The 72,089-nt window shown below is 44.9% G+C and overlaps 1 protein-coding gene across 1 annotated transcript; it reads right to left on the minus strand.

Annotated features, from left to right (window-relative positions):
• Positions 1 to 11,841: 11,841 nt before the first annotated feature.
• IRF2 (interferon regulatory factor 2) lies at positions 11,842 to 55,873 on the minus strand. The gene is made up of 9 exons (XM_008053229.1): positions 55,812 to 55,873; positions 52,442 to 52,534; positions 43,153 to 43,252; positions 41,714 to 41,890; positions 41,044 to 41,090; positions 31,215 to 31,332; positions 21,704 to 21,868; positions 14,316 to 14,362; positions 11,842 to 13,137 (listed from the first exon to the last, which is right to left on the minus strand). Exons 2-9 carry the CDS (start codon positions 52,526 to 52,528, stop codon positions 12,829 to 12,831), a joined length of 1,050 nt encoding a protein of 349 aa, XP_008051420.1. The 5' UTR covers positions 52,529 to 52,534; positions 55,812 to 55,873; the 3' UTR covers positions 11,842 to 12,828.
• Between the last annotated feature and the right edge of the window lie 16,216 nt (positions 55,874 to 72,089).

A 72,089-nucleotide genomic window follows, 5' to 3' on the forward strand; every position in this document is an offset into this window, starting at 1 on the left:
CTTGAATAAAGCTGCCTTACTGCATCTGTATTCCCTCAGTTATTGCATATTGAAGTTATTTTACTTTAATCTTGATCCTTGAAGGACAGCTTGGCTGGATATAAAATCATTGGGTCACACTCTTTGCTCATAAGTCTCTTAAGAATGCTGTCCCATTATTGGCTGGCTTTGTATGTTGCTGATAAAAAACTGATGTCAGTTTAATATTCTTATCCTTATAAGTAATTTGACCTTTTTGCCTGGAGGCCCTGTAGTAGACTGAAAACTGACTCCCAAAGGATATGTCCATATCCATATCCCTAGAACGTGAGACCGTTACCTTATTTGGAAAAACAATCTCTGCAGATGTCATTAAGTTTAGATTCTTGAGATATTTTTCATCTGGATTATCTAGGTGGGTCCCAAACTCAATGACAAGTATTATTAGAAAAGAAGGGCACTTGAAAAAGAAAAAAAAAGAAGGGCACTTTGAGGTAGAACTGAGAGAGACTGTAGAGGAAAGACACAGGAATAAAAGGAAAAGACCATGTGAAGCCAGAGGCAGGAAGATTTGGAATTGTGCATCCATAAGCCAAGAAACACCTTGAGTCATCAGAAGCTAAAAAGGGCACGGAAAAAATTCTCCCCTAGAACCTTCAGAGGGAGCACAGCACAGCACTTGGACATCTGACCTCCAGAACCGTGAAAAATAATTTCTTTTGATTTAAGCCACCAAGTTTGTGATAATTTGTTACAGCAGCCCTAGAAAACCAAAAAAGTCTCTGAGGATTTTGTGTGTTTGTACTATGTGTATATGTGTGCCTTTAAAGTCTTATAATCTACTAGAAAATGTTCCAGAGTTGCTCTTTCCTGCAGGTTTCCTACAGTGGACCTCTTCAATACATACGTTTATATCTTCTCTTATTTCTGGAAAGTTTTTTTGAATTGTAGTTCTCCATTGCTTTGTTATAATAGGAACTCCTATTATATGTATGCTAGACCTTAGTTGCCTGTCTTACATTCCAATCACATTATCTTTAACCCTGTTTACATTTTTCTTTATCCTTTTGATTATTTTACTGCCTTTCTTCAATGTTAAAATTGTTCAACATCCAAATATATTGTCCTCTGAGCACCTTGTCATTTATTCTTCATTTTTGAAATGCCTTTGTAGTTTTCCTCAATTTAATTCCCTAGGTCAAGCCATTCCTGTTGCATTTTTTTGGTGTGTCCATTTGTGGTCTTGGTTTTTAAATTTCTGATTCTAGGGGTGTCCCCCCCTAAATAACTCCAGTTGTTTGAACATAATTACTTCAGTTTAGATTGTTGAGTTACAGTTTTTTTCTGTTCTGTGGTTGGTTTGGGTGAAAAATTTTCACCGGTTAAACTGTTCTGATTTTCATTTTTCTGTGTTCTTACAATAGTAGCTCTTTATGGAGTTAGGTTTTTTTTGTTTTTTTGTTTTTGGAGCCAGAGTCTCACTCTGTCACCCAGGCAGGAGTGCAGTGGCTCGCTCATGGTCACCACAGCTTCGATCTTCTGCGTCAGGCTTCTAAGTAGCCGGAACTACAGGTACACCCTACCACACCTGGCTAATTTTTTGATTTATTGTAGAGACAAGGTCTCAACATGTTGCCCAGGCTGGTCTCAAACCCTGGACTCAGGCAATCCTCTTGCCTTTGCCTCCCAAAGTGCTGGGATTGCAGGCTTGAGCCACCACACCTGGTCAAGAGTTAGGTAATTTTAAAAATTATTCTGTAAAACTTTGTGGACAGAGTTCTTAACTCAGAATATTCTCTCCTGTCAGTACAGTGCAGAAGTGAGCAGTGTGGGGCAAGGAGGTCATCATGTGTTATTTCTTTCTCATTTCTGCAAGAGCCTCAATTTTTTTCTCTGGTTCCTTTCTGTTTCTTTTCACTGCCAAGTCCTTAAGGGAGCCACCTCTTCTTAGTCTATCTGATTCTCCCCAAGAAGCAATGCTCCTTTGAAGTCACTGCTTCTGGTTCTGCTTACTTCCAAACCCCTTCTGTCTAACTGTGCATTCTTTCTGGGAGTGACTTTGCTTATGCTACATCTGCATCTTCTTTACTCTTTTTCCCGGAGATTTTGTCTCCTTTCTCCTACTCTCTGTACCCCGTTTACAGTGGCAAACAGTGGGAGCGCCATTGGAATTTGGGATTTATTTCTCTACTTATTGGTGGTTTAAAATTCGTGATGTCCTTTGTCTTCTAATGCTGAAGGCATGAACCATGTGCGGTTTTCTTGTGCTACAGTTGAATTGAAGGATTGTGTGACGAGATACAAATTGGCTGCAATTATTCTGGAAACGCCCTCAGATTAGTGTTTCTTAACCTTTGTGGGTCCATTTTCTCTTTTCATCATTAAAAATCACATATCGTGTTGCCATTTTTATAAAATTTAAAATAGATGGAATATTGTAATAAAAGCAATGAGACAAAGTACCATTTTCTTTCTAGACACACATTCCCACCTCCACATATTGTGATGTGTAAATATTTCCTCTCTCTCTCTCTCCAAATCACTGAATTGAGTAATTTCCAGAGTCATAATAGTGAATCAGGATATTTTTTCATAGCTGTTTTGATGCAGAAACATTTTGATACCTCTAAGTTTGCATATTTTATAAGACCTTTGTCTTTTTTTCTTACTTAACATTTCACTATCTGTTCTATTTTAAGTGGTGTGATTTGCAATTGGCAATAATATCATTCAATATTGCCCCTCCTGCTACATTATTTAGTTGTACTCTTTCTACTTTGTGAGAACATGTAACACTTACATATTATTATTTCAACAATATCCCTTGTTTTAGTCTTAGCTATACAATTAAATACATTAAATTTCATCAGCAGTCCTCTAGTTGAAGTTTCCCCAGTTTTCTTTGGCTGGATAAAGCTCATCCTTTAGGAAAGTCTGGGAGGGAAGGTAGGTATGGCATTTATTCTCTTCTGGGAGCTTCAGTGTAAGTAAAGGTGTCAGCCTCAGAGAAACACAGCTTCTGGAGAAAAATCAGATTCACAGAAAAGGGGTGGTGCTCCTTGCAGAGTTGGCAGTAAAGAGAAACAAGGAAGCAAGAGATGAAATTTTGAGAATATCTTGGAGAAATGGTCACATCACTATGAAAACAACCTGCTTCCCAACCTGTAGGTACACATGACGTCATACTACTACTATACCAGTTGTCCTAAACTGGAAAGCCTGGCCTCACGAATTCAATGGCAGTGCCCCGACACTACCACCAATTTCCAAGGTCTCTTCTGCCTCTAGTATCTTAGATTCTCCACCCGTTGTGTCTCCATGGAGCACGCTTCTTCCATCCCTAGCCCCGGAGCTGCTACTGCCCAGGGCTGGCCCTCTGCCTATTACCTTGCTGCTTGTAGCCGATTCTCATTCCTTGGCTGAGGCTTCTGCTTGCCCTGTTGTCTTAGTCACTTTGGGTTGCTATAACAACATACCTTAGGCTGTGTCATTTGTAAACAATCGAAACATCCTGCTCACGGTTCTGGAGGTTGGGAGTTCCAAGGCGCCAACTGATTCAGTGTCTGTTGAGGGCCTGGTCCTCATACATGGTGGCTTCTATGAGTCCTTACATGGCAGAAGGGGCCAACAAGCCTCCCTGGGCCTTTTTAATAAGGGCACTAATCCCATCTGTAAGGGCACTAATCCCATTTGTAAGGTTGGTGTTCTCACCCCTAATCATCCCACCTCTTAGTAGTGGGATGATTAGGGGTGAGAACACCAACCTTAGGGAGTGGGTTTTAACATATGAATTTTGGGAGGACACAAACATTCACACCACAGTGTCTACTGATGCAATCCTCCTTCAGAAGGTCGAGAAAGTTTTACCAGTCCCCTGCCTCTGTCATCTCCACAGTAGGTCTCATCTTCTACTTGATCTGCCACCCAGGTTCAGGCCACTAAGAAATAGCTAGGGAAACCACCACTTCAGAGGTGGCAGCTTTACATATCTTCCGTCATTCTCTCTTCGAGGTACGCATATCTCTCAAAGTGGGCAGGTGTCTTTAAGAGCTCAAGCAACAGGACAATGTACCAAGAACAGCTCTCACCACCTTCAGAGCCTAATTGACAAGGCTGATCACATCCTCAGGCTAGATTTTCTTCCTGGGATCCAGTTTCTGCATGTTCTTCTAGCTCTTTTCCGGGAAGGCTCCTCAGCCATTATGTTAATCTATTTATGCAAACAGATACGGTGGAAGAAGTGCTCCTGCCCTGACACCTGGCATAGGTGAGGGTCTGAACAAAGCACCAGCCACACAAGCTCCCTCATCCTGTCCTTGAGCTAGGGTAAGATTCTAGGATGGGAGGAAGGCACCACAAAAGCTTAACAGTTTGATGCTCTGTTTTGGAAATATGTTGAAATATTCCCACTTTCAATATTGCAAAGTGAAAAGGTCATGCATCCCACGAATCTGGTGGGAATTGTAATACAAATTGGTCTGCACGGGACATGGTACTGCTGACCCAGAATGAAGCCACTTAAAATCAAGTCAGTAATCCAAGGTTAATTTAATTCCTCCTGGCGGTTTTATAATGAGCTTTAAAAATGTGTTTGAATCTATGTTTTTTAAAAAATAAAAGTCATTATCAGCAGTTTTTTATCCCCTTCAACTTCAACCAGAAAGGAATAAATTCTCAGCTTCTTCCAAGACACTCAACAACTTTCAGAATCAAGCTTGCTCAATAAAGGAAAGTTCAGGATGTAGAGGGGGAGGGGAAAGACTAATTTTAGCCGAGCAGAAATTGTAACATTTGAGCTTCTGGGATCCTCAGTGGTAAAACCTTGAATTAATGTAAGTCTGGGAGAGGATGGGTAATTTGAAATCAGTGCTCCAAATTATGAAAATGAGCTATTTTATATGCAAATTGTACGGCTGATATAATTGAGTGCCGACAATGTGCCCCATATTCTCATAGCATTATCTTATTTAATTTTTACAACGACCTTGCAAGTAAGATGTTAATGTCCCCATTTTATATATAAAGAAAATATCTCATAAGCATTAAAAGCATTAAAAGATTTGTCCAAAGTCATTAGCAAGTAAGAGGACTGAACCCAGGTTTATCTGATTTCAAAAGCCTATTCCCATCCCATGACATATGTTGCCTTCCCGTACGCACTGGGGTATGTGGGAAGATGTCATTCTCTGGATGTTCTTACCTTGGATTTTTCACTCCCTTTGGTGTTCCTGGCAGAGTGGTTTCTTGAGGTGTGATTGGTGTCAGCACCCATTCTCACCTCCTTCTGGTGTGTCCTCCTCTACTGCAAAAGCTGAACATCTAGAACCAGCCAGGGTTCTAAACTGTAAATTCTACCGATCATATGATATGCACTTGCAAGAGATTTGGAAGTCAGAACCGAGGCAGAAGCCACCTTCCTGCTGATGGGCTGTGACCATCGGTGGACACGACTATGGAGACATGGGGACTTTTTAAAGTAGGTCTCAACTGTTGAGTCACTAATTTAATGGGTGTCAAGGGACAGTTAAGGTGGTGGCGACAGGGACTTTCTGATGAGCAGATTTCAGCTACAGCAGTGTGTTCTCAGAGTCAGTATTTCCAGGGACAGTCTCTTGATTTCCAACCTTTTCGGTGATGGCAGGTAGAAGCCATCAGAAAGTCAGTTCCTCTAGTCTTTTCAACAAAGTCCTAAGCACCTACTTCTCTTTTCAGTGTCTTTCTGCTTAAAATAGCTGGAGTGGTTTTTGTTTCCTGCAGCTGAGCCCTGCTGATATGCACTGTTTTCCTTCTTTCTCTCTAACTGCTGTGCTTTACAACCACCAACCCTGCAATCCATCTTTTAAGTTCTAAAATGAAAGCTTTGAATAGCTCCATCACCCCATCTCCCTAGCCGACTTTATTTTTCTCCATGGCATGTATTGTCATCCAAAGATTATTTTTATTTATTGGTTAAAAGTCCATCTTACTAGAAGCTAAGCTTTGTTAGAACAAGGACTTTGTTTTGTTCACTTCTGTAACAGCTCTTTAATATCTAAAACAGAAATAGCAAATAGAAAGGACTCAGTAAATAGTGTTGAACGAACAAAATCTTCGTTTCTTAACAAAACACAACATTAAATTCATGCATCAGTAATAGAGTCACCAGCAGGATATCCCCAATAACACCTCCTCATGAAACTTTTCAAACCTGGGTTTGAAAAAATCCTCAGAGGACACGAAACATCATTTGTCCTGTGTATCTCGGGATTAAATCCAGGCTGGCCAATTCCTCCCAGTTTGTCTGAGACTTTCTCAGTTTCAGTATTTAAAAGTTCCATATCCTGGGAACCCCCTCAGTTCTGGGCCAATCAAGATGATGGGTTAAACAACATGACTTTAACCTTGCGACCACAAGTTTGAAAACACAAATCTGTTCAGTCAGCCCGTGGCTTCCTTCCTGCATTACAGCCACCACGCTGCACATGACCCCTGAAGCCATCAGGTAAGATGTAAGCCACAGCTTTGGGTTGTGTTCTGAATTTTGGGCTAAAGTTCCTAGTTGCCCATATCCTGAAAATGTTAGAGTTGACCCTGTGGAACCTCTTCTGTATGTCACAATTACATTAAAAACATGAAACATGCCGGGTGCAGTGGCTCACATCTGTATTCCCAGCATTTTGGGAGGCTGAGGTGGGAGGATGGCTTAAGCCCAGGTCACAACCAGCCTGAGCCACAAAGTGAGGCCCATCTTTACAAAAAAGAAATTTAAAAATTAGCCAGGCATAGTGGCACATGCCTGTAGTCCCAGCGACACAGGAAGCTGAGGCAGGAAGATGGCTTGAGCCCAGGAGGTTGAGGCTATTGTGCTACTGCACTCTATCCTGGGCAACAGAGTGAAACTGCCTCAAAAAATAAAATAAAATAAAATAAAAAGCACATGATACATGAGCTTCCCAAAGATACTGTAGCGTAAAGATGAGTTCTAGATTTGTAGCACTAGAGAAGTCTGGACTCTAGGGATTAAGTGAAAGAGAAAAAAAGCTAAAACTTTAAAAAGTTCTTCTCAACCAAAACTGAAAATGCAGGCTGGGCTCGGTGGCTTAGCCTGCAATCCCAGTGCTTTGGGAGGCTGAGGTGAGTGGATTGCCTGAGCCCGTGGGTTCGAGACCCACCCGAGACCTCATCTCTACAATAAATCCAAAAAATGAGCTGGGCATGGTAGTGTGCACCTGTAGTTCCAGCTACTTGGACAGCTGAGGTGGAAGGATCGCCGGAGCCCAGCAGGTTGAGGCTGCAGTGGCCGGGAGCGGTCACCGAACTCCAGTCTGGGTGACAGAGTGAGACTCCAACTCAAAAAAAAAAAAAAACCTGAAAATGTAATGACTTTAGTCAACAGCTTATTTTAACCCACCGTCTAATCATTGACAAGGACCCAGAGGTGGTTACTGATCATTGTCATGCAACCCCCTAAGCATGCTTTGTATACTTTTATCCCAAGTGTTTGTCCTCCTGCCATAAAGGGCCAAGCTGACCTAACCTATGGCGATCAGCTCTTCGTGACCTACATGTCACAGACCCCACCCCATCACCATGGCAGCAGTTCCTGTGCTTACCTGCCCTTCTCATCTATGTGACTTACCCCCCCATCCAACTGCTGTCCACCACCATGAAATCAGCTCCTGTGAATGCCTGCCTGCCCTGCCCACGCCCCAAAGGAGTTTTACAAGGCCCCTAGTCTCAAGTTCTGGTGGCCATGCTTTCTTTAAGCTCTGGCCTCCCCCCTCCATCCCAGAGAGGTGGATTCACCTTCTCTCTCTCGCTAATCTACTTTTAAAATAAACTATTTTTCCTAGTCTACATTTCTGTGCAATTCTTTACATACCTGTGGCACTGGCCCACTGACCTAGCAATATGGATCAGTGTTAATTCTAGGACTGAATCAAGGCTTAGTCATCACTAACCACAAGGAACTAACCCATCTCGCCACTAACATTATCCTGAAACTCCAGGCACTCTGTTCCAGTGTAACGTGTGGATTTGAAACGTCAGTGCCTTTGAACTGCCACATTAGAGACAATTTGGAGAATAAGAGCCTTCACAGATCCATGACCCAGGCTTCTGGCAGATGGAACATCTTGGGTAACCTCTTTCCCTGATGATTCATGTTGTGTGGATGTTTGGGTGTTTAGACTTTAAGGTTCTTCTCAACCAAAACTGAAACTTAGAGATGCTATCACCCTGGAATTTTTTTGCACCTGCAAAAACAGTTGTGTTTCTAAAATCGACTGTTTTTGCTACACAGGCTGTTGCATGTGACAGTCGTGTTTCTCCAGCTGTGCATGTCAGGGGTTAACCGAGCGGCATTTGCACAATCCCAGCACAATACATTCCACAGAGCCAGCAGTCTCTGTCTGAACATGTTTATAAAGCAGATATGGGGAAACTGACCAAAACTCCAAAGGGCAGCTTGCTTAGAGGAATGGAAACACACCGTTTTATGCCAAAGAAACTTAGTCTAAAGACTCTAGAATGTGCTCTTTTCAGACTATGTGAACTCTGGGATGGCCGATGTCCTGATCCCTCCACAGCACAGCCCTGGTTCTTGGACAGACTTAACATTTTTGCTAAAACCGGCTATTTGGCCTGACCACTTCCTTCCTTCCGCACTATTTTCAGAAACAGAAACACAGCGCCTCTGCACCTGTTGTTAGCGTGGCCACAGAAGAAAACCTCTACACAACCTTCATTGGTCTGCAGGGCCAGTGATGCCCAAGTCCAGGCAGGGAGGTGATACCAGTGTCCTGTGAGGCTGGTTGGGGCCCAGGCGGCCTCGGGAACAAACAACTCCCTGCCATCCGAAGTTTTGCACACCTCCTCAGGTCTGTGGCTGGCCACACTCCCTAAAGGACACAGCCCTATTCTCTTGACAGGCAATGATGGGGCTCAGGGGAGGAAGAGGAGATCCTGACTGCCTAATAGGTACCCAACTTTGTTCCACATGTTGAGATGCAAATGAAATTGAGACCCAGACTCAAGAAGCTTACAGTCCTGTGGGAGACAGAGAAACACTCTTGGGATGGGTTCGCCAAGGCCTGGGGTCAGAGGGAAACCTGGTGGGGGTCATTAAAGCCTAACAAATTCAACGGTGGAAGAATGGCCTCAAGCAAAAGGAATGTCTAATGTTCCATTTCTCTGAATTAGGGGCAGGAGGCCATTTGAGGCTTAACACCTTTTCCTTTACATGCAAAATACTCCCCAAAGCACAAGTTTAAAGATTCACACTCCTAAAACCAAATCACTCATCTTCTTCCTTCCTAAAACCTCTATCTCAGGAATGGTTGCACAATACAAGAGTATATTTTTCATGCGGGGGCCCAAAAGGTATTATTTTAGGGGTTTGATGTCCAAAGAACTTGTACTTCTTACCCATGTAGACTACTTCTTTTCTATAAATATGTTTTGAGAGACTAAACACTGCCTTTGGCAGTTACTCCATCCAAACATGGGAAAAATGCTGTGGTTGAGTGTGGATTTATTTAGACTTGCAAATGACATTCTGGAAGTCCTTCTTGTCAAGGTGTGTGGATGTGCCTGGTGTTTGCAACCTCAGGGCTGGGCTGAAGTACCTGTCTGGAGTCACAGTTCACAACTGTGCAGCGAGCCTGCTGTCAAGGGAGTTAGTGAGGTACTGGCTGCAAAGAATGAACTATTGTTCCAAAGGCAGTTGCACTGAACTTGCTACTTACACGAGCATGTGCATATGCATGCACGTGCACACACACACACGCACGCTCACACACACGCGCGCACACACACACACAATGAAGCCCAAGTAAAAGCATATCAACTCACACAGATACAAAACAGAAGCAGCACATGTTCCTGGTACTTCCTCCAAGTGACAACAGGAAGCTCTGAGTCTTAAATCCATGAGATGCCCCGCCTGTTTCTATTCCTCATGTCAACCCTGGGCATGCGGAACTCGCTTATTTTCCTACATGACTGGCAAGTCTCACTCAGAAATGGTAGTCTTTTTCAGAAATATTTAGAACACGGTTCTGTCTTTCACGGCCTTGTTGGCAATGGAGTATTACCTTTGGTACTTAAGTGGTGCGTTCCCACATCTTGAACTTTCTTCTGCCACAGAAGGGGAAGAAGGCAGTGGGAATGGTGTCTGGAACCTGCAGAGCTGTGGAAGGAAGCAGTCCTGAGCTAGGGGCTTGGAAGTGAGGGAGCGGGGACCCGAGCTACCTCAAACCCTTTGATAACCAGGCCATGCAACTCAGGGTCACCTTCTGTCACTTCTCTGTTAACGTCTTTAAAAACAGGATGGCTTAGAGGACACGGTTATGGACTCTGCAGTGACTTGGATGGACTCGGGGTCTTTGATACTCAGTGATTTACCACAGAAACAAAGAACTGAGTGCCACATGTTCTCACTCATAAGTGGACCCTGAACATTTATCGTAATACTCTAAGAAAGGGATCAGCAGTAGCTGGAAACTGCCTGGGGTGGGGGGTGGGGGGTGGGGAACGTAACATCAGTGAGGGTACCTGATCTCAAACCAGGTGATGTGGGGACCAAAGGAAGGTCCAAACATTACCCGTACCATGATCACTTGTGTACTCAGTCCTGGATTGTAACCCACGTCTTTAAAATAAAAAAAAAAAAACAGAAACAGGATGGCTCAGTAAAAGGATTTAGATATAAGTCGCAGAGAACTGAACTCAGGATCTGGGAGAAGAGTAGCTCTTCTCTGAAAAGGAGACGGGGAGTATCCCTTTCCTCTGAAGAGTCCTCCTTTCACCAAGTGACTCTGGAGACCGACAGAGCCAACAGAGGTCCTCCTCACAAAAGCAGCCCACCCTCAGCACGTGGCATTTCCCCTACAACACATCAGCCAGTCAAATGCTTCGATTGGTTTCTATTCAGGGCTGGGTAATTTTATGACTGCTAATTATATCTGCAGCCCCATATGGAGAATAGGCGTAGAAATAGCCCTTTGTCCCTTTATCAAAGGAACCTTTTCAAATATTAACTCAGCAATCTCTCCACAACTCCCCAGAGGTAGTGGGTGGACAGTTAAGTCTTAGAATTCTGACTTTATAGACATCATGGATGCACGAGAGATCAGCACGGGGGCATTTTCAAGGTCAAGTCTACTCCATGAAACCTCCAACAGGTCATGGAGACTGGTGTTCTTTAAGTCACAGTTCTCAGTCCAAAAGAGAGACCCTAACTTTTGAGGGCAAGGCCTATGTCTAAGGCCTCAGGTCCTAGGAAAAAGAATGATTGACGTGGCATCAGAGGTCAACAAATATTCCCTGTTGTTGAAGATGTCTTATCCTTGCTCCCTGCAAATGATATTAACACAAAACTTGAATCACCGCATAAGTCTAAGGGTGAGAGCATGAAGACCATGGAAGTAGGTGGGGTTTGCTTACAGTGGAGAAGACCACTGGAGTGGCTTAAGAGACTCCTCCCTCCTCCATACTGAATGCTCCAAACCAGATACATAATAAATATTCTTGAAGGATATGCTTAAAAAAGAAAGACCCTCTCCATGGTCACATCAGGCTTGGGTCGTACTTGTGCCCTTGCCTCTGTCCGAATACCCCTGCGATCTGAGGAAAGGCATCTTCATCTGAAGTCTTCAATTTCTCCACATGAAACCAAGACAAATCCCTCTTCTCTTGCACATGCGGATGAGCTGGGAAGAGAGCTTGAGAGAGGAAGGCATTTGCAGCCTCATGGTAAGAACCACAGGGTTTCCTGTGGTCAGCAAAGGAAAAAGTTCTGGTCCCCCAGAAGAAATGATACTTTGTCAGTCCTACCCCACGATTGTGCTCTTTGAAAGCAGACACAGACAAAGCCAGGAGTGATTCCCTTTAAAAATTTAACTATATATCATATTCATTTATTATCAATCCACAGGATAATTTGATTGCTACATGAGCTCATAAAAGCTTTTTTCACCTTTACAAAATTAAAAAAAAAAATGTGCCACAAGGATGTAATAACAACTGCTGATAAACAAGAAAAGGAATCTTAAAATTATAAATTTGCTGTAGAAAAGATAAAAAACAATTATATTTTATTTAGAATTTTTACCTTGAATAAAATATCCCCCTGTATAAAAAATAAAAAAGCTTGCTCTGGTCAGAATTAGAGTATTTTTGTCTTCAAATCTGGGAATTTGCATGATACTTCCATGATGGGTTTCCTTTGTACCGCGTGGCATTCAAGCATAGCAGATTAGAGAGATTTCTTTGAAGCAGTCTTCACGTGGGACATCTGTAGAGAAGTTCGTTTCCTTCTTCTCCTCCTCCGGGTGTGGAACCGAGCCTCTGAGGGGAGGAAAAGGAGGAAAGGAGAGGGGAGGGGAGGGGCAGGGAGCCCAAGGTGCCGTGAATTAGAGCAAGCTCACAAGAAGGCCTATCTGTAAGTGCTTTAAGGTAAGGTGCAGAAGCAGACTGCAGCGTCGCTAGTCTGCCCTATGTACATATTCACAAGAATAAAAAATTCCAGCTAGTTCACATTATCTCTTCCATTCGGAGGCATCCACTCCACCATGCCGGCCTTGACCGCAGGCAACGCAGCACCTCCACTGCCCCTGTTGGTCCTTCAACTTCAGCGAGCAGCCCTGGAGATCCAGCAGGCTCTAGAAACACGCGTCTACCCACGGGCTGGAGTCCTGAGTTAAAAAGAAGCTCCAGTACTGGAGTTGGACACAGCAATCAATGTTCTATTGTCAAGGCTTTTTCCCTTAGATTTGTCTAAAAGAGGCGTCAGAAAGAAAAAAATAAAATACAAACAAACAACCAAACAAAGCCAAGAAACCCCAAGAGCCACCGGGGCAAGTCAGAGGTCTAACAGCTCTTGACACGGGCCTGGGTGATATCCGATGTCTTCTTGATGACACTGGCCCGCGTCTCCCGGTCTGGCCGACTGCTGCTGGGCACTGGGGCCACGGAGGGAGGGAGAGGGAGGTCTGTGAAAGGGGGCCAGGAGCTGTTGTAAGGCACCGGACAGGTCTCCTCTTTGATGGTGACCTGGAGATCAGGCTTGTTGGAGGTGACGAAGGTCGCCATGCTGGGCAGCAGGTAGGTGCTTCGCGTGCCCATGTTGCTGAGGTACTGTTTGCCTTCGATGTTCCTCTTCCGCCAGTGTGGCCGCCCCTTTCAAGGAAAGAATTGAGACATGTATTTCTTTTTCTTTCTATCGAAGGGCTTTGAAAAAATGCACCACTGTTCCCACGCATTGGTGTTTTCGTTGAATTTTTTAGGCATCGTGGATGAACAAAAGCTTAGCAATTCCACATTTCTCACCCGAAATCTATACCCAACGACTCATGCCCCAAGCAATATTTCCCCACCCTTTAAACAAAACCAATTCCCAGTGGCTACCTTCCAGAAAGACAGCCCAGACTATTCTATGAGGGCAGGAAAATAGGCAGCAGCTGGGTTTCTGGCTCCCTAGTCTCTGGCTGCCCAGCTCAATCATTGTAAGTTTCAGGCCACGGTGCCAGTGCATTATGGTGACCTGGTTCCTCACTGCTGGCCCAATTAGACCTTTGCGTCAACCCGCATTTTCACAGAAAGGGAAGTGTGAAACTTAGCAATGGGCAGTGGATGCACCTTGGCATTCCAAAGAGGGTGGCTTAGAGCTCCAGAGTGCCCGGCAAGCAGCTGGCCTCAGGCCGGCGTCACTCCCAGAAGGAGCTCAAAGTGTGAGTCTGCAGAAACCATGAGCCTCCCCGCCCCACACTGCCAGCCTTGTTCATTCCCTCTCCTGCTCTCTCTCTCGTTCACTCAGCACAGACCCCAGGTGGGCGGTCTGCAGGAACGCTCGCCCTCACCGTCACAGCCGCTTCCGGCCATTGTGCTGCCCAGTCCATGGGAGGGTGTGGGAAGCAGGCCCCTGGAATCTGACTGGACACACAAGCAGCCTGGCCCAGATCTCAGGGGGAAAGGAAGCCACGGACTATGAGAGACTTTGGCTTAGGGCCTTCGACACTTACTTACGGACACTGCTTTGGATCAGGTGGGATGCTCTCTTTCTGCCTGTGAATCAGGATGATGAGAGCGATAAGGACATCAGTGTTTCTCGTCGACCTGGCCTCTGCTTCGAGTCCCTTTTCCTGCCATCATAGCCTCTTCCTGACGGTAACACTTAACTCCCTTTCCGCTCATCCGTTCCCAACCCTAAGCCCCAAACTCAAAAGGACGGTACATTTTATAACCCACAAAAAATCCAGATGTGAAACTCTCGATCTAGCGTGAGGGCAGGTGACCGGCAGCAAGGAACCCCGGGTGCTCGGGCCTCCCACAGCCACGCGGGGCAGGTGCCAGCTCACCTCAGCGCCCTCCTCGTCGCTGGGCACACTGTCGGTCGTTTCGCTTTCTGTTCGGAGAGAAAAACAAGGGCCATCATTCCTGCCACTCAGGCTGTTCTGAGGCTCAGGCGGTGACTCAACAAGAGAAACAGGTAACTCAGCACATCCTTTCCCGCCCCTCATCCAGTCAAATGCTTCTAACATGGGAGAAGCAGAGTGAATTTCAACTCTTCCTCTGGGCCCTCTGGAGAGCAGGGGGAGGCTCAGTCTGCAAGAGGTGGGCCATGTCTCCTCAGGGTACCACCTCCCAGGTTCTGTGCTCCGAGGTGCCCTTCCTCATGACGGCCCCCTCCACCAGACCCACACTGGCCATTTCTTCCAATCCATGCCAATCTTTTCATTAAGTCCCGAAGCCGAGTTGACATTTCCCAAGGACTTTTTCTAGATTATCCCTGCTCCACTCAGATCTCCCCTTTACAATTTATATTTCTAGAGTTGCCTCATCCACTTGGGCAACTGTGGGTGAACAGATCTAGGGTGGCCCCACCATCTTCACCTCCTGGGTTCACTTTCCTTGGGTTGCCATTCCTTGAATGTGGGTGGGACCTGTTACCTGTTCTAACCATCTAACAGCCCAGGCGAGAAGATGTATGTGTTCATCATTGTGCTACGTAACACTGAAACCTGTCTTGAGAGGAAACTCTTGGCCTTGCTGGCCTCATGGAAGCAAGTAACCATGCTGGGAAGGCTCACACGGCAAAGAGCTAAGGGCTACTTCCAGTCAACAGCCATCAAGAGACAGAGGTCCCTGGTCCAACAATCTGCAAGGAGCTAAATTCTGCCAAAACTGCGTGAGCTTGGAAATGGACCCTTCCCCAGGTGAACTTCAGATGAAACGGTAGCCCTGTCCAACATTTCAACTGTAGGTTTGGAAGACTGCAACAGAGGACCTGGCTAAGCCACACCTGGATCCCTGACCTACAGCAATTGTGGGATCATAAACATGTGTCCTTTCAAGTCAGGAAGTTTGTGGTTACATTGTTACACAGCACAAGGTAGATAAGGAAGTGGTTACCATCCTGATTTGGCTGCCAGTTGTAAGACACTGAGCAAGATTCTCAATGCCACTGGGCTGTAGTTTTCTCATCTGTAAAGTGGAGGTGACACCCCCTTCCAAAGATGATTACGTGTTGAGTAAGTGAGAGGGTATGTGGGAAAAGCCTAGCACGGGGCTGACATACAGCACACATTCAGTAAATCAGCATTGTGCAACTCTGGCTTTTCTTAACAGGCTGTATGAACAGAATCAAAGTCAATAGCTAGCGATTACACATCACCTGGACCTAAATAAAAAGGGATTTTTAACAATAAGAACATTTTAATTTTTTAAGATTTAGAAAGTCCATGATGTGCAATTGTCAGTGTTTACAACCACTAAGAAATGACATCACAGAAAGCAGAACTTGTGATATACACAGACATTTAGAAATCACTCATGGGCCATTCATGGTCTAACGAGAAACTGTCCTGGTGAGCACTGAGGGACGCCTCTGTCCGCAGGTCTGGTTTAGCTCTCACAAGGAGCCTAAATCAGGAAGCAGCCACTATCGTCCCCCCATTGTGTAGAAGTAGCTCCTTCTACCCCCACCTGTCCCTGCTGTGGGACTGGACGCTGCCTCACATCTTCCTGCTGACAGGGCTGGGAAAGATGGCTCCTCCTAGACAGAGCCCTTTCTACCTCCCAGAGTATTCGCCGCAAGCAGGCTCTATATAAACGAAAGGCCAAAGAACAAAGGGACAGACTGTGCCACCGGTTTGTTTCTGAAACAAAGAACAAGAATGTTGACTCCACTGGTCTCACCCTGGAGCCCTTGGGCCTGTCTCTTGGCCACTGTTAACTGGAACAGGAGTGGGTGATCACCGAGGGCCAACCCTGAACAGGCAAGGGACAGCCTCCCACTCCTGAAACTGGGTATGACTCCCACAAGCATCCTCAGCTGGGAGTGACAGGTGCCCAGGGAAGGCCTCAGCCTCAGTTGATGACGGTCCTAGCTAAGGAGGCAGACTGACAATGCTGGGCACAAGGAATGTTTGCACACAGAAACAAATGAAAAGCAACAGAAGAAGAAAATTTCCCTTCTCACAGAACCCTCGTGCTAGCTCAGTGTCCCTAGGAGGCAGGCATCAGTACTGCCACTCCCAAGGAGGAAAATGAGGAACAGAGATGCTGAGAAAGTTGCCAGAGTTGCCAACTGAGTCAGCACAGAGGAGAGAAAACAAAACTGCACTTCTGATTCCTGGGCCCAAGCACAGGACACAGCAGCTCTGCTTCCCTGCTGTTCCTGCCTCTGATGAAACTTCAAGATCCGCTTTCCATTTTTATGCTTGGCTCTCTTTGTGCTCCAAAGCCAAGGTTTCTCTTCCTTCCATGCATGCTCAGGTGCCCTTCACTCCTAATTACCCTCCGTAAATGTCACTGTCTCTGCTCCTTTTCCCTTCAAACAAAAACAAAGAAATGCTACCCAGCACACTTTGGGGGCTAGGACTCCACCACAGTCCAAGTGGCAGGTACAGAAGGGGCTAGAAATCAGAGCCTGGGTTAAGACTCCTTTGGTAAGACCTTGCACAGCCCGTGAATGTGATCAGATTATTCATTTCCTTTAAGAACCCAATTTTCAACCTCAGGGAAACAGTTGCAGATAAGAAAAGATACACATGAAACTGTCTCGGAGAACCAAACACTGCATGTTCTCACTCATACTTGGGAGCTAAATGATCACAAGGATGGAAATACTTGTGACACTGGAGACACTAATAAGAGGGACAGAAGAGCAGGACTAGGGTTCAGAAACCACCTACAGGGCACAATGTCCACTCTCTGGGGAATAGGCCCCCTGAGACCCAATCCCCACCACCACACAATATGTCCATGTAAGAAATATGCATGTGTACCCCCCAAATCTAAGATTAAAAAAAAGATGTTCTGAATGTATGTTTTCAGCTAGTTGAAGAGCATCCTTTCTAAATTATGATTGGCTGCTTCTAAAGCAGTTAGGAAGACCCCACATCGGCAAACTGTAGTTTCTAATTTCTGTTGTTTAAAAAATGGCCTTAGTACCTTCAACCTAAGGAGAAGATGCCTGGACCTCCTACCTGAGGACTGAGACCCTTCTCTCTAGAATAATAGAGACTCTCACAGTGACCCCCAAATCGGTGGCTCCAAGTGCTCTGCTGGGTACACTCACGCCCAATTTTCTGGGTTTTCAGGTTTTACTACACCATGGCTACTTCCACAATGACCTGGAAAGTGACAAATTTAAGAACTGTAGCCAAGGTCACTGCTGAACTATCAACATGCCTTGTTATTTCACTTTCTCTTTTGATTAGCTTGGATCGATCGATCTATCTATCTATCTATATAATTTTTTAAAAAAACTTACTCTGAATATAATGGAATAAAAAGTTTGAAGTGGCCTCAATAGCGTGGTCAGAATAAGCAGGAACCATCAGCATGTGAGTAACAGACACGTGAGCAATTCATTTAACCTTCTGGTCTCAGTTTTCCTGAAAACACGTAAGTTGAGAGGCAAGGGGGCGGTCTGGATGAGATGACCTTGAAGCCTCAAGGATGACACTCGTCTTAGGTTGATACCCCACTTCAGCCCAGGTCTTAACAATCCTTGAGAATACACGCTGTCAACCATCTCAGGAACATGATGGGAAGGGAGGCGATACAGCTTATGTGAAAGCCTTTTTGTACTCTGACATCCTGGTGTATTTTCTGAAAATCTCTGGTTCAATAATTTTTATTAGTAAGATTGACAAAGATTTCTTCTTATTGGCGATATCCTCAATTGCTTTGACTAAATTGTTCAAATCACCTCAAAGCCACTGTGTCTTTCTTCTACTCCACAAAATGCAAGACTGACAGGGTTTCCATAAGGACCCAAAGTCTTTTTTTTCTTTTTTTTGAGTTGGAGTCTCACTCTGTTGCCCAGACTGGAGGGCAGTGGCCGCTCCCGGCCACCGCAGCCTCGACCTGCTGGGCTCCAGCGATCCTTCCGCCTCAGCCTTCCAAGTAGCTGGAAATACAGGTGCGCGCTACCACGCCCGGCTAATTTTTTGATGTATTATAGAGATGGGGTCTCGCCAAGTTGCCCAGGCAGGTTTCGAACCCGCGGGCTCAGGCAATCCACTCAGCTCAGCCTCCCAAGGCGTGGGATTAAAGGCTGAGCCACCGAGCCGGCTCCAAAGTCTTACTGATGGCTGCTGGTCAGCTGACAGTCTCCACTCTCTAAGTTATAACTCACTATTCCTGTGTATGATGCGTTCCTCTCAAGTCTGTTCTCCACACCCTCTGCCTGACCTCCCCCAAAATACTACTATGGCCTTTTTTAAACTAAACTACCAACCACCTAACAAAATCTTGGTGCCATAGACAAGGCGAGGGACCAGGTGAGGGGAGACCTTGAAACATGTACCGTCTACCCTCTGGAGCTTCCCCAGGTTGGGCTTTAGAGTATCCCTCCCCAGGGTGAAAGTTTTACAGATCAAACTAGAACTTTATATGGTCTTAAAATACCTATTGCAAGTATTCCATGCCACGAAACGGTCTCTTTTCTTTCTCACTATAATATTTAGAACACAGAGGAGAAGGTGGACTTACAAAACTGAATGTGGCTTTGTAATACTGCTGGGATTATATTTCAATGATCAGTAGGGGGGGGAAACAGCAAACAGCAGCTCCAAATGCCAGTTTCCCAAACAGGTGAATGAAGGTGGAGGCTAAATTCAGTTGACTAGCCCGAACAAAGAAAGTCTGTTGACAAAACAGGTGAGCATCCTGCTCTGCCGGGGGACAAAAAGTAAGAGAGGTGACCACACACAGAAGGCGGCTTTTCCGGGCAGAGTGTTACAAAATTCCTGGCTGAAAGACTTAAATTAGTCATAGTCTGTAACAGATGAAGTTCTCACATGTCTGTGAGCTCTAGAAAACCTAGCAATCATGGAACATTCCAGCCTGATCCAGTAAGCCTCCCTCCAAGAGGTTCTGGAGAATCCAGACGATGAAAACAGCAGAAGAAGCAAAGGCCAGGCTGCAGTAAAACCCCCGCCGCCTGCCATCCTGGCACGGAAATTCTTCTTTTCAAATCTATGCAAATGTCCCAAAGAGGGAATGAAATTTTCATTTCTCTCTGCATGGATCAGCTGTTCTTGGTATTCTTCTGCTAAAGCAAATGCCATTGTTGGCAGAACAGCAAGAATAGGTCCTTCCAGAAGCCCAAGACTTCAAAAAATCTTACTCAACAGATCAACATAAAAGTCTATTCTAAAGCTCCAAGACCCACCAAAAAAGAAAAAGAGAGAAAGCCACATGGAGTGTAATACGCCTGCAGCAGCATGACAGAGGAGAAATCGCAAACCCAGAGACATAGCTATGTAAATATAAGCAAAGTGACTTGGTGTTTCACGCTTCAGTTATCTCTACTGTAAAATGAAGGCATAAACATTCTGCTCTGCCTCCTCTGGTGGGGACTTGTGAAAGCCAAACGAGACCATGGGATGTGGGTGTGTTCCAAACGACAGAGCCCCAAGCCCCCGCCCAGGACAGCGATGCAGCAGGGAGTTAAGAACAGGCCTTTGGCATCAGCTCATGTGAGTTCTAGCCGAGCTCAGAGCTATGCATCCCTGGACATCCTTGGATCACATCAGCCTGGGCGTCATCGTTTTTAAAGAGGGGATATGATGGTGCCCCAGCTGACGGGGTTCCTCGCACAGTAATTAAACAAGTCAACTGTACCAAGCATTTAGCACAGTTCCCAGGGCACAATACACATGAAACAAATAGTCGTTGATGTTATTAGGGACTGGCAAGGACCAAAGAAGGCCTGGCACATAGAAGAGATCAAAATACGCTTGATGAACACATAACTGGTGATAAGCTTATCCTGCTCGATGGGTGATATGCTTCCTACGGCCAAGGTTCATGCTCACACTTCTTGTGTTCCTAGCAGAAGAACAAGTTAGGGCCTCCATGCTAAGTGAAATAAGCCAGTCACAAAAGGGCAAACCCTGTATGATCCTCCCTGTATGAGGCACCTAGAAGGGCCAAATTCACAGAGACGGAAAGTAGACAGGTGGCTGCCTGAGGCTGGGGTGGAGGGAAATGGGGAGTTAGTGTTAAATGGGGACAGAGTTTTAGTTTTGCAAGACGAAAAAGTTCTACAGATCGATGCTGGTGATAGCTGCACAACACAGAGGCACTTGATACTACTTAACTAAACACTTGCAAATGGCTACCATGGTCAATTTTATGTTTTATATATTTTGCCACAAAACTTTTAAAAGGAAAAAAAAAGAAAGTTGGCATTTAAGGACTACGAGGCGAGATTCAGTGGCAGATAACTCACAAACAATGTGTCGTTTGAGTCAACTTTAACTCTTGCCCTGGGCCTGAGCCCGTCGCCCGGGTGGTACTGGTACCGGTACCTAACTGGAGGACACTCCATTTGGCAGCATCTACAGAACACAGGCAAGAATCCTAGAACCTTTTACTACAGCTGAACTGCAGTTTCCTATGGCAGGGTCTCTGCTTTTTATTTTCAATATCTGCAAGCAATATCCCTGACCCGAAATTTACATTTCCTAATGACGACTGAGTTCCAAAAAATTACATGGAGGTCATCGGGAAGAGAATACAAGATGACATAACGTCGAGGAAGAAAAGGAGTCACCGCTCTCTTCTGTAAGGCTGGAAGAGCCAACTGAATCTGTTTCTCATCCTGCAATTCTGTTTGGGCCAATTCCTGCAATGATATAGCCGATTCCGTGGGGAATTAGAAATGGGCTCAGTTGCCTGGCCCAATTAGAAGCTGTACTAGATAGAAATACAAGGAAAAAATATGTGGAAGTGACAAGCTGGGTGGAATGGATCTAAAAATGAGCTTAGGGTATGAAGGTTGAGTTCTGGTCCTGACCCAAACACTTACTGGCTGTGTGACCTTGAGCAAGCCCCCTTCCCTTCCAAAATGAAGGAACTGGAAGAGACAATCTCTAAGGCCCTATGCAGCCTGGTCAAACTGAGGTTCCATGAAAACACTCTGCCGGATTTCAGATAACTTGTGCAAATAAATTGGACTCTCACGAACCACTTCCCCAAATAAATCTTATTATATGTTAGTCGTGCATGAGGATGTTCTGGGTGACTGAGTAAAGAAATGCTGTGACCATATCCTCTAGCTGAGAACAAAAGGGTCCAAGGTATTGTCAAGAAAATTAAAGCAAGAGTAACTGCAGCAAGAATAACTCCTAGGACAGAAGAGGGATTCTCTGTTGTGTGGTGACACGGGTGACCCCAGAATAAAAAACTGCCCTCCTTTAGTACCAAAGCCTCCCTCCGACCCACTTACCGGCGTAGGAAGACACAGGGGATATCTGAAGAGGATAGAGCTCACTCATGCTGACCGGCTGCTCATCACTCTCAGTGGTCACCTCTACGACTTGGCAAATGTCCGGTGGATTAGTGACAATCTCTTGATCCTCAATGTTGCTGTCCAGATGGGACTGTCCTACGACTTCAAAGAAAAGAGAGCTATCATGCCCCAAAGTCTCCTGACTTTCCAATTCTAGCACACACGCCCAAGAAAGAAAGCCTTACCCAACAGAGCTGGGGTCAGGAGCAGGCTCCTGGCTACTGCCTGGCCCTGCCATAAGGCTGCAGAGCAAGCCTTAGTTCTGGGTTAATGTCTCCAGAGAGGTAGCCTGCCAACAACCTGGCTGCCCAGCTCTGTCTCTAGCATGCATGCTGACGGCACATAAAGGTGGCCACGTCCTGTCTAGTTCAGCGGAGCTCCTTACTCAACCTGGCCACAGCCAAGGCTGCAGGACCAGAGGCTGCATCGGGTCCAGCCCAGGGCCAGACATGACAGAACTTGGAACCTGACTGATTTCTGTTCTCTGGTCTTACTCTGAAGGAAGGTACTGTGATTATTTTCTGGGTTCTGTCATCCAGAGAGACATTATGAAACCTGAACAAGGAAGAAAGACTGTGAAACACCCGCCCCCATGGTGTCACTTCTAGCTGTGGGGTGCCCTCCTCCCACACCCAGACCTCTCACTGGTCTTCAGGCAACGTGGCCAACTGTCCGAATATCAGTACCATGGACTAGAGTTGGCTTCCCCATTAAAACAGACATTAGTAGCATCAACAGCCCAAACATTGATAAGATAAATTCTGACCACACTGGCTCCGAAACCTGTCTCAAATTTTTGTTTTGAGGCAATTGCAAATTTACATACAGTTGTAAGAAATAACAGAGAGATCCTCCGTGCCCTTTACTCATTTTGTTCCACTGTAATGTTTGCAAAACTAGAATACAATATCACACCCAGGATACTGCCATTAAGAGCACTCCACCTATCTTGTTCAGATTTCCTCAGTCTCACTTGAACTCCTGTGTGTGTGTGTGTGTGTGTGTGTGTGTGTGCGCGCGCGCGCGTGTACGCACGCTTAGTTCTATCAATTTGACCACCCATGTAGTTTCATGGGCCTGCTACCACAAAAGTTCCATCACCACCAGTCTCTCTCATATTGCTCTGTTGTGACCACATCCACCTTCCTTCAGTCTCTCCCTTTATCTGCCTCCTTGTCCCTAACCCCTAGCAAACATCAATCTGTTCCCCATTTCTATAGTTGTTCTCCATTTGAGGATGTCCCATAAGTGGACTCATATAGTAACCTTTTGGGACTGGCTTTTTTCGCTCAGTAATTCCTTGGAAAGTCACCCAAATTGCTGTGTGTATCAATAACTGGTTCCTTTTTTAATTCCTGAGTAGTATTCCATGGTATAGATGTACCACAGTCTGCTTAACTATTCCCCCATTGAGGGACATCTGGATTGAGACCAGGCTTTGGCTATTACAAATTAGGCTACTGTGAGTGTTTGTGTGCAGGTTTCCATTTATCGGGGTTAAAGTAAAGGCCTAAGAGTGCAATTGCTGAGTCATATGGTAATTTCATGTTTAGTTTTACAAGAAACTGCCAAACTGTTTCCCAGAGTAGATGTACCATTTTACATCCCCAAGGGATATAATTTCTCCACGATCCCCATCAGCATTTGGTATTGTCACTGCTTTTTACATTTTGGCTGTTTTGATAGGTGAGTAATGATATTTCTTTGTGATTTTAATTTTAATGTCTCTCATGTCCTGTCATAACTTTAACTGTAACTGACCTTGTACTGCCTTGGCAGTTGATTGGATTAAATGTCCCTGAAAATTAGCTCCAATAAAGGGAAGAAACAGTTCTCAAGATCCTCAAAGCACTTTGCCACCACAATTAACATTTTACTCATACCTGTATATGTTATTTTAACATTTCCACCCATGAGAATGACAGGAAAAGTGCTATCATCCTGTTATAGATGAAGAAACTCAAGCACAGAGAAGGAGAGTGACTTGTCCAAACTCACACAGCTTGGAGTAAGTGCAGTGCTCTATAGTCCTGTCATTTTCCCACCCACCTGCAAAATGTTTAGGTTAGGCTGGAAGGGAGCCACGTTCCAATCTCCTTGAGAAGGCAGCCACCATGAACAGGCTCCTGTTTTCAACAAAGTGTTTTATTTGCAGAAGTATTTTTGTTATAAACAAGTTCCTGTTTTAATTGTTTTTTGCAGGATGATGGGAATAGTATCTGATTTCTACTCTGGGACGGTTTTAGAGGCTAGTGGAAATCCATAGGTTCGGTAATAAAGAAAGGAAAGGCACAAAGGAGGCTGGAAGAGGAGATTTAGGGATGTGATAAAAGAGTCCAAAAGCCACAGCACACACAATGGGAGGGAAGCTGGATGCTGCTGGGTTTTCCTGATGGGGATAAAATTAAAGACATGGAAAGCAGTCTATATATGGCAGGCAGCCTCCCCGATTCTTATCTCGGTCTCTGGACTCTCCTAGTTGAGTGTGAGGGCATCAATTATGCAGCTACTAGACGAGACTGACATTGACCGATATTGCACTCTCTCAAGTTTCTCCTGCCTCTTCCCCCAAGCAAAATAAAATGGTAGAAAAATGAGATCAAGTCCCGTCCCATCCCAAGTCCTAAGAAGCAGCTGGTGGGTGGGAATACAAACCAAATGAGGGCGTGTGTGTTTGAGGAGGGAGGGTCACGAGCCATACCGTGCAGACTAAAGCCATAGTGTCTTATATAAATTTGATTTGTAAATCAAAGCCGTTTCAACTTCCAGTACTTCAAAACCCATTTCTCTTTTGCCCTGCCCTTCCTCATAGGAGACAGCAAGCTAGCCAAGCCAGTACACAAAGGTGGGCGCTCAAGTGTCCTCCTAATTACACCCTTTTGTTCCAGCCAGGAGTTCTTCCTCTCCCTGCTTCCCCCATTCTCCACACCCACCCCCGCCCCGCCCCCACATGATATCCAACGCAGTTATTCCACTAACAAAGATTTGCAGAGCACCCGCCTTGTGGCACACATTGTCGTCCAGTGCAACAGGGAGCAGAGAAAGGTCATTGCAGCCAATTCTACAAGAAGTTAACATACAGGGCTACAGGCCAGCCGCGAAACATCTAGAGAATACATTTAAAGCAGCAAGCAAGTGAAAAGAAGAGAAGGAACAAGAAGGGGCCGTGTGGTGAATGTTGAGGACTGGGGTGGGGTCTTTCTGCCTAGAGAGGAGTCAAAAGGCCTCAGGGAAATAGTGACCTGGGACTAGACAGCAGGCAGAAGGTGCTGCTTCCGGAAGCTCCTTCCTTCCTGACCACCCAGCACAGACTGACCTCTTCCTTCTGGGTGCCTCCGAACACTGTCCCTGCCGCTCAGTCGAACCCACAACGGATGCAGCCGTGTGACACCACTAGACTTTCTGCCTCATGTTGCTGGGTGACTCTACATATCCTTATTTCACTTTTTATCTGTAGACGGCAGACCTCCTCAACCAAAGCATGGCTCCTGGCAGCCAAGAACCTGCACCAAACTTTCTGTATCCAGTCATGACACATGCTCACAGGCTCACACCTTGTGCCAGGGAGGCGCTCAGTGAATCTTTGCTCATCAGATGGATGCATGAAGGGGCTGAGGCTCCCTGACTGCAGCCAGAGTCCTGCAGGGGCTCATGACAACTTGCCAATGGGGAGTAAGATGATTCATGTTTTCTAAAAAATTCCAAGACTTCTGGCAAGTGGACTCTTTAAACCTAGGTGAAGTGATACAGACACAGCAGGCTGTGGGTGCTTGGGGAGTCAGGGAAGAAACATTTTGGGGTGATGAAAATGTTCTGTCTTGGATACAGAGATAGTTATACAGCTGTATGTCTAAAAGGGGTTAATTTTACCGTATTTCACTTAAAATATATGACCAAAAAATTAAAAAGTAGATAAGCATCTCTACTCAAATTTTAAGTATCCTGAAAGCTGGTGTCCAGGACAGAAAAGTCAGTCTTTATTTTCTGGGCTATCATCTAGATATCCAATTAATAGAGTGCATTATCTCTAAGGCCAAAGAATCCCCCATAGCATTATGCCTCTGCGTGGGATGACCACTTCTCTCCGTCCAAACATCATCGAGGGCACTTTAGAAAATTTCCAGCCCCCGAGTCAAAGCCCATGAGAGAAGCAGGGACATCCCAACATCTGAAATGCTCTCTAGATGTGCTCAGACACTGTCACTCATCAGTCTCAATCACTCTCTCTCTCTTTCCCTCTCTCGTCATGTGACTGATTTCCCTGAACCACCAAGTGACAAAGCACACAGCATCACTGACTCCTGACGACTGAAGAGACACACAAATAACAAACTTATCTGAGCCGGGCTCAGTGGCTCAGCCTGTCATCCCGCACCTTGGGAGGCTGAGGTGAGTGGACTGCCTGAGCCCGCGGGTTCAAGACCCACCTGGGCAACTTGACGAGACCTCATCTCTACATAAATCAAAAATTAGCCGGGTGTGGTAGCGCGCACCTGTAGTTCCAGCTACTTGGAAGGCTGAGGCGGAAGGATCGCCAGAGCCCAGCAGGTCGAGGCCGCGGTGGCTGAGAGCGGCCACTGCACTCCCATCTGGGCGATAGAGTGAGACTCCAACTCAAAAAAATAAACAATAAAAAATAAAGTTAAAAAAATAAAATAAAATAAAAAAACAAACTTATCTGACAACTGAAGAGACACATGAATAACGAACTTATCTGACAACTGAAGAGACACACAAATAACAAACTTATCTGCTGCAGCAATAAGGTCAGAAGTGGCACCCTGCAGAAAGCCAAAAAGTATCCAGACAAACCCTGACTCCTTGAGCCGCAGTCTTGCCTCTCTCTGCCCCTTCCCAAGCTCACAACCCCTTAACACTTGAGGAAGGCACAGTCAGGATCCCCATTTTAGACATGTTGAATCAATGGCATCACCGAGAACTAAATAACTAGCTCAAAGTCAGCCAATATATGGCAGAGCCAAGATTCAAGGTCAGCCTTACCTGACTCCAAATTTCAACTCTTTGTAATATGTCTCCCTAACAGAAAGAGTGAGCAAAGCCCAAACTGAGTGACTCTTGGTTTTCTAAGCCCCTCTTAGGATAAAAACTCGTGAGTTTCATCTAGTGAGTCTTTGGGCTCATAACCAAGAGTGACATTTCTTTTCAACAGTTCTCTATTGGATGCCAAGGAAATTCTCAAATGGTTAGAAGAACCAGGATTCCACTAAGCTCTTGCAGCTTATTAAAGTAAGCACATCCGAAAGAGTCATCCACAGGAATGTAATTTTATCTGAACCTCGTTGCTGAAAATTATAACAATATTATTCATGGCCGGTTACTGATGAACCGGTTTGATTCCTTAAAAGGTCATTCTTATTTTATTAACAATTGTTGACTTTATGTGGGACTCCACCTGAGAAAGCAGTTTGCTTCAAGCCTTAGTGAAAGTGCTTGAAAGCAGAGACTATTAGAGACAGAGAGGCCTTGGGAGATGGCCTGGCCCTACCAGCTCGCAGTTGAAAAAAGCTAAACCCCAGGCAAATTGTAAAGGTCACCAGGTAGCTGCAGAGTCAAGAATGAAACTTACTAGCAGGGCATATTAAATCAGGCCGTCAGCATGGCATCACGCAGGGTCCAGTCTGAGTCTGAGTACTGAAACTGTTAACACCAGCCCTGATGGCACAGCACAGATGGGGCTACTTTCCTTACTCAAATATAGTTCATATAATTTTGGTAATATCATCATAACAATATATCATCTTCCCACCTCTAACCATGGAGTGATTGATCTGTGCAGCTCATTTCGTCCTCACGGCAACTCTATGAAGCGGGCAGGATCAGGGTTATTATTTCCATTTTATACAGAAGTCTACATATTCCACTTTATAAATGATACATATTACTTTCAATTTATCTATAAGTGGAATCTCAGAGAGCTTAGGACGTTTTCCAGAACATGTGACACAAAAAACTTCAGAAAGAAGTCTCAAACCCCAGTCCCTGACCTTCTAATCGTGTGCTTGTTCTTTACAACATACGGCCACGATCTGGTTTAGTTGTTCAAGAGCAGAGATGTGAGAGACAGGCTCTACGAGGTTAGTGATTTCAGAGGCTGGAGCTCCGTCCTTTCACAGGCCACACCGCCCCTGACTAGCTGGCTCCTCACCTCACCAGGGTGACAGAGTGGCAGGAAGAAGTGGGGAGGTAGCTGGGGCAGTGTATAAGCTCTTCACTCCAGGAGAAAACAGCACCACGTACTATTATTATACTAAGGGCAGTAAGGAAGGTGTCCCAGTTACAACTCGGTAGAGAGTTAACCAATGTCTTGAGGGTCAATGATCTTGGAACAGAAATCTGGCTAACACACTGGGACTGTCCTCACTGTGTTGTGTGTACAGAGCCTTAGTGGCCACTCTACAGGAACAAAACTCACCTCTAACCTCACTTTCCCTACAAACAGCCACAAGGGGGTTGCATTGTTCAGAATCACTCAAATGCAAAAACAGGTGTAAAAGTCATGCCAGACCCTTTTGACAAGAGAAGGATTCAGGTCTTTGTCTTGGGGACAATGGTGACACAGTGATGGTGATGCTGACATTTAAAAAAAAATCACTCTGTGGCCAGGCATGGTGGCTCCTGCCTGTAATCCTAAAACTTTGGAAAGGCAAGGTAGGAAGATCACTTGAGGCCAGGAGTTTGAGACCAGCCTGGGTAACACAGCAAGACACTGCCTCTACAAAAATATTAAAAAATTAAAGAATCAGCTGGGTGTGGTGGCATATAGTCCCAGCTGCGTAGAAGGCGGAGAAGCAGGAGGCTCATTTGAGCCCATATGATCACACCACTGCACTCCAGTCGGGATGACAGAGCGAGATCCTGTCTCTAAAAAACAAAAAGAAAAAAAAAATTGCTGGCTGGGCACAGTGACTCATGCCCATAATCCCAGCACTTTGGAAAGGCAAGGTAGGAGGATCTCTTGAGACTAGGTGTTTGAGACCAGTCTAGGCAACATAGCAAGACCATGCCTTTACAAAAAATATAAAAAATTTACAAAATCAGCCAGATGTGTGATGGTGTACGGCTCTAATTCCGGCTACTCAGGAGGCTGAGGCAGGAGGATCGCTTGAGCTAGGAGTCCCAGGCAGGAGAGAGCTAGGATCTCATCCTTGTACTCCGGCCTGGGCTGCAGAGCAACTGTGTCTCTAAAAAAGAAAAAAAAAATCACTGTGCGAAGAATAAACGGGGAGGGGCAGAATGGAGGTGAGAGCAAAGACAGGACTAGAAACAGTATCAAAAACAGAAGAGGATAGGTTTGAGAAATACAGTGAGGGGAAACAGGATTTCATCATTAGGGTGAGAGGGGCAAGGGAGGGGGAAGGAGAAAAAACCACATGGCATCACTGAACAATGACGACAGCTTTCTCGAGTACACACAAACTTCTTGAGGCGCAGAACACAACAGGCCTCCACTACCGGGGGCTCCTGGCTGGTACTTGGCGAGGAGCGAGTTCCACACAGCCTCACCTTGGTCACCAGGCGCTCCAGGTCCAATCCGCCAAGAAAAATAGACAGCGATGGGTCCCGTGTCAGGGTGTATTGTGGGTCTCGCTCCATGTCTCACATAAGCTTCATGTTGCCAAGATTGTTCTGGATCTCCTGAAATTTCTGGATGTCTCGGCTCGGGCCCCCATTCCCAAAGAGAGGGGGAGCTCAGCCCTCCTGGGAGAAAGCCTAGGGCCCAGCTGATGAGCACAGAGGCTCTCTTAAGGGGGGGGCACCTTCCATCTGAAGACTCCCCTGAGCTATTTCTTATCTTATAAAGACTATTCCGCGTCTTAAGCAAAATGGCCAAAAGAACAGGGAGCTAGGAGAACAGCAACAGATGAAGACACAGTTCTGCAGGCCTGTGTCCCCGTTGGCCACCCTGAAACCACTGCAAACTCCAGTGCCAGAGGAGGCCAACCCCTAGTTATAACCACGAGGCCTGTGCCAGACCCTGAAATCAGTCTCTTCAGGCTGGGAATCTGCTCTTCCCGCTCCTTCAGAGTTTCTGGGTCTGGCTTTAAAAACCACTTGCAATTCATCACTTTAGATTAAGACAGTCAAATTTGGAAGGAATTACCCAAATCCCCCAAAAAAATGCCCTCTAAGGTGTACTCTGGGCAACCAAAATAAACACAAAATCCCACATCCATGACTTCCTAATCGCCGTGTGTCTAGTCACTACGGGCTGCTTTATTTACTTCAGGGTAATGAATAGTCTCCCTTGTTTCAAAGTCATCTTTGCTTTATTGAAGGGCGGGGCTGCCTTTTATCGAGAAACACAACGGGGTTATAGAGCACTGCCTGGGCAAGTTATACAGAATGGCCGCACCTGCAAACTTCTACACTGGCTGGGAGACAGTTTCTATACAGCTCGGCAAAAGCACTGCTAACCTGGGCGAGAGACCAGTGGAGTATTGTCAGGACAATTCAACATGTTGCTGGGTTCTTCCGTCTTCTGAAAACCAACGCCACCACACACACAATGAAAATTCAAGGTTAAAGAAAAGTAAAAATAAAAGTAAGGGGCTTTTTCTTCTCCCTCTCCTTAAAGGGAAAACAGGGATAGGTCTTTGGGCACTAACTCTGTGTAGTGGACCATGCAGGAGAGATGGGACACTAGAAGAAGCCATGTCTTCAGGATGGTGACAGCATCCTCCTTTGGGGCGTGCACAGCTAGCTAAATCTGGAAGTACATGCAGCTGTTGGGGAGAGAGGCAAGCCACACTCGAGACCCCCCTCAATCTAAACCTGGCTCGTTGGTTATCCTCTCTCCTTTTTCCCTTCATAGCATTTACCACAAAGGATAGTACTGTAGTTATCTGTGGGTTTCTTTGTTTGCCAGCTGTGTCCTTCTATGAAAATAGAAATTGGACCTCCCCGATCTATTTCCTGCTTGTAGTACTGAGTCTGGTATGTGACAGGTGCTCAAAAATACCTGCTGAATCAAAGTATGCCCTTTGGCAATATGCCTCTGTGCCTCAGTTTCTCTGTCTGTACCATGAGCACTACCTTTATGGCAGGTCTGCCAAGGAGCAGTTGCTAAGAGGACTCGTGAGGACAATCTTCCCTCTCCTTGGTTCCCAAGTTAAATAACACTTCTGCCCATGTGACCAAATAGTGAAAGACTGAGATCGCTAATCATTAGCCACCAGGAAACAAATATTTCTCCTGGAAGGACACCGTGCACCTTCTTTTACTGAGGCGGACCCATCTAAGTTCCTTTATCTGATCCTCAAAGGCCTTCATTTTTAAGCAGGGCTAACTGGGGGCTAGAGTTTGCGTTTTGAAATGGTTCCAAGACCTCCTCCCACTGACTATGTTACTGGAAGATCACTGTTTTACAAATTTTAGACCCCAGAGGGCTGCTCGTGTGTATGAAAGATGAGATGTCAAAACAGTTTACCTATGATGTTCACCGTACTATCCACTTCATTTTTTATAGCTGAAGTCAGGACCGCATACTCAGGAGAAAGATCACTTACTCCATTACTAAGCCCCAGAGATGACTCAATTGGTTCTTGCTAGGAAGAAGAAAAGAAAAAAGAATTGAGAACACTTCCTTTCCCCTCCCTTCTCTTAGCTGAAATTCCGCCCTATGCCAACTTTCTTTAATGCTAGGGTCATCCGTGTCTGACTGCTGAATACATTCCCTTTTTCTTTAAGCTGGCCTGGCTTTAAAGCAGCACATTTCTACAGATTATACTGCCAGGCATTCAGTTTCTTCCATTTTTCCTTCAAGGAAATGGTACTAGCACATCTGACTGGCCTTTAGGAAAGGCTCACCCCTATAGACAGTAGCTTTGGATTTCAGCAGAGCTGCATAACTGTCTCTGTAAAGCACTGCACTGCATGGGTTCCAACTCTTTCTTTTCTGAGGGAGCATCAACAGAATGCCTGGCTTTCTCTCTAAAGAAGGAATCGTGCCACCTTTTTCACAATTATTTCCCTGGAAAACCTCTGCTTCAATGATTGGGCCAAAAACAGGAACTTAGAGGAAGTTGTGGATTAATTTTCCTCAGATCCTCAGATATGGAGATGTGGTTTGACATGGACTCTGGCCACCTGAGCACCTGTACTGGGTGGCTGGCTGATAACATGGGCCAAACTCACAGCTGAAGCTTCCCTTTCCCTGATCCGAGTCCAGTCAAACAGCCCCACACCCACGGCTTCACAAAAATGCCTTCCAGGTGCCTGGATACCCCAGCCAGCCCAAGAGGTTACACATTCATACTAATAAAATAATGAGAGAAAATTCCTTTTTTCTTATGAGAACCCTACACTTCTGCTTTATTCAAGTACACGAGAGCCTTCCACTCCCTGAGAGTACCAACCAGCTTTGGGAAAGCCAGGCCTGAGCTACATTGACTTTCGGCAGTTGGATGAAAGGACTCCTCCTCGGGGAAGGTTGCATTGGCCTCTAAGACAGCAACCAAGTCAGACAAAAGCCACACAGGGTGACTCCCAATAAACCCAAAATGAAAGAAGAGGGCGGAGGGGCAGAAGGAACACAGGACTGGGAGCAGAGCACTGTGTAAGGTAGGTATGACTGTGCTTTGAAAAGTCAGGAGTGAACAATGCTAAGTTAAGGTGGGTGTTATTATCAGTTAATTCACACACTGCCAATCAATAATGATCTCCCCAAATCCTCAAGAAGTCACACAGGGAAGGAGGGGAAATAACCTCCCCCTTCATGGCCCCATCAGGCCAACTCCCACCTTAATAACGTGACTTCAAAGGCATTACTTCACTGTATGGCTCTTCACTGTATTTTTTTTTTTAATCACACACTGCCGGGCTTACTAGGTGTACCAAGGGTTAAACATAAGGAAGGGCCCAGAACATCCCTCCCTACCAGGCAGAACTGTGACTTCTTTCTTCTTCAGCGTCTTGCGTTTTTCTTTTACGTGTTCCAAAGAAGAAAGGCTGAGCTTTTGTGCAAAAAAACACTCACATGCCTGTGAATGGAGCCACCAGGCTTTGCCTTCCTTTATGACCTGTCGGACCTGGTGTCTGTTTTTCTAACTTCACCCTCACTGTACCTATCCTTGCTAGGTCCTGTGGTCTCGCTTCCATTCTGCCTGAAGACTCACACTCCCAGTGCGAGGGAAGAGCCCGAGCTTTGGAATCAACAGGTCTGGGGGCAGAGCCTGGTTCTTCTGCTTCTCACCAGTTAGGGGAGCTTATTTAACCTCAGTCAGCCTTTCTCTGGGTACTGCAGACAGTTGTAAACTGAGGATAGTAATAGGACCCATGTCCTAGGGATAATGTGAAAATTAAATGAGATAAATATGTGCACAGTTCTTACTATTAAATAAGTACTCTCCATTACCAAAGGTCACCAATAAAACCCTGGTCTCCCAAGTCCAATGACCTTTTCTCTGGTCCTTCCCTCTTGACCCCAACTCTGACCTCCAAAGGAAAGACAGTCCTCTCCCTTCTTGTCCACTTGAACTGTTTGACACTGCTCCAATTCTCCACCTCTCCAACGGCACCTTCCTTTCTCAATGGCTTCCATAACGGCCCCTTTTGAGCCTCCCTCCCTTCCGAGTCATGCTCCATCGTTGGTTCACTATCGTCCTGTTCCCTCACAAGGAACAGGAATCTGAAGAAGAATGAAGAACTGCTCATTTATATGGATTTCTTTTGCTGTCTTACGTTATTTTCTACTCATTCTGTATCTGGGTTTCTTTCTACAAGGAATGCAGTCAGACTTGCATATATTTTTAAATAAAACCTAAATTAATTCTGATTTCTCAACTGAAGACCTCTAAGTGTCTCATATGCTCTACAGTTTAATTAGTGACAAGTGATACTTTTATCACTTTACACTAGAGAAAGCCATGAGTCAGAGACTAAATTAATTTTCCAAGAGCACACTATGTTTAGCCTGAGGATACATAGAAACGAACTCAGTCTTTGGTCTTGTACCGTGGATTCATTCCAGCAACTTTCTGTCTTGATAAGCCCTTGTGTCCTGCACTAATTCCAGGGGTGACTGAGACAGGACTATTCTGAGCACTGTTCTACGCCCCCAGCCCTACCCTGTATCCCCCACTCCATCCATGTCTATAATGGAACAGTATAAACCACCAATGAAGACAGAGACGATGCTGAGCCTTGTTTTACTCCTCTCACCCACACTTCAAAAAACTCATCTCCAAGTCATTGGTGCATCTCATTGGCGCTGCCACTCTGGAAGGACAGCAGAGTCCTGGCATATCAACATGCAGCCGGCGCTTCCCTGAAAGGTCTCCATCCAGGGTGCAGAACAGGCCATGCGAAAGGGTCTTCACCATTCTTCGTTAAAATGTTTGAAATGATTAAAGTAGGGATATTTAAAGCTCAATTCTATTAAAAACCCAAGGATTCTAAATTTTTTTTTTTTTTTTGAGTTGGAGTCTCACTCTGTCGCCCAGACTGGAGTGCAGTGGCCGCTCCCAGCCACCGCCGCCTCGACCTGCTGGGCTCCGGCGATCCTTCCACCTCAGCTTTCTGAGTAGCCGGAATTACAGGCATGCCCTACCATGCCTGGCTGATTTTTTGATTTATTGTAGAGATGAGGGCTCGCTGCCCAGGCGGGTCTCGAACCTGCGGGCTCAGGCAATCCACTCACCTCAGTTGGATTCTAAATTAAGAAAAGGGTTGCATAGTTCTCTATATAACCCGCCTCTGCTGTACCTATCCTGGCTGGACTAATCCTGAACCAGCCTACTCTTTCTGTTCCCTTTCTCACTTGAGATACAGGCTCTCCTGTAAATCAAGCAGCCCATAGCTTTCTTGGTTTCTAATCCCCTTGCTTTGCTCCAAAGATAACCAAAAAGACTGTGCTTGGATCCAAACCCTTCCATGATGCATTAACTCTGCCAAATATTTATGCTCGAGAGGCTTTTGGATTGCAGAATCCAAAGTTTGGTCTACAGTGTAAGGGATTTTTAAGCCGAAGCAAACTGGCACAAAAGATAATTCAGAGGCAGGAGTGGCCTTCTTTAGAACTGCTAAATATTACCTTTGGTATTATTAATTATTTAATTTGGTATTAAATAAGCTGAAAGAGTTTGGGGGGTCCAAGTTAGAGGCCAGCAGAAGGACTCACCCCTCTACTCCAGGCCCGTGCTGTCTCATCCTCACACTAAAGCCCTTTCTCTCAGTTTCCCCTTTCCTGACGCCAAGTACGATGGGCCCCCAATCCACCCCCATTCCCTGCCCCCCTGCAAATGCTCTAATGCGTCTAGTGCAAAGCCAGCCTAGTGCAAAGCCAGCTCTAGTGCAAAGCCAGCCTCCTCAAAGCCAAAGTCAAGGGCATCTCGAGGTCTCTCTGCTAACAAAACTTTCAGACTGACAGTTGGGCTTCATAAAGTGGGCTGGGGAATTGGAACTCGGAGCGTGCACACAACCTCACCATGGAGGTCATGATGCCGCTAGAAACAGAAGTTCTAGAAAGACAGGCGGGAGCCTCCTGTCCAGTCCTAAAAATGCTTTCCTTCTCTTCTCTTCTCTTCTTGGAATGAGGCCATCTTCCTTCTCTTCCTCCCTCCTCTCACTGCAACTTCCCTGTTGACTTTTGCCTTGGCTCACTTTCACCTCCCTCTTCTCCTTGGGTCTTTGTCTTCATCTCACATAGCGTCTCTCTTGGAGAAGGCATCCGTTGTCAAATGCTCAATGACTACACATTTGCACTTGGGGCACTTCCCTGAGCTCCACACCTGTTAGACCCAACTTTCTGTCTAACATGCGCTTTCAGGGCTCTGTCATTTCAAACTCAACACGTGCAAAGTGAAACTCCCCCTTCTCCACAAAATGAGCTCCAGTTCCAACATTCTTTCTCTCTAAGGTCAAAACTCAGGGGCCTCCTCTTTAATTCATTCCTACCTTCAACCTTCATACCCTCTTCCATTCTCTGGAGAAACGTCTCTTCTTCTCCATTTCAGTGGCACCAACTACCATGTTTCTACTGCAGTGTCTCCTGCCCTCTGTTCCTTCCTACTGTGACAAGAAAGACCTCCCTTGAATATCAATTCCCTCCTGCTTCAAGGAGTTCAAATGTGCCTCATTTCATAAAACTGTCCATAGAGAGCATTTAGCCCACATGTTTTCTTTTATTATTTCTTTTCTTTTTTCCTTTTGAATCGGGGTCTCACTCTGTTGCCCAAGCTAACTGTGCAGTGGCACGATGACAGCTCCCCATAGCCTTGACCCCTTAGACTCAGGTGATTCACTGCCTCAGCCTCCTGAGTAGCTGGCACTATAGGCACGCACTACCACACCCAGCTGAATTTTTTTTTTTTTAAACAGAGACAAGGTCTCTCCATGTTGCCCAGGCTGGTCCCAAACTCCTGGGCTCAGGCAATCTTCTCACTTCAGCCTTCCAAAGTGCTGGGATTATAGAGCCCACCAGTTTTCAAATTGCGTTCTGAGCTCCCCTCATGAGCCACTGTAGAGGAAGGGAGGACCCAGAACAGGCAGGATAAGGCTAATGCTCTGTTTCATCCAGGGCGGCTCTAACATTATCTGTTTTTCAACCAGGTTGCCAGCACGTGTTCTCATCTGCTTAAAGTTTAAAAACTGAAGGCCTCTTCTAGCCAATGAGGGGATTGCTCCAGCAACAGCCCTGCCAGGGATACACTGGGTTTCATTCCAGTTCGTGTCACTGGTAGAGCCAGCAGTTCTATTAGAGAGCTCTGCTGAGCCAATACCTGCTTGTCTACCACATCTACCCAGAGGTCTCCATTCAAAACGAATCCAGACCAGGCCTGCTCTTTAGAAAGTGACTTCAGAGGCGATTCTCAATCATGTCTCCATCTGAACATGAAGGCTCTATTCTGGAGGCACTTTCTAATAGCGAAGCATGCGTATTTTATCTGCAAACAACCCTCTGAGGCGGGAAGTCTCCATTTATACCTGCCCTACCTACATGTCTTTATTTCCCATTGTTCTCTCACACACACTCCTACTAATTAAGCTAGTTTCTTGACTCATCCAGCAAATACCAAACAATAACTCTCATCTCTAGGCCTTCATTCCTGATGCTCCTAGGGCTGGAGAATGACCTGTTCACCCTCAAGGCCTGGCTCTGGTCCCACAGCTTCCAGAAGGCTGAGAGACACCGGGTAAGGTGACAGGATCTGGGCTCTGGGGATGGATGAACTTGGATTCAAATCCCAGCTTTGTAAAGCAGTGCAGCCTTGGAAAAACAAATCAGTCTCTGTGTTTCCATTTCCTCCGTGTGCAAAAGGCAGATGATGTGCCCATCATAGGAAGAACGCCATGAGATCATAACCCCTTCTTGGAATTGGGGGAAGCGGGTAAAAAATGTCAACTACCACCCTCCTGTGTTGCCAATTTCTATCCTTATTGTTCTTGGCCTTTTCTGAAGTTCCATAGAGCAACTTGTTCCGTCATTTATTTATTTATTTTTTTGAGTCAGAGTCTCACTCTGTTGCCCAGGCTGGACTCACCACAGCCTAGACCTGCTGGGCTCAGGTGATTCTTCCACTTCAGCCTCCTGAGTAGTTGGGACTATAGGTGTGCACAACCATGCCTGGCTATTTTTTTTGATTTTGTGTGTGTTTGTGTGTGTAGAGACGAGGTCTCACTACATTGCCCAGGCTGTTATCGAATGCCTGGCCTCAGGCAATCCTCCTTCCTGAGACTCCCAAAGTGCTGGGATTACAGGTGTGGGCCACCACGCCTGACCAATGTTATTTTTTGAAACACTTCTATGCATGTATGACATACAATCTAGTACTGCTCACTGTTATTTTTCTTGTTCTTACTTCCTTAGATAGACAGTTACCTCCACATGGATAGGGCTTTGTTCAAATAAAAAATGGCTCACCAAATACATAGGATATACTCAAAAAGAATATCAAAGAGGTAGAGTTTCTACACTTACTACATGGCCAATAGGCTTTGGGCCTTCCATTCTAGAGGAAACTATTTTCTGGGCGGAACATATAGCATGGAGATAAATCTTTTTGAATGACCCCAAGAAAAATTCTGACACTTGGTCCACAAGTTCTAAACGTGGTTTGCTGACTAAAACTTCAACTCGACTTGAAAACTGGGAAAAGCTGCTTCAATAGTAAGTGTTCATACCTAGTTACTGCACACAAGACAAATTTTCTTAGCAGAAGAAACCCACCTAGTCTATCCAGTTCCATATTCACACAGGACATGTTAATCCAGAGTTAGGCATTTTGATATACAATAAAAAGTAATACTTTAATAACTCAGTAAGGATAAAGTTCTTTGTACAGTTTCAGATACTCTCAGGAGATAACTTTCGAAACATTCTACAGAAATAAGTCAGCACAACGACTTGAGCAGCCATGAACCACAGAACATGGGAAACCCACTGGCTTCACCCATGTTCCCTCGCTGCACAGTAAGGCATAATGCAAGGAGATTTAAATTCAAAACCTAGGCTGTGCTTATGTCTGATGAATCACCTGCCTGCATCTAGGAACAATGTCCCTTTGAGGGACAAGTTTCAGATATTAACCATCTCTATTGCACAAGGGTTTTATAACATACACTTTGCTAAAATGGAACTTGACCCACATGGCTGTACCCAAGAGGAAACTCTCTCTTCGCTGGGCCAATATGCCCAAGCCCAACCAGGGCAGCATCTTCCACAACGTGCTCATTTCAGTGGTCAAATGAGGACACCACCGAGGCTGATGTGACTGCAGACGGCCTTTACGTACAAGAACAGCACATGTCATCAATTCTAAAATGCACATTACCTCGCATTTCCACATCTCTGAAATGGGATGTGTTTCATTACCAATTACATGTCATGGTTTCGGTGAAAGCAGCTTTTCTTTCTTAGAGATACAAAAAATGATGTATCTTATAATCATGGCACCTGACATTTGATGGGATATGGTGGACAAGTTTGAGCAAAATGGGCTGAAAAGTGAACATCTAGAACATCTATTATTTCATTCTTATTTTTCCAATAGCTGTGACTGAAAAATTAAGTCTGCATCTTAATGTAAATCCCCTCTCTCCCATCCCACATATTATATTTACTTATACATCTGTTTAGTCAACAAATGCTTATGCATTTGAAATCTATTCAAATTAATACAAATAAATATGTATTAACTTTCTGTTCAGTGCTGTGAAAATAGTAAATATGATACAATCACACGATTGCAGCAATTCTTCAAAATCACGTATTTGTAGGCAAGCTATACTTTTCCGACTAAACAATACTCATCAAAATGTGGGCCTTAAAAAATCCAAACTGTGAGGAAGTTGATATTACTAACAACTAGGTTTTCTCGATTATAAGAAAAAGGAAGTTTTTTAAAAAAGCAATGTAGGGAAAACCTATAGATTAAAAAATACTTAAAAGACCTCCAAAAATAACATGTGGATCTTATATGGATCTTTTTTTTTTTTTTCCGAGTTGGAGTCTCACTGTCGCCCAGACTGGAGGGCAGTGGCCGCTCCCGGCCACCGCAGCCTCGACCCGCTGGGCTCCGGCGATCCTTCCGCCTCAGCCTTCCAAGGAGCTGGAACGACAGGCGCGCGCTACCACGCCCGGCTCATTTTTATTTACTGTAGAGATGAGGTCTCGCCAAGTTGCCCAGGCGGGTCTCGAACCCGCAGGCTCGGGCAATCCACTCACCTCAGCCTCCCACAGCGCGGGACTACAGGCTGAGCCACCGAGCCTGGCTGGAAATCTTATGGTATTAAGGAATTACTGTTAATTTTCTCAGGCACAATAATTGTACTGCAGTATTTTTAAAGAGCACTTATCTTTTAAATATATATGCTGCACTATTATGGAAAAAATGATATGATGTTTGGAATTTGCTTTAAATATTAAACTGAACCGTAAGAAATTGTTTTTGCATGTCAGAAATGATTGCACATATGCAATTTCATATGAGAAGTCAGGACGTGGGTGGAGGTACTGATAAAACAAAATTGGCGAGGAGCTTGTTAAAGCTGAAATTGGGGAGATGGTCTATGGGGTAAGGTTTATTCATTTGTCTCCTTTCAATGTGCATAAAATTTTTTCATAACGAAAAGTTAAAACAAAACAAGATCTTCAACCCTGTGCAATATTTAAAATAAGTCAGAAACTAAAAATATTGAAAGTGAAACTGAAAGCATCAGTGCTAAAATACTCTGCCTAAAATATTTATTTTCCATTGTAGAGGTAAATATCATTGAGACTAACCATTTATCTAAGTTTTTCCTCAAAATCTAACTAGCTTCACAAGTCTAACTTTATATCTAAAGTAAATTATTTTGGGGTTGTTTTCCTGACTATTTTAACTTACTGGATTTTTTTTTAAACACTGTGCTGTCTTAACAGTTAGGTTTTTTCTTTAACAGTTATCCTAGATTACAACTCAGACTATGTAACATCTCCTTCAAGTTCATTCAGTTCTAGATGACCAGGTGACCTTGGGCATGTGGCACTCAACTCTCTTGAGCCTCAGTTTCTTCATTTGCAAATGAAGGTCAGTGAGTTCGGTCATCTCTCTGCTGGTCTCTGGGCCTGGGATTTTAGTGTTTGCTCTCTGCGAAGTGACTGAAGCTTACCCCTAATTCTGACTCCTCTCTCACTATTTAACAAGAGCTGCCTGACCTATGCACAAAGACCCTCAAACTGCAGGGATGTTTAGACTACATGGCCTACTGAAAAGCTCACGCGCACACACACAGCCCTATGGAAAGCCCTTGGGAAGTAAGAGCGATGGTTCTATAGAGAAGCAGGGAAAAAAACTACTGAGAACCACACTGACAGAGTTCTCGTGTAGAGTAGAGTGTCCCCAATGGTCCATGATGGGATGTATATAAAATATAGTTAAGACATTTTAATAGAAGGATGTAACCTTTAATATGTATTAAAATATAGTTAATAGCCTGAAAATATACTTAATAGTATCAGCCCTAAGCTGGTTGCTGGAGCTTAGCCGGAACGAAGTGACCAGCTGGCAACCGTTGTGGTGACCAGATGGAGGCTTCAGACAGCCGAGCTCAGTGTGAATTTGTGACTTCATTCATAAATTTCTGGGAAAATTGGATTAAGCAGGGGATGTGTGTACCTGTGTCTGCAAGTGGGTACATGACAAAGAGGAGACATGTAGACACATAAGACAGGAGAGATTAAACACTTCACAGAGGTCACATTACTTTTTTAAAAAACAAAATATGAATCATTAAAATGTACACAACTTCAGTTTTCTCTCTGGACAACTAAAGATTACCTTGATGTGCTTAACTTTGTCTTCTTTTTCAGTCTTTGGTTTCTTTCCTGTGGCAACAAAAATGTAGTTTTGGATTAATTCATGAAGGAACCATACAGAAACATTTCCCCTACATTAAATTATTTCTCAAACTCTCAGTGGACCTGTTGCTTTAATCTGTATGTGACCAACATTCCAAATGTATCTTTTACTGCCTTTGATGACTTGAAAGTCAAGCTTCCAAGCTAAGAAAGGTCAGAATGATCACCTAGGGTATGAACAGAGTGTTCTACCCTTGAACTAGAAATAAAGAAATCACAAAGGTACCATGGTGTTTTTTTTTGAGTTGGAGTCTCACTCTGTCACTCAAACTGGAGTGCAGTGGCCACTCCCAGCCACTGCAGCCTTGACCCGCTGGGCTCCGGCGATCCTTCCGCCTCAGCCTTCCAAGTAGCTGGAACTACAGGCGTGTGCTAACACGCCTGGTTAATTTTTTTGATTTATTGTAGAGATGAGGTCTCGCCAAGTTGCCCAGGCAGGTCTTGAACCCGTGGGCTCAGGCAATTCACTCACCTTGGCCTCCCAAAGCTCTGGAATTACAGGCTGAGCCACCGAGCCTGGCCTATGGTATGTATTAAGTGATCATTTTTTTAGCCAATAAATGTTTTCTTTAGTCAGTAAGTATCTTTACCTTTCTTAGAAGGTCGCTCGGATAAGGGCAGCATCCGGTATACTCTGAAAGCATTATTTCCTTTCTTTATACTTTTATCCTTAACTTCTTCAATATCAGGCAAGGAGTTCATGGCACATCGAAAATTTGCCTTCCATGTTTTGGGATCGGGTTTATCTACTCCTGGTTGATGCTTTCCTAACAAAACAGGCAAAGGTAAGAGGGAAAACATTAGATACAGAATTAAAAATTTCTAGAAACATAGTATTGCTGGCCAGGTAGTACAGAAAAACCTTTTCATTTCAGGCTACAATTACAGTGACTCACTGTTCTGATTTGCTGGGGGCTGAGAAGGTTCTTGGGGTGTGGGAATTTTATTTTTAAAACCTGAACTCACGCTTGCTTTGTTTTGTTTTGTTTTTGAGTTGGAGTCTCACTCTGTCGCCCAGACTGGAGTGCAGTGGCCGCTCCCGGCCACCGCAGCCTCGCCCGCTGGGCTCCAGCGATCCTTCCGCCTCAGCCTTCCGAGTAGCCGAAATTACAGGCGTGCGCTACCGTGCCCGGCTAATTTTTTTTTTTTTTTAATTGTAGAGATGAGGTCTCGCCTGCCCAGGTGGGTCTCGAACCCACGGGCTCAGGCAATCCACTCACCTCAGCCTCCCAAGGCGCGGGATTATAGGCTGAGCCACCGAGTCCAGCTCATGCTTGCTTTGGCAGCATACGATTTAGAGAAGATGAGCATGGCCCCTGCACAAGGATGACATGCAAGTTCATAAAGTGTTCCATATTTTTCTCCAACCAGGCAAAGTGGAGAGCAAAGGGAGACCCAACGTTTGCTTGTACAAGGACCACTTTTCTACCTAATCCTGAATTGTACCCTGCATCTTTAAAATAGAGAAAGATAAATTCAAAAAATTAAAAAATTAAAAACCTGAACTGTTCCAAGAAAACTGGGACAAGTTGGTCACCCTGTTTCTACCAAACAGCTTGAGAGAAAAATATACAGGCAGAAGAATGGTGACTCAGTGTAAGTAACACAGACAACTGGAAAGTCAGGAAGCAGAAGAAACCTGAGTGCCTCCCTCTCACCTGACCTGCAAACATTTAGTAAAAAGTCCATTCCTGTAAATGGCTCCCAACTTAAATTTAGTCATAAGTAAATTTGGGGAGATAAAGTCCCCAAGTTTGTAGCTCCAGAACAAATGAGTTTATCCTCTGGTAAGACCTGAGAAATTGATCAGGATACCAGGAAACTTAAGGACTCAGATTCTGTGGGGTGGGTGGCCCGTCACTTCTGAGTGGTGCAGTTTGCACTCCATGTGTCCTGGATATTCCTAGAGACAGGTCGCAGGTTTTTCAGAGTTATTTTCATGAGGCCATAAGCCAGGATATTTTATGTGTAATAAAGCAAAAATAAGCAATAGTGCTTGCCTCTATCAACGATGCGGGGAGTTTAATACCTGTATGGATTGCCCAGTTTCTAAAGAGTGGTGCATCTTTCTCCACATCCCACCCATGTCTAGCAGCATGCATCCAGGGGATCTGAAAAATCTTCTTTTCCTGAAAAAAAAAAAAAAGAGTAAATAAGAACTGCAGCCATGTGTCTTAGACCACTATTGCAAAGCATTCTGAAGTTCTGGCTAGTAAGATTCCCCACGAAGCATCACTGGGTTGGTTACTCATCAGGAAAATCTACTGTAAACCCAACCCACTTCCCCACTAGGTCTCAAATCTTGACAGCCTACAACAAGTGAGATTCTCAAAGTCTTGCAGAGCAGGAATGTATTCCAAGGTCAAAGTGATGATCTGGCATGTGTCAACGTGTTTATTTGAGCCTCTTTTCTTATAGGACCACAGATAAACAGCCCCTGATGGAAACTTTTCACGTTTATTATTATAATTTATTCTCATCATTGGGTCAACAGTAACTCCAATGCCTTAGGTAAATTAAAAATTAGGCAACTTTTCAAAATAATACCGCTTTATACTGTAGAGATGAGGTCTCACCAAGTTGCCCAGGCTGGTCTTAAACCCCCAAAGTGCTAGGATTACAGGCTGATTTGAGGCCACTGTCAGAGACAAAGTATCTCCACCTGCTTGTGAATCCAACAGAAAGAGAAAATGTTGGTCTAATGTGCTAATCCTTATGCATCCACTACCCTGCACTGAAACAGCAAAAGGTGCAAAGATGCATAGATCACAAGACGACACTTATTTTCTGGAGGAAAGTCCTTCAATATAATGCTTTTATCAGACTATCTCTTTATCTCTCTTACAGTCCAAAAGAGAACTCAAAACTGCTTAAATCAACTCTGGAAACACATGACTAGAAACAAATGCTTTAGAAACACAGTCATAAGCCCGGCATGGGGCCTCATGCTTATAATCCCAGCACTTTGGGAGGTCAAGGCAGGAGGATTGCTTGAGTCCAGGAATTCAAAACCAGCCTAGGCAACATAGCAAGACACTCTTTTTACAAAAAAAAATTTTTTTAAATAGCTGGATGTGGTGGTGCATGCCTGTAGTCCCAGCTACTCGAGAGGCTGAGGTAGAAGGATCACTTGAGCCCAAAAGGTCGAGACTGCAGTAATCTGTGATTATGCCACTGCACTCCAGTTTTGGCAACAGAGTAAGACCCCAATTTTAAAAAACAGAAATACAGTCAAGCTCATAGTAAAACTACATATGTGAAACTGGTTCACCAGCTTTTCTGATAGCACCGCAGTTACTAAGGTCCCTGTGGTACTGTACATTTGAACACACCTATCCACGTGGGCTCGACTTTGTTTCCTACAACAAACTGATGAGCTAAGTAAAGACCATAGTTTCCATTTTACAATTGAGGAAACTGAGGAACAGAATTAAACCAGTCAGCGGATAAGTGCACAGTAATAAGGGTGCAAGTTCAAAACTGAGATCACGTGATCCCACATTCACTTACTTAATCACCCCACACGTTACCTTCCAGCTTTAAGATTTAGAAGATTCCTTGCTTTATGACAAACCTGTAGGCTTGGATTCTGTGGCAATTAAGCACCAGGAAATTGTATTTTTGTTGTTGTTGTTAGAGTCTCATTCTGTTGCCCAGGCCAGTGTGCAGTGGCATGCCCACAGCCACCCCAGCATCGATCTGCTGGGCTCCGGCATCCTTCCACCTCAGCCTTCCAAGTAGCTGGAACTACAGGCATGTGCTACCATGCCTGTCTAATTTTTTTTTTTCATTTATTATATAGACGAGGTCTGGCCAAGTTGCCCAGGCTGGTCTCGAACCCCTGAACTCAGACAATCCTCTCACCTTGGCCTCTTCAAGTGCGGAAACTGTATTTTTTTAGAGCTCTTAGGGTAGTTCTGATGACTGTTTGGTCTGAGGATCCCTATACTACACGCTGAGGAAAGAAGGGAAATGTCAGTAGGGAGTTTCCACCACTTTGGTCTCACACAGCAAAATAGAAAAAGGGTCCCAGCTGTCCCGAAAGGGACTCAGCACCTCTCCACAGAACCTGTCACAAAGCTGGAACTAAGAATATCTCAGAATATTGGAGAGTTTTCCCAAAAACTGTTAAAAGGGAAAACTCAACCATATTTTAAAAAGTCAGTTAATAAAGAAGAACCAAAAGTAAGAGATTTTTTTTTTTCCATAAACTCCCCATTGTCCATTCTATATCCTCCAGACACTGCAGGATTTCAGCTTCACCCATTTCTTTTTCCTTCTTTCTTTTTTTTTTGAGTTGGAGTCTCACTCTGTTGCCCAGGCTGGAGTGCACACTCACAGTCACTGCAGCCTTGACCTGCTGGGCTCAGGCAATCCATCCACCTCAGCCTTCCAAGTTGCCCGGGCTGGTCTTGAACCCCCAAAGTGCTGGGATTACAGGCTGAGCCACTGTACCCAACCAGCTTCACCCATTTCAAAGGGACAGTGATCAGAAAAGGGCTGAGTAGAATTTTTTTAAATGTAGATGAAAATCAGAAAGCCAAATCACTTAATGCAGTTTTTTGATGTTCACATAAGAATGAATACAAACAAAAACGGATTTCAGTGCAAGAGCTTTTCCTGAAACACACACCCAGAATATAAAGCTTTATGCTTAAAGATGGAGAACCTTAAAAATTGGCAGTTTTACTTTTTTCTAGGGCAAAGGAGTTCTAGGGTGACACAATCTGAAATCTCTCTTGCAAGATGCAAAGTTGATTCTGATAAAGCAGATCATTTTAAGCATCTGCACGAATGAACAGGCATACAGACACACACACACACACATACACACAAACACCAAACCTAGTCTCACATAAACTATGCAAAAATTATGAAACGACAAGAGCAATAACTGACCCTAATAATGTCTACTATGGGTCCTCTAAAAATGAGCAAAGGACTCAAACAGACCTTTTCCCCGGAAAAGATATGCAAACAACAAGTGTCGGTGAGGATGTGGAAACCAGAATCCTCATACATTGTTAGCGGGAATGTAAAATGGTGCCACTGTGGAAAACAGTTTGGCCATCCTTCAAAAAGATATACACAGAATTACTTGATGACTAGGGATTTCACTCCTGAATATATACCCAAAGAACTGTAAACAAGTATCTAAACAAAAACTTATACACAATTATTCAAGGCAGCACTACTAACAAAAGCCAAAGAGAGAAACAACCCAATGTCCATCCGCTAATGAACGAATAAACACAATGTGGCATATGCATACAGTGGAATGATATTCAGCCCCCGGAAGGAATGGGGTCCACGCACATGCTTCCACACGGATGAGCCTTGGAAACATTATGCTAAGTAAAAGAAGCCTGACACAAAAAGTCAAATACTGATGACTCCATGTACCTGAAATATCCAGGAAAGGCAAAGCTGTAGAGAGAAAGCAGATCAGTGGGCAGGGAGAGGGAAATAGGAAGTGATTGCTTCATGGGTACAGTGTTTCCCTTTAAAGGGATGAAAAGTTCTGGAACTAGATAGTGGTGACGGTTGCACAACAGTGCGAATGCACTTAATGTCACTGAATTGTACACTTTGAAACAGTTAAAATGGCAGCAACAACAACAACAACAACAAAAACCGAAACAAACCCACGTATAACTTAACTAGTTTTTCATATTGCAGGGAAAAAAATAAACGACTAATAAATGTACCACAGATACCATTAAAATCAGATCACAGATCTCTTTTTTTTCTTTTAGGAAAAAAGACTGTATTGAAAGGTAAAACAAGGTGAGGTTCACTTTTGACACCGAAAGAGATTCTGACCACTAAACATTCTGGTCATAGATGCCTCTGTTCTACAGGACTGAGAGTGTTGCTATGTGTCTGTGGAGAACTTGTGGCATCAGCACGTGTCAGGTGGCTCAGAGTCCCCAAGTGAACAGTCCTGTTTGCGTGGTGGCCAGACACATTGCATGTGGAAGGACTCTGTAGACCAGGGTCTACTCATGTGTCCTTATGGATAGAACTCTGCCCATCTGGGGGCAGAAGAGCTGAGTGCTATCTGAGTCAAGAAAAGCATTTAAGATAATCGCCAGCAAGGCAGAACAAACGCATCTTGGCCCCGTGTGCAAACTAGTTCTGTTATCTCCCTCTGCCTCTTCTTTTCCCCAATATTTATAAGATTTTCCAATCAGTTTGCTGTTTTTGTTTGTACTCCTTACCCCGTTGAGAGAGGGCCTGATGCCTACACAAACACCAGCCTGCTTTTAAAGTGGAAAAAAAGGGAAAGGTTTGGAACTGCCTGACGCTCCCTGTACCTCGGCACCTGACTCCAGGCGGATCTCTAAAAGGAAATAACATCAACAACCGGGTAGGGAATCCCACGGAACTATGAGAGACACCATGAGCCTGGATGTGGCTGCCTCAAGAAATGGCCCAAGCCGGGCTCGGTGGCTCAGCCTGTAATCCTGCGCCTTGGGAGGCTGAGGTGAGTGAATTGCCTGGGCCCGTGGGTTCGAGACCCGCCCGGGCAACTTGGCGAGACCTCATCTCTACAATAAATCAAAAAATCAGCCGGGCGTGGTAGCGTGCGCCTGTAGTTCCCAGCTCCTTGGAAGGCTGAGGCGGAAGGATCGCCGGAGCCCGGCAGGTCGAGGCTGCGGTGGCCGGGAGTGGCCACTGCACTCCAGTCTGGGCGACAGAGTGAAAAAAGAAAAGAAAAGAAAAGAAATGGGCCAGGGAACCACAAACACGCATTTGGACAAATCCGGAACTAACCTGGTCTACCCAACAAGTTCATGGCAAGAGGGAAAAAAAGGGGCTACTGCTCATTCAGGAGAGTCTCAGTCACAAACACCAGACACAATCTGTGAGCCTTCTCTGGATTTTGATTTGAACAAAAGCATTTTGAATATGAATGGGGCAGTGATATTGAAAAATGATTATTCATTAATTTTGCCTAATTGATAATATTATGGACATATAAGAAAATGTCCTTAAGTCTTATAAATGTACACTGTCAGGGTGTACATTGCTTTTAAAAACCACACATACCCACAAAGATAAGACAAAATGTTAATAAATCTAGATGTGGACACATAGGAATTTGCTCTCCTATTTTTTTAAGACATTAGGCTATTCAAACATGCTATGTACACTTGCAAATGGTCATCATAAAGAGGAAATGGCCCAGCCAAGGACCCATTTTCGAGCCAGTTATAATGCTGCTTTGCAAACCCTCACAGTTCTTTCAGAGGAATCCAAAAGACCCATTCCCTTACCACCTCCCTTAAAACTTTCCAAAAGTAGGTGCTATGATGTGAATATTTGTCCCCTCCAAAACTCATGTTGATGTTTAATCCCCAACTTGGCAGTAAGGAGAGGTGGGCCTTTAAGAGGTGATTAGGTTGTGAGGGCTTTGCCCTCATGAATGGATTAATCCATTCGGGGGATTACTGGATTAACGTTAATGGATTAATGAGTTGTCATGGGAGTAGGACGGTGGCTTTACAGAAAGAGATAGAGAGACCTGAGCTAGTACCCTCAGCCCCCTCACCATGTGAGGCCCTGAGTCACTTTGGAGCTCTGCAGAGGGTCCCTACCAGCCAGAAGGGCTCACCAGATGGGATCCCTCTATCTTGGACAGCTCAGCCTTGATAACTGTAAGAAATAAATTCCTTTTCTTTATAAATTACACGGTTTCAGGTATTCTGTTGTAAACAATAGAAAACAAACTAAGACAACAGGAGGTAGAAACAAATTTAAGGTATGAACTAACCCCCTCTTTTGCTCTTCCTAAGAATGTATTGGGTTGCATGGATTCTCTATTTGAGAGAGCCACATGACAACTGCCAACCTGTGTTCATAACCCTGATTATCTTAAGAGAACAAAAACTGGTCAGACGCGGTGGCTCACGCCCATAATCCCAGCACTTTGGGAAGCAGAGGTAAGAGGATTGCCTGAGCCCAGGGGTTCAACTTGGCAAGACCTCGTCTCTACAATAAATAAAAAAAATTAGCCCTGCGTGATGGCATGCACCTGCAGTTTCAGCTATTTGGAAAGTTAAGGCAGAAGGACTGCCTGAGCCCAGCAGGTAGAGGCTGCAGTAGCCGTGAGTGCCACTGCACTCCAGCCTGAGTGACAGAGTGAGACTACTACTCAAAAAATAAAAAAAATAAAAAGAAGAAAAACACAGCCACTAGTGTAGCTCCTCTTCAAGTACAAAACATTCGTTCTTGTCTTCCAGAACAATCCTTCTGGAGTGCCTCCTACTCACCAGGCGTGAGGCCAGCACTGAGCATGCCGTAATGATCTAGACAGCCACAGAACCTGTGCATGGGGCAGCCAGCCTAGAGCTCCTCACCACAAACACAAACACATCCTGAGGACTGACAGAGGCAGAGTGAGTTGCAAAGTCCCACGGACTGTGTTTTCCAAGAGTCACAACTGCCTTCTATGGGAAAAGAGACTTTGGAATGACCCTAAACCACTCAAAATATAAACAGGGATTCCTAGGCAGAATGCCTGTGAATGGAAAGGAAATAACAGTAGGCTCTCAGTGAAGTACGCAAGTGGACAGATGAACAACACTAAGTTAGCAGAAACATGTAAAAGATCCCCTGTGGGAGTGGAGGCATGGAGAGAAAAGATCCTGACCCCTCCTGAGGCCTGCAGTGACAGTGATGACAATACCCATGTACACGCCCAGGCTCCAGTGGGACGCCCGCTGGACAGGGCCCATGGGCCAACCATGCCAGTGTGGTGCTGAGAGGCAGTCACGGGCACACTCTCCTTCACCTGCCTGGCTCATACTCAGCTCCAGCAGAGGAGCCTGGGAAGATGGCAGACAGGCCTCCTTTCCTTCTATGCCTTGGGAAGAGAACTCTAGAGCTAAGAGCTGGATGATGAAAGCCAGCAGGTAACGGTCACCTGAAAGGGTTTGAGTGTTCCTTTACACCAAGAGAAATCCATTTGCTTTCTAGTCCTGTATCAGAAAAACAGGGACCAAGAGGATGAAAGAAAGCATCTCAGTGGAGAGTCCCAGCAAGGAAACAACCCTTAGAGGGCCGTCAGGACAAATTCCACAAACCGGGTGGCTTACAACAACAGAAAGGTATTCTACCACAGTTCTGGAGGCCAGAATTCTATAATCAAAGTGTCGGCGGGGCTGCATTTCTTTAAAAGGCTCCAGGGAAGAGTCCTTCCTTGCCTCTTCTAGCTTCTGATGCTCCCAGAGCCCCTTGGCTTGTGGCTGCATCACTCCAGTCCCTGCCTCAGTCTTCACATGGCTTTCTTTCTATATGCGTGTCTACTCTTCTTCTGTCCCTTATAAAGATACTTGTCACTGGCTTTAGGGCCCCACCAGATGATCCAGGATGATTTCATCTTGAGGGCCTTAACGGCATTTACAAAAACTTTTTCCGAATAAGGTAAAGCCACAGGTGCCAGCGGTTAGGATGTGGACATATGTTTGGGGTGGGGACACGAGGTTGATCTACTACAGAGGACAACTAACTGAAGCATGTCAAGTGCCTCGCTGAGGCAGGAGGCGGGATGGCACTGTCTGTCCTCCACAGCATCAAGCCAACCCAAACTGGCGGATGTGTTAAAAAGAAACCAAAAGCAAAAACAGACAACTCACTTCTCCTCAGAATTCAGAAGCATTTGCTTTACTCTCCCACTCTAAATCAAAAAAGGCAATGTTATCTTGTTTTTCAAAACTGAATCCTACTTAACCTCTCTGTGCCTCAGTTACCCTATCTGTAAAACGGAAAATCTAACAGTGCCTTCTGCACAGTGGTGATGATGTGAGTTAAAGCATGGACCTCGCTTAGAAGAGGACTTGGCACACAGTAGGTGCTTAGTAAATGTTAGCTTTCATCATTGCTATTTACTACCCTGTCTCCTCTTCTGTTCTGTCATCTCCTCTTTCCTCACCCCTCCATTGTGCCCTTGCTAACTCAGCAGGTGAAGGAGCAACCCGATTTCTTGTTTGTTTCTTTTCAAGAGGCTAACTACACATCAAAATCTAAAATCTTTAGCTCTAGCAGGCATCTGAGGATATACTGTTTGTCACAAGACCTTACGATAATGATAGATCACTTAAAATAACCATACAGTTTATTTAAATAATTTCTATTCACTTTATACCTCACCATGTTTGAGAAAGGACTCAAACAGATGAATTCAATACCCATGGAATTAAAAATCAGTGTATGAGGTGAAAAGAACAAAAAGAAATAAGATTTGAGAGATATCTGAAAAGATAAAATAAAGCCAGGAGTGATCACAGTGAACCAAAAAGAAAAAAAGACAAATCCATGCTGCAATACTGTCCACTTGCTAGAAGCAGGCCACAGTCTACAATCTGGCTCTAAGTTCTTGTACCTGATATGAAGATAAAGCCTGACCAGTAAGTTATTCACCGTGTGCTTAAGATTAAACAAGAAAAGAGGAGGGGGTGGAGGAGAGGAAAAAGGCATTTGCTCAGAAGAATCACCACAATTCCTAGTAAGAGGAGGAAAACTTCTCCCATGGGTCTCCTCAAAGAAGGAACGGTGCATTATATTTAGTTGCTTTTCTAGATTACATGCTACTAGAAATTTTTAAAAATTATTTTTACTTACATTATTTCATTCTGCTTCACCCTGAACAGCTAGGATCAATCAAATTGAGAGTTTTGAGGTTAAAGTAAGGGAGTGTTTAAACTTATGTTGAGGACACAATGACTTCTTTTGCAGGACAGGTGGGAACAAATGGTTTCATGAGCGAGGTACAAAGAATAGTTTTTTTAAAAGACAAAATGAAAGTTTTCTTTAAATAGATCTCATTGAGAAGAAAAGCAACATGCTCCATTCTCAACAGACAATCCTGGAGTTCCCGTGTCCTCGAGTCCCGGAAAGCCAGGGACAGCAAGGCAGGGATGTGGAGAAGGAAGAGGGTAAGAATCGCTGCAGAAAAACACAGCAAGGAGCTTCCCAAAAGCAGTCACCCAAACACTGAAAGTGAGCTGACACTGGTGACTCGAGGTTGAGGCTAGAGGTCCGAGAAGATCATAAAAATCCTTTTGATACGATAACTTGCTGTTTCATGATCATTTTTGATTGGCTGGTTTTTGCAATGTATATGCTTAAGATTTTAAACATAAATAACAATTTTACTTTTAGCGGGCCGCATGGGCATGTCTCTCTCTTTCTCTGTGTTCCTTTCTCTGTCTCTCTGTCTCTGTCTCTGTCTCTCTCTCTCTCTCTCTCTCTCTCACACACACACACACACACACACACACACACACACACACACACACCCCTGATGCACTCACCTTGTTGAGCCACTTTAGCCCAGGTATTGTGTTGGAATTGATCTGCTCCTCCAGCCACGGGCGCATGCGCATTCTCTCCACTGGCATGGTGCCCTGTGCAAAAAAGAAACGTACATCAGGCATGACTGCTACTGACTGTTGGATCTGCACTGCAGAGCTCTCCCCACTGCCTGACCCTTTCCCATCTTCCCTTTCTGTGGGGAGGGCGGGGGGGAAGTCAGGGGCGTGCCCTGGAGCCCCCTGCCTCTGCTCACCCTCCCGCGCATCCCAGGGGCTGGCTAGGGGGAACAGGACGGCTCCGGTCTGCCTGTTCTTGAAGCCAGCTCGCTGCTGACAGGGTCCTATGCACACAAGGGGCCTGGACCCGCAGAAACCCAGCGGGCTGGAGAACCCAGGCATCTCCCAGCGACTTGCACAAAGCTAGGCTTTACCTACTTCTCCCCTGGCTGCGCTCACAGCGGAACCCTTTGAGGTGACCGGCACTCAGAGCCTAATAATACTTTCAGGTAGTATTCCTCCAAAAGTCAAGGGTGGGCAGAACAAGACAGGTGTGGGAAAGAGTTATGATAACCAACTCATATCTTCTAGACATTTGGGTTACACAAACACATGAACCCCCAATATTGACACTCAAAGCACTAAAGGAATCCATGAATTTGGTTCCCTCAAGTCTTTCACCAGCTAGCCATTCCCTCCTGACTTATTCTCTCTACTTCCGGAGCTCACCTGCATCCTACTCTGGTCTTGCTTCCACTTTTGCCTGAAAGCACTCTCACTCCTCCCTCCAGCATCTTTCTTCAACGCCACTCTCCCCTGTTACCTGTCATGGTCGCCCCTGCTTTCTTTACCTTACTGTCTCTTCGAAAATCATCTCTGACCATCTTGCTTCCATCAGCCCACACAATGCTCCCCTGCCTTCCAGATGCCTGTCTAAGTCAGTCTTTCCCTTGTCCATCCAGCGTGGATTCAACAACAAAGTATCTTCCAAACTGTCTCCATCCTATTCACACCTAAATGTACGTTGACTCTGGGATCAAACAAAAGTCAATGCCCATTCAAGCCTCCATTCCACAGGACTTCATAGTGTGATGCTAGACTCCTCTTTTCAACTCTAACCTGTCTCTTCCTTCTGTAACTCATTTGCTCCAAAAATGAACTCTGACAATTTTTTTTTTTTTTTTTTGAGTTGGAGTCTCACTCGGTCACCCAGACTGGAGTGCAGTGGCCGCTCCCGGCCACCGCAGCCTCGACCTGCTGGGCTCCGGCGATCCTTCTGCCTCAGCCTTCTGAGTAGCCGGAACTACAGGCGCGCGCTACCACGCCCGGCTGATTTTTTGATTTATTATAGAGATGAGGTCTCGCTGCCCAGGCGGGTCTTGAACCCGCGGGCTCAGGCAATCTACTCACCTCAGCCTCCCAAAGGCGCGGGATTACAGGCTGAGCCACCGAGCCCGGCTGGGCTCTGACAATTTTGTTCAGATAAATGTGGGCTGAGATGATCAACGCTTCAATAACTCTCTCTTCTGCTTGCCACGGCATCCTCTTTCCTCTGAGCTCTGCCCTGCTCATGCCAGGGCACAAGTGTCAGTATGTGAACTCCGAAGGCCACGTACTGCCTTCAGTGGCTGTGGGAGCCACCCGCCTTTTCCTTATATTCCCCTCGTGGTTTGGGTCCCCCCATTGTTGCAGACACCTCCTCCTCCCTGCTCACACCACGCCCTCTGCTCCTCTTGCCCTAACCTCCATCCTCTACCCTCCTTCTCCCCAAGGCCTTGACAGACCACTCCCCTGCAGTAATCCCTCCTCCTCCAGCTCCCAACCATGCTCATCTGAAAATCCCACAATGCTTTAGGGCAGCTGTTCTAAGTAACGTCTTCCGTCGTATCCCTTGCCCTGCCCATTCACAGCTCAGCTACGCACACTCTTCCTAACCAAACTGTAATTCTTTGAGAGGAGGAGCTTCACCTCTTCTGGGTCTTCGAGTGATCCTACAAAGCCCAAAGGCTAGCCCCTGAGGGTTGTGCTGAAGTGCCCTCTAGGGTTCCTAAGCTTGGAAGGCTGTGATGCGCCTTCTGGAGAAAATCTGTGTTTTATATGAGCTTCACTTAGACACAAGCTGCAGTGCTGTTGGCCCTGAGTTCAATGCTAATCAGCCAAAAACCAATATTAAGAAGGTGTCTCTAGACAGAAAACACATAAAACAAGGTTACGTATTGACCAGTTGATGAAAATGTGGCCAGAGGTTCATAGGAAATGATGTTTTTATAAGAAGGAAATGTGGGCAGACATGCACAGAAGAACATCGTGTGAAGACACACAGAAGGAGGCCACGTGAAGACAGGAGATGGACGTGAGATGCTGCAGTCAAGCTGCAGCTGGCAAAAAAAAAAAAAAAGAGCCTGTCCCTGGGTGGACAAGACAAGCTAGAGGCCAGGCTGGCCCTGCAGGGCCTGCAAGACACTGCCAGGGGTTCTGGTTAACATTCTAAGACCAAAGAGAAAACTGAAGGATTTAAGCGAATGAATGGCCAGTTTTGTCAGAATAAAGAGAAGATCACGGCCAGTGCTCCACCAACTTCCATGTGAACCGGAAGCTCCAGTCAGTACTTCCAGGCCACCATGGGATCCCACATTCCTAACAAGCTCCTGGGTCCTTTGGCCTCCCTCTGAGAAGTGAGGTGCTAGGTAGTGCTTCATTATTAAAGATTGTTGCCTGGATCTCCTGTCCTCCAGCAGCCTCTCCTCCTGGCCATCAGACAGACTCCCCATGTGTCTGTGTGCCAGCTCTCACCACATCACCCAAGCGCTGGTCCAGCCCTGACATACCACACCTGAGGATTCAGCTTGGCCATACCTCAAACATGTAGAAACATTTTCCAAATCTTGAATCAGGGCTGTTATTAATTATAAGTGGATTTTTAGAAAAAGCAAACAGAGCAGGTATTTTATCAGAGTAGGAAAACTCTTATGAAGGCTTTACTTATTCCAGGTTTGTTTGTTTTTTTTAATAGTTAGGACATCTCCGATAATAAACAATGACAAACAAACCCATTTACTTGAAGGCATTTCCCCTTTTTGCCTTGACTTTATACCTCGATCCATCTCCCACACACTGAGCTAGTAATCAATTACCAGGGTCTTGACACATGACACAGAATAAAACATTTACTATTTGACATAGATTTCTCATGACTACTGAAGGGTGAGCACACATTCTTATTTCTGTGAAAGGAAGTAAAAGAGGAATTCTACATTGAGCCTAGAACCCAGAAACTGATCATTTAACTAAACGCTAAAAACAGATTATATTTCCAGAGACCAAAAGACTGAGATGACAGGCCAGAGGGTCAGAGGACTGCAAAGATGCTTACCGGGACACGTTTCCTAGTTTCCACTATCAAATTCAAGGTGACATGTTGGTCTTCTTTCTGCAAGGCAAGTCTCCCACGGGCACTAACAACTCAGCTCATGAGAAACTTGAACAGAGTTGGAGAAGGCAGGTAACGGAGTGGAGAAGACGGCAGGAGGGCTATTTTTGCCTAAGAGAACCAAAATGCACAGAAATCAGGACGCTCACGTCCCAGCCCTGCCTCTGTCATTGCTGGTGTGTGTCCTTGGGCTAGTCACTCCATCTTTCTGGTCCCTTTTGATCATCTAGAGAAGAACGAGACATTTCAAAAAGATGATTTCTGGGGTTATCTAGGATGCTATGAATCCTTTTGTACATGAAGGCTAGTCATTTGATTTATCTTTTTTGTGAGCATCTATTCTTTTACACCGGGTTGTTTTTCAAAGTAAAATGCTAAAATTTTATGGTTCTATAAACCTAAAATATGAGCAACCTGTACTTCAAAGGAAGTAAAGAGTTGAGGCATCTGCCCTGGAGCCTGACAAAATGCGCTTTGTTGAATCACCAATCATTATACCTTTGAGATCTGGGGTTGGGCCCAGCTTCAAAACCATGGCATCTGGCGATAAATCGATTCAGCACATGGTGAGTACTAAGGATATCACTGGTGCCAGGGCTGCTGCATAAAGGCATGCAAGCTATTCGCTGTGATTCATATGACATGAATGGTCTCCCATGAAGTTGATGATGCTATGGCTCTGAATAGTGCCACTAACAGTGAGGTTGAATTTTCACTGAATTAACTGAGGAATAGCCTTGGAATGTAACAGCAATGGCTACCATTTATTGAGCACTTACTATAAACCAGGCACTAAAACTATGAATTTCTTGCTGGGCACGGTGGGGCACACCTGTAGTCACAGCAACTCAGAAGGCTAAGGCAGGAGGATCACATGAGCTCAAGAGTTCAAGGCTGTACTGCTCTATGATCACGCTTGTGAATAACCACCGCACTCCAGCCTGGGCAACATAATGAGACTCGGTCTCTAAAAATAATAATTTAAAAAGCCTAACATTTTCTATGAGTTTTGTCATTTGACTCTTACAACCCGAGGAGTTAGGGACTTTATTATCCTTTATGACTTGCTAGTAAGTGGGGAGCCCAGACTCTCATTTAGATTCAGGCCTATCTGACATGAAAATCCCTGGCTTATAGACCCTAACCTCTGCTTTCATCTGACTTCAGAAAGTTTTCAGTTATGATGACCTCTTAATTGTTCTACTAACTGAGCCTTTTCCAACTCTTCTCTGTCCTGCATACCACTGACATATTCATCTTCCTAAAATACCACTTTAATCATGTTAATTCTCTATTCCAGAGACTTCGAAATGTCTCTGCTGAATGAAGATAATAAACTCCTTGGCTGAGAGGGGGCTGGTGCTTCTGTTAAGAGCGTAATAGGTCATTCAGATCTAATTTCTCTGCTGAATAACTAAGAAACATGGACAAAATATATATTTTTAAAACTGTTTAAAAGCATCAGAGAGCTAATAATGTAGTGAAAAATTAGAAGGACAAGATCTGGAAGAAAAAGAAAAACTAGAAAGATAAAAGCCTGACATGTAGGGTTGCTCTTCTAGCCCAGGGGCCTCTGCAGATCACTGCAGAGGAGGCCATGGGGCTTTAAAGCTAAGCAGAGTTTCTGACACATTCAGGTAACTAGCGGGACAAAAATTGAAGATCAGGACCCAGCTAGGAAAAGGGGGTCCCGGAGACACTACCCCCTCTAACTTCATAAGTGAGATAATTAAGTGGAAATAGACTAATATCAAAGACTGAAGCCCAGCTTTGAATCATCTCAATCCCTGATCAGATTAAAAGGACCTGGAACTGCCAGAAGTAAATGTAAATCCTATCTTGAGGAAGATAACATTATCCTAGGGTAGTTATTATTTCTGGAACTTTTCATATACAATCGCCAGCATTTAATCAATGCAGCTAGTAATACGAAGATACGAGGCAACAAAATAAAAACCCAAGGGAAATCACAGAAAGTAGAAACAGAGCCATAGGGATACAGATGCAGGTGGTACACAGATATGATGGATACACACTAATGTGTTCAGATGTAGTCTTTAAAGCATCTATGCCTGATATGTTAAAGGAAATAAAAGACAATATGGAAATTTGGGCAGCAAAGTGAAAACTATAAAAATGGAAAATCTAGATGTAAAGGATTAAGAACTAGGCCAGGCATGGTAGCTCATGCCTGTAATCACAGCACTTTGGGAGGCCCAGGCAGGAGGATTGATTGAGGTCAAAAGTTCAAGATCATCCTAGGCAACCTAGCAAGACCTGGTCTCAACAACAAAAAAAATCCCCAAACTGGTGGGATGTGTGCCTACAGTGCCAGCTACATGAAGGCTGAGGCAGGAAGATTGCTTGAGCCCAAGAGTTTGAGGCTGTGGCAAGCCATGATCTTGCCACTGCACTCCAGCTTGGGTAACAGAGTAAGACACCAATGCAAAAAACACAACAAAATAAACTTCAACAGATGGATTTAACAATAGACTAGACACCACTAAGAAAAACAGGGGAACCAGATGATAGATCAAAAGAAATACACAGAATGAAGCAATGAGAGACAAAATGGTGGGAAAAGTAAAAAGGAGCATTTGGGGAAAACACTGAAAAGGTCTAAAATATGGGTAATCTGGAGTTCCACAAAGTCAAGAGAAAGAATGAAGCAGAATCAATTATGAAGCAACAATAGCTACAGATTTAAGAATCAAGGCAAACCCCAAATGGACAAATACAAACAAAACCACACCTAGGCACACTTGCTGAAAACCAAAAACATAGATAAAAATAATAAAAACAGCCAGAGGAAAAAAAACAGACTAATTACCTTCAACCGCCCCTCCCCCATAAAATACGTTAGACAGACAGTGACAACTAAACAGAAATGGTTGATGACAAAAGACAATGTAAAGATGTCTTTAAAGAACTAGGAGAAAATAACTTCTACTTTAGAATTTTACATCTAGATAATATTTACTTCAAGAATAAAGATAAAATAAAGGCATTTTCACTTAGAGAAAAACTCAGAGGATTGTCTGTCTATACTGCTACGGTTCATCAGCTCACAGCCACAGAGTCATGGGAGATGGGTCTACACTGGGCAAGAGTGAAGGTGAAGGGATGAGCGCTCGGTTACGAAGAACAGGGCTTTAGTGGCTGACACGGAGGCCAACCCCAGCATTGCTCTGCCCCATTTCTTCTGCAGCTGCATAGTTTATTAAAAGTACCTATGAGGGCTCTAGTCACCTAATAGCCTTTCCCACACAGCCATGTGTCGTCCTCTTTTGTCAACCGACAGAAACGTTAGCTTCCCAACGAAAGCTAGCTCAAATCTATTTCCATTCATCAGATTCTCTCACAGTGCTAACCATTGGACGCTCTTGCCCCATGGCATATGTGGTCTTAGTACTCAGTCTCCCAGGATACCAGCAAATATTATTTAAACACCTATGACTACAAGGAGCTGTGCTTAGTGCTATGGAGTTCAAAGATGTGTAAGACATGATCATTACCCTCAAGGAATCAATAAGTCCACTGGGGATGTGAGACGTAAATCATATCAGCTAACTTATAATACCATAATTACAATAATAAAAGATTATGCAATAAAGATCAGAAGGCACTACGTGACTAATTGTCAACTAAGTCAACTCATTCATAAGGAAACACATAAATCATTAGTAAATGAGTTTGAAAGGGAAAGCTTTGTAGTAAAGGAAGAGTTTAATGGATGGGAAGCGTTGCTTAGGCAGAGAGAAGGTACCAGGCAAGTCACACAAGGTAAAAAGCTGGTATCTATGGTACAGCAGGATGGAGGGAGATGCATTTGCTGAAGTGGGCAGAGCAACTGCCCTGTGCACCAGCATAGATGGGGCTTCCTAAGAGTCAGCTGGCATGGAGAAGCAAGAACTAGTTATCTCACATCAATCACCTCTAACTCTCACAACAGCCCTAAACAGGTATGTAACACTATCTCCATTTTAGAGATGAGAAAAAGCAAAACCCAAAAAGTAACCCTCCCCACCCCCCCAAAAAAAAATAAATAAGAAAAATAAGAAAAGAAAATGTCCAGGTCACCCAAGCTTCTAGATGATAAGGAGCCAGGATTTGAACTCTGGCGAATCTCAAGTGCCCAGCTAGAGTCGGACTTGTTTACACAGGCTGCTGGAGATTTCTGAGTGCATGACTGGAGCAAAGCCTGGCTTCCACATCGTGAGCCAGGAAACACTCTCTCCAAGGCCAAATGGAGGGTGGGAGGTGAGTGAGAAACGGTTGCTTTGGCTCAGGATATGGGCTATGGGATTGTATGAAAAAACACAAGTGACAATCCACTTGTAGAAATAAAAGAGTCATGTTTAGTAGCCTTTTTTCCTGGGCACACAGTAGCCCTTCCCGAAATTGCAAGTTCCTCTTAACAGTTCCTTACACTGACTTCTGTGTGCCTTTTCAGCAAAAGTAAGAATTTCCATGCAAATTATGTGAACTGAGAGAAAACTGGAGTTGGACATTGAAAATTATCGTCATCATTATCTCCATCATTAAAAGCATTCCAGTGCTTATCAGGAGACAGGTACTAAGCCAAGTGCTTTTCAAGCATTATTTCATTCAATCTTCCAACAAGCTACATGAGGTACAGAATCTTATCTCCAATTCACGGATGAAAAAAAATGAAGCTACTTACCAAGCTTCACAACTATTAAGTGGTAAAGCAAAAATTCAAATCTAGATCCAAGACTTAGGGACCAGGAATTTTTTTTGTCTTATCCTACAATAATTTTGATAAGCAACTAAGTATGAGAATCCCTGCTACTTAATACCTATTAGCCCAATAGGCTTACAGATCCCAGATGTTTAATAAACATCTTCAACTGAGTCATGGAAGACAAGAGGCCAATGGTGAATAGGTTTCATCATTAATGGAATGTAAATGCTGATGAAGTTAACATTCTAAAATGCCTTTAAATACCACAAAATAAGTTTCCTATGCTGAGAGTCATCCAGTTTTGCATATGTGTCGTTCTACCTACAATTTTCCTATTAGGTGTGTTTTCTATATGCTTTCAGAAGATATTGTCATAGCTACTTCACAAAAATTACCCCGTATGATCCCAAGCTACTCTCTGCAACAGTGTGACTTCACCTCGAATAATGGCATGTGTTTAACATCACCACAACCATAAGCAGACAGAGAAACAGACTTGGGGCCTCCACCTGTGTGCTCACACCGATCTATCGCCAGTTTTTCGTACTGAGGGTGACCCAGTGGTCATCTTAGAAGACAATTCTCAATGCAGCCTAACGAAAATAAGAAAGAGTTCTTCATCCAGAGAGCAAGCCTTAAAAATATAGGTAACATGTTACGTCCATACAGATGTGCACTTCTCCCACAAGACTTCCAAGGACAGTGCCCTAAGCAGATACAAGAAACACGGTACAGGAACACAAATGGGAAAGCAGCTCAACCTCTCCATCCACCCTTTCTTCTTCTTTTTTTATAAATCAGAGATGAGGTCTCACTATGCTGCCCAGGCAGCGCTTGAACTCCTGGGCCCAAGCGATCCTCCTGCCTTGGCCTCCCAAAGTGCTGGCATTACGAGCATGAGCCGCCATGCCCAGTTTCTGTCCATCCTTTCTTGACTTCCCTGACCCATGAGTATTTCCCTGGCCACCAACCCATTGGCACTTTAGCCATCTAGGGGTGCAGTCTCCCTCTATCGTGTGGACCATCTGTGCTACCTGCTGCAGCCTGGTTCCGGGGGTCTTCCTCTCTCTCCTGTGCAGCTGAGGTGTCCCTATCCTGGCTACTTTCCCTCCAATCCACTTCCACATTCCACACAGTGAGGCCTATACTCACTGGGTGACTGCTGGGTACACAGTACCAGCTTCTGAAGTCTTCCATACTCACATGAGCAGCGAGGCTCCCTGCCCTCTCCCTAGAGCGTCCATTCTCTGGCCCCACACTCCTCCCCACAGAGGGCCCTGCCATCTCCCGCCAACACATGGGTCTCCTCACCTCCCTCTGGTTCTCTGCAGAAACTCATGATGGGCTGAATAACCTTAGGATAGATTTATGGTTTATCACCTCCTCAGAGCTTCTGAAGTCTCTGCTTTTGGTTGTTTTCTCCTCAGCTCCTATTCTCATTTCCGATTTCAGATCTCTCCCTCCTCACACTCCCTCACCACAGATGAACTGGCCTCCAACTTCATGGGAAACAGAGAAGCTGCTGGGCTTTTCCTTCTGACAGGGGGACAGATGCTGAGGCTGGTTTGGGGCCTACTGAGTTCAAGGTATCTTGGGAATATCCAAAAGGGGAGGTTGGATGGGCTGTTGGATATGCGAGGCTACAGCGCAGGAGAAAAGCCCAGCCTGAGAATGTCCAACCAGCTCTCTGAAGAACGTTCAAATGCCAGCTCTTCTAGAACACTTCACCTCAAGACATAGAGTTGCTCACCCCATCTCTTGAATTCACAAAACTCACTGCCTCTGACAGGTACTTAACATGCATCTTTCACTGCCTTGAAGTCACTATTTCATTTTTATGTGCTTTAATCCACTGAGACAAATGCTCCTTTCAAGTTGGTAACCCACACTAATGCCACATGTGTTAAACGTAAGCCAGATAGTCTTGTACTCTGTACCCAGCAGGCACTCAATACGTGCAGACCAGCGCTATCCTGTAGACATTCTGCAGCAACAGACTTGTTATATAGCTGGGCAGTCCAACAAGGTGGCCGCTAGCCACATGGCTACTGGAATGTGGCTAGCATGAATGAGGAAACCTTTGTCACCAACAGTGGAAACACAGTTTCAAGGCTGGTTCTAATCTTTCCAAATCACAGTGAGAGGTCAGATGTCCGTTGGAAAGAAAATACCTGCTTGCGACATCCCTGTAGTGTTCCTGACACTGAAACTGTTCTGTTTTGAGGAAAGTTTAGTTTTCAAAATCCTGACGCACACTCCACGGGCTTAATCACCTTTTGGAACACAACCTGTTGGCAAGTGGGGTAGTTTCTGTATGAATAACTGATCCAGGTCTAGAACTGCAAGCCCTTGAAAACAGCTGGCAAGTACAGCATCCCACAATCTCCCAGAAGGACATTAGCAGTAGTTACTAAGTATTAAGTACATCACGGTGTTAGACAAGTTCTAAGCATGTTAGGAGTATTAGCTCACTTGATTCATAACAACCCTGTAAGATAGGTACTACTAGCCGGGCTCGGTGGCTCAGCCTGTAATCCTGCGCCTTGGGAGGCTGAGGTGAGTGGATTGCCTGAGCCCGCGGGTTCAAGACCCACCTGGGCAACTTGGCGAGACCTCATCTCTACAATAAATCAAAAATCAGCCGGGCGTGGTAGTGTGCACCTGTAATTCTGGCTACTCAGAAGGCTGAGGCGGAAGGATCCCCAGAGCCCAGGAGGTCGAGGCTGCGGTGGCCGGGAGCGGCCACTGCACTCCAGTCTGGGCGACAGAGTGAGACTCCAACTCAAAAAATAAAAATAAAAATAAAAAGATAGGTACTACTATAGTCCCACTTTATGGATGAAGAAACAGATGCATAAAGTTATGTAAATTGCCTAAAGCCACGGAGCTACTGAGTGACAGAGCTCGGATGTGAACAGGAGCCTTAGGTCCTGACTTAGTCTCTGGATTTGAGGCCCACACATGCAAACCAAACTGGGTTCATCTGAAGGGGCACAGAAGGTCCAAGGCTACTGTCTGGCCCAGCATCTGTGTGCAGAAGGGGCCAGAGCCAGGGCCAAGGGAGTCCCACAACCAGGCAAGCCCTGTGCAAGCTCTGGGGTTGGACCTGGTACACAGGAAGCAGTTTCCCAACCTCCTTTGCCCAGCCCCCTTTCAAGTTCACACTTCCTGTCCTGCTTAGTACCTTCCGGGCAAGTGGGGCTCAAACAAAACACACTGCATATCCTGGCCAACCAGGGCTTTCTTTTTTGTAGTTTGTACTAGAACAATATTCTCCCACTCCCATACTCCAAAATAGCAACAGCTTTCCACCCTCCAACTCATGCCCTCTTTAAGAAAGGAACAAGAGAACCAGGGGGGCTTTTTTCCCTTTGCATCACTTGGGAGTATTCTCCAGCTATTTCATTCGAGTTTCCGCTTTTGCCATAAAGCAGGGTCACGGGGGTCCTGAGAGGTCTTTTGAAGGCAACACGGGCCTGCCCAGCCCTATTACTGATGAACCTGAGAACTATTTCAGAAGTACAAGGTAGTCCCACAGAAGGCGAATGCTCCACTACCTCAATGTTAATTTCACATTCGTGTTTACTTAAGGCACTGAAAACCATGAAGGTACTAAGCAGTTTTAATGTTTGTCAATTTCCACGTCCTGGCATTTCAGGGCACGAAAAGCAGACAGGTGGCTCTGAGGTCATTTTACTTCCTTCTCTAAAACTGGTCTCATTTTCAGCACTGGGACCACTAAGGAGTGCAGAAGTCCCATGCCTGAAAACCCCACTTCAGGCTACTTAAATCGCTCAGCATCCTGTTTGTTCTTTACGTAACACTCAAGGCCAAGTACTTCTCCCTTGGCCTTTGGGAGACAGTTTTAAATCTACACATCCAAGAATGCTTTCCTGGACCAATGTCGATTCAACTATTACCACAACTCCTGTTGACATGACAGCCCTGGGAAATGTTTGAGTATTAATGACAATTAATCTTGTCTGACTCTTCATCTTCCTGGTGAGTGAGTGGGACCTCCACAGGGCTTATTCTTCTTTACCGTGGAGTAGGATGGTGGCCACAAAGCAGGGCACAGGATGGCACTCAAGGTCTGACAGCCACCATGACTCCAGGACACCCAAGGGGAGGGTGGAGACCAGGGAAGATCTGAGTGGCTCCTGTGTCTATCACAAGTGGGCAGAGAGTGAGCTTATGGCTGGTGCCACTTCTTTATCACTATACCTTACATGAGATGAGGACTGGGGACATGTGACCTTAAATGAGAAATCAACCTGCCATGCCCCTAAAAATCCAGAAGTCCCCTAGTGTCTGCCACCCTCTCCACAACTGTAGAAGCTGGTCAGGTCCAGCAGGGGGTCTCTGTCAGGCAACTATAGCCACTCCCCAGGGAACTGCTTCAGGAGTCAAATGCAGAGGGTAACAGAACTCAAGATCCTTATGTCTCAGTTTTTTCCATGGCAAAATGGGGACAGCTTCCTTAGGGTTTGTGGTAAGGATTAAACAAGATATGTAAAGTGCCTAGCCTAGTATCCAATCAATAGTTGATATTTAATATTAATAGTTTCTGCAGACACAAATTTATGGTCAAAGATGCCAAAAACATTGTTTATAATAGCAAACTAGACCAAAATACCAGACAGCAGGAAGATGTTTAAATAAAATATGGCAGAGTCAAATAATGGAATATGGAGACAACTGCCAGCCTCCCTTTCTGGACAAGGGATGATTCATGCCCTGGTCAGGATGAGGTGGGATGGTGAGAGTTTCAACACACTACTCAGAGCAGCATGCAATTTGAAACTTACGAATTGTTTATTTCTGGAATTTTCCATTTAATGTTTTTGGACGATGACTGACCATGAATAACTGCAACTGCTGAAACTACAACCATGGATAAGAGGGGTCAACTGTATAGAAGAATATTTAATTTGTGTAGGAATGCTCAGAACACCAAGTGAAAAAAGTGGGGGAGAAGGGGGCTTTTTAACTGTCGTCATGCAACAGAGGGTCATGCACAGACTCCCAGGGTGTCCTCCCCATGACCGTCAGGTCCCAGTGCTGACACACTGCTTTCTTTTCCCACAGCCCTGATGACACCACAGCTCACTTGTCCACAGGCTCTCTAGGTTTGCACTTACGGAACTCAGGGCCTGCTCCTGGCTGACAACTGCACCAAAAGACAGCTGTGTGACCCGGAACTAGGTCTCCACGGGTGGAGGGGGAGACATGCCCGAATAGTGAAGACGTTTCCTGAATGGCCCAGTGCTATCACATAAGTATTATCCCATGCTCACTCTAAGTCTTGAGTTTTTCAAGACAATCCTGTGTCAGCTGAGTGCCCTAATTTTAGGTCAGAAAATGAGAACAATATGGCAATGAAGAACATTCTTCTCAAAACAACTGAGTAAGCTTCCTTCTACCTTTCCTTCCTCCTCCTGCTCTTCCTTTAGGAAAAATTTGTCTGAAAGCCCAGCAGGGTGGATATACTCGGTTGAACAGTGTGCCCCAACACTCATGCCTACCCAGACCCTGTGAATGTGACCTTGGGAAATAAGGTCTTTGCAGATGTCATCATGTTAAAATGAAGTCCTACTAGATCCCCATGGACCTTAAATCTAATGTGAGCAGCATGTGGAGACAGAGACAGAGATTGGGATGACTTGTCCAAAGCCAAAGAAGCCCCAGAAGGAAGCAAACCGTCAACACCTTAATTTTAAACTTTTGGCCTCCAGAACTGTGAGAGAACAAATGTCCATTATTTTAAGCTGCCCAGTTTGTGGTAATTTGGGATGGCAGCCACAGGAACTAACAGAGGAGACACTGGGAGAGGGGGACAGTGGCAACCAGCGCGTGCTGGCATGAAATGGGCATGTGTCAGGGTGGTCACAGGCAGAGTGCCCTGGCGAGTAGAGTTTGGAAGCCCACGTAGGGCAGTGAGGATAGACCTGGAGGGAGACAGCAGTCCCCGGTAGGAGCAGAGGCCAGAGAGTGAGGTGTGGAGGGCATCCCCATTGTGGTGGACAGCCGTGGGGACATGAGTTGACAGACGCACAGGCCAAGGAAATGATATCACACACCAAAGATCATGGGGGGGCCAGGCTCTGACAACTGGAGAAGAAAGCTACAAATACAGGAAGAAGACCAGAATAAACTGAGATGTTGGATTAGAATAGGAGGAGTAGGTTTGAATTCAGTTTTCCACATACCTCAACCAACACATGTCAAAAAGCACACGTATGTCTGTGCATATATATAAATCATGCATGTATTCTCTAACCCTGTCTACTCAGAGGCCTGGGAGCAGCAATCCACCAACAGCAATGATCATGGCAGTGCCCAGTCTGAGTTTCTAAATGCCATCCTCCACTAAAAGGAAATTAGGGCTCCTTGAAGAAATGGCCAATTCCAGAGTTAGGGCAGGGAAAACAAAAGACTCCACCAGAAAGGTTCCTTCCTCATTTGGGTCAAAGCAAGGATGTACTCAAAATGTGATGGGAGCACATAAGAAAGAGAAGGCCGTCACACTGAAGGGGCTTCCCCTGACTACTTTTGAGACAATCTGAGTCTCCAGATAAATGACAGAAACGCATGCCCTCCACTGAACACAGTAGAAATCCATGAATAGGCAAATAGAGGATGAGAAACCTTTTCCATAAGATAGGATGCCAACAAATAAATGTAGAAAGAATAATGGAATCAGAAGATTGACATTCGGTAGCTATCCAAGTAGTAAGTATTCAGTCAAGAAACATAGTGGATGTCAAATAGTGGGTGAAAGGCTGACGAGAAATGGGATACTTAGCCCCAGAGTACCTCCCACGAATATTTTTTTATTACATGAGGATAAAGAATAAGTATGTAGCTGGGCTCGGTGGCTCAGCCTGTAATCCCGCGCCTTTGGGAGGCTGAGGTGAGTGGATTGCCTGAGCCCGCGGGTTCGAGACCCGCCTGGGCAGCGAGACCTCATCTCTACAATAAATCAAAAAATCAGCTGGGCGTGGTAGCGCATGCCTGTAATTCCAGCTACTTGGAAGGCTGAGGCGGAAGGATCGCCGGAGCCCAGCAGGCGAGATTGTGGTGGCCGGGAGCGGCCACTGCACTCCAGTCTGGGCGACAGAGTGAGACTCCAACTCAAAAAAAAAAAAAAAAAAAAAAGAATAAGTATGTTTTGTTATATGGGGAGAAGAAAGGAAAGAAGGAAGGAAGAAAGAAAGGAAGGAAGTCTTAGAATTCACAGATGTCTCAGAATTCAAGAGTGCTTGGATTTTAGAAAGATAATATGGTATATATACCATATGGAACATAACACACCCAGCAGTACCTAGGGCAGAACCCCTTAGTCTGTCTCTGCATTACGGTGGAGCAGCCTGACAAGACAGCTCCTTAGTCAAAAGACCAAATGATCACCACCAGCAAAGGGAAAGATCAAAGTCATACACCACCTGCAAAGATGCAAGAACAACAGGGCGTCACACCTATGGCATTCTTGCAAAAAACGCACAGCCTGAAGCTACTCATGAGGAAACACCACCAAACTAACCGACATTCTCGGAGATAACTGGCTGGTCACTGTCAAAAACGTCAAGTTCATGGATGTTGAGGAATGATAAAGGAGGTAGGACACCGAGACGCAGCACTTGGCCTCGATCCGATTCTTCAGCCACAAGGGGCCTTCTTGAGCCATTTTTCTGGCACCCTTGAATGGTGCCTACGGAATGGCCGTGCTGTGGTCATGTTGCAGAGTGTCCCTGTTGTAGCAAAGATACTCTCAAGTATCCAGGAGCGATGGGACGCGAGGAATGGCAGGTTACTCTCCAAAGGGGAAACAGGGAAAAATCCTTTGCACTACGCTTACAACTCTGGTGGAAGTCTGAAGTGAATTCAAAAGAAAAAGACTTGGCGAGCAAGACAATACCAAAGCACGTAATGACTTACAGGACAGAGGGAAAGACGACGGCATTTCTGCAAACACAACGCACTCTAGGAAAATCCCCTTGGCGGTGCTTACATTAAACTGCTAGCCGTCTATTGTTAACCACACACCGGGATAGTCTGAACAAGCACATGCATCGATCACATTATCTAGCCCTCCACAAGGGGCCGCTCAGGCAAACAACAGTTAGCTGGATGAGGATCCTCCAGACCTTATTTCCTGGGGAAGATGAGGACTGACAGCCATAACTCAAGTAAATCGTTAGGTGGTGTAGAAAAGGGAAAAATAAGACAGCCAGAGAGCTCTCCAGCATATTTTAAAGATGGCTAAAAGACTTATCCAGGCTTCAAAGATTTACCTCCAGGCAAACTTCTGTACTAAGTTAATAGGAATTACCTACATTGCAAAACCCAAAGTTGGTTTCCAAGTCAAAGTGCCTCCCGCAGAGGTTCGGGTGACAGAGAGGACAACCTCTCCCTGGGCCACCACCAAGGGCACAGTCTAGAGACTTATCCTCTAGAGGCCCCACACCACTGACTCTGCAGGACATTCAAGAACAGCTCCTGGCTTCCTATCGCCCCCAAAGTTGGCATTGCCAGCATCCCTTCATTTTCTATCATGACAACAGTTCCTACTCCCACAGCCTTTAAAGCACTTGGCTCAGGAAGCACCCTCCATGAGTAAGGGTTTTGCTTTTTGCTTCTCGTTTACAACTTTTCCTCAGCATGTGGAAGATGGAGGCCTGAAGAACCTTTGGTTCTTGCTCTGACTGGGCTGGAAGCTGCAGTCACTACTCGGGCCTTGGGGCAGCAAGTGGAGCTACAGTTACCCCGGGCCCAGAGGGCCGCTCCAGCACTGGAGGGACAGAAAGTGAAACCAGCAGGTGCAGAACAGGCCCTTCCTTCCACAAAAGCTGTACTGAGTGGCCGCTCTCCGCTGCCCCAGCTCCAGCCTAGAAGCTGCCCTGTGGCCAGACACTCTTTTAAAAGCACAAGTAGCATATTTCATTCCTCCACTTGCCACCCACTGAGGCCCCATGCAGGGGCTCCAGCGGTGTCTTCCTCTGCTGTCCCTGCCTCCAGCCCAGCTGGGTCTGCCCCAGGGTTCTGCACTCACCCTCCCTCTGCCTCAAGAGTGGTCACTTTAATGGACTCACTCATACTCACTTTTCAGTTCTGGCTTCAACATCCCTCCATCAGTGAGCCTTCTTTGTCGCCCAGGCCAGGCCCCCAATCTGTCTGCCCCATGAGATGAGAATCTCCCTGAGGACAAAACCAACTGTTTTGTTCATCCTGCTGTTCCCAGGGTCCAGCGTAAGGCCAAGGCGAAGCTCAATAAGCAGTTGTTGAATAAATAAAGTGAACTTACTGTATGTAAGCAAGGGAGGACACAAAAGGAGCTTGCAGCCTGCTTAGAGGGGGCTCAGAAACAGGCAAACACCGTGCGGAAAATGACAAGTCGCCATACAAAGTATGGGAAAATGCAGCAGGGACTTCCATATAGGAAGGCTGTGGGGTGTGCACTGTAAAATCATCTTTCAAATAATGCTTTAAATTATTTTCAGTTTTTAAGATATAATCTGAAATCTCATTTATTTCCAAGTTTTATATAAGGGAATTCACTAGAAACTTACTCATGCTTACAAGCACCACATTGCCCATGACCAAGAACTAATAGGTGGTCGGTATGATGACCATATAATTTATTGGCCAAGATGGAACACATTTGAGTGTGAATGGGGGTCTCATTAATAGTTAGGCCTTGGAACAGATGTTAAAGAGGGTCTGTCCTGGGAAAATCCAGGACATGGCCATCCTCTGGTCATAGAAGCTAGTTGCACTGAAATAGGCTTGCCATCAAAATCTTTGGGCTAGATATGTCTCAGAATTCAAAAGAGTTTAGGCTTTAGAAAGATCATATGGTGCATATACCATACAGAACATAACACACCCAGCAGTATCTAGGGCAGAACCCCTTAATCCAACACTGTAATAATTCTGCAGTGAAACACAAACATTCACACTGATTGGGATACATAAAAGCTATAAATAGCTTCATGTCAATTCAGGGCAGACGATACTGCCAAATGAGTCATGATGATAACGTTCAGTTTTGGAGATTTTTGGATTGCAAATAAGGGATTTGGGACCTGCAGTAGATTTCAAGTTATTTCTATCCCTGGAATATATTATTATTATCCTGCTAAACAGGAAAATTGGCATCATTTTCCTGAAATTGTATTTATATTACAAATTAATCTGGCACACATTATGCTTAATGTAGTGAATAATAGCACTTTTTGGTTCTGAAATGGGAAAGTTTAATGCAAACTGATTCTGCCTATTAGGACGTGGGAAAATACTTTCTTGAATATTTTTATAAAATTTGAAACCTTAAGTAGTCATTTAAGATTATTATTTCCTTTAAATCAGCTTTACCTAGCCATATGTAGATGTGTTTTACTTTGCTAATCAAATACATAAACTACTTATTTATAAAGTAAGAAAAGTTTTAAGATTCAAAATTTCTTAAATATTTAGTCTTCCTAAGTTTCCTTTAGGATGGCATTTGAAATGTCATTGCTTCTTCTCCTTTGCCACTTTAAATAACTGACTTAAAAATTAACTTTGTTGTAAAGAATACCTTCATGAATATCACATTAAATGGAGTCTGTGACTTGCTTGTTTATTACTGTATATACACACTATGAGTGAGAGCCACTTCATCCACTGAGACAGGCACATGAGTGACTGCTCCATTTAAGAGAGGCCCTAATCCTCTGTGGAAGTCACAGTGTGAAACAAAAACACTTAACACTCAGAGTGGCACAAATGCAAATTTATACAAGGAGTTGTCTGGAAATTTTACCTCTTTCATTTCTTTTATCACTTTATTTCAAATAAAAGAGCAAATACACCATTTCAACGTGAGAAGTGCAATGCACATTGAACCGTTTTGGTTCTGTGGTACTTGGGGGGAAATTCAGCTCAGAGATCTGTGGGCAACTGTTTCCTCTTGGAAGTGTGAAGAAAGAAAAAAATACTAAGGGTAAACAGGGTCACGGTCAGGAAGCTCCTAGAAACCCTCCTACCATAAGGGCCAAGGTACTTAAACCAGCTTTTACATTTTCAGGCACTGAATTGAACTGTTTATGAATATACACAAGGCAAAAGTCAAAACTTGCTTCACACAAATGCTCTCCTGGTACCCCGGGCGATATAGTGGGGGAAATCACAGCAGGAGTGACCCTTTAAGGGCACCTATGATGCACCTGGCATTAAGTTCTAGACCAAGGATGTCCAACCTGCAGCCTGCGGGCCATATGTGGCCCAGGACAGCTAATTAATGTAGCTCCAAAAATCTTTCAATCATGTTAAAATGAACATTTCTGACAAGCACCTTGTGAAGTCTTATTAAGTATATACACTAACTACATTATATAAGTTATGTGCAGTCCAAGACAATTCCTCTTTACTTGAAGCCAAAAGGGTGTACACCCCTGCGTTAGCCATTACCTTACAATAACCCTGTAAGGTGGGTGCAGATCCAATCCTCATTTTAAGAAGAGGGAGCTCTGGCG

The sequence above is a fragment of the Carlito syrichta genome, unplaced genomic scaffold (genome assembly GCF_000164805.1).
Source record: "Carlito syrichta isolate Samal-C Ts95f unplaced genomic scaffold, Tarsius_syrichta-2.0.1 Scaffold287973, whole genome shotgun sequence".
NCBI lineage: Eukaryota > Metazoa > Chordata > Mammalia > Primates > Tarsiidae > Carlito > Carlito syrichta.

Bases quoted from the DNA above. Each gene is read 5' to 3' on its own strand.
- IRF2 (XM_008053229.1), bottom strand. From the start codon at position 52,528: ATGCCAGTGGAGAGAATGCGCATGCGCCCGTGGCTGGAGGAGCAGATC. The intron at 31,333-41,043 runs GTAATCTTTAGT...TCTTCTTCCTAG, and splicing joins ACAAAGTTAAGCACATCAAG to CAAGAACCAATTGAGTCATC. The intron at 21,869-31,214 runs GTAAACTGTTTT...TTTTCTTTGAAG, and splicing joins TAGTACGGTGAACATCATAG to TCGTAGGACAGTCCCATCTG.